At 43.5% G+C, this 71,593-nt stretch overlaps 1 protein-coding gene across 2 annotated transcripts; it reads left to right on the top strand.

Annotated features, from left to right (window-relative positions):
• The first annotated feature begins 11,832 nt into the window (after window positions 1-11,832).
• BCAS1 (brain enriched myelin associated protein 1) lies at window positions 11,833-55,146 on the top strand. 2 transcript variants are annotated; one of them, XM_071572809.1, is made up of 12 exons: window positions 11,833-11,873; window positions 15,681-15,754; window positions 15,859-15,940; window positions 23,914-24,482; window positions 29,329-29,481; window positions 29,980-30,024; window positions 33,564-33,698; window positions 36,945-36,980; window positions 37,268-37,471; window positions 41,006-41,173; window positions 48,205-48,450; window positions 53,609-55,146. In XM_071572809.1, the coding sequence occupies exons 2-12, from the start codon at window positions 15,686-15,688 to the stop codon at window positions 53,681-53,683; spliced, it is 1,782 nt and encodes a 593-aa protein (XP_071428910.1). In that variant the 5' UTR covers window positions 11,833-11,873; window positions 15,681-15,685; the 3' UTR covers window positions 53,684-55,146. The 2 variants fall into 2 exon arrangements, with proteins under 2 accessions (XP_071428910.1, XP_071428912.1); XM_071572811.1 differs by lacking the exon at window positions 33,564-33,698.
• Window positions 55,147-71,593: the final 16,447 nt, after the last annotated feature.

Consider the following 71,593-nt stretch of genomic DNA (forward strand, 5'->3'; position numbering starts at 1 on the left):
AATCCCAACACTGACACGAGTACGTGACCCACTCTGCTCTGCTGGGAAATCTGGGCACTGCTGCTCGAGGTTACAGACACCCCTGCAACTCTTCTGTGGGCTGCAACACCAGCCAGCAGCTGAATTAAAACTACACTTTTCATTTTTTTTTCTTTTTAATTGGAAATTTAGAGAATGTATTTAATCCTGTGGCCTCAAACTGTGTAAACTTGCAGGTTAAGTACTCAATTAAAAGGTCAAATTATCCAAATAGAAAACTGAAGTGTCAGGCAATAATTGTCCACTGGACTCCGTTACCTGAAGAGTTCATTGCACACTGACCTTGTTTAAATATTACCCAAACTGATGGGATGTGTGGCACTTCCTACCAGTTACTTATAACTCCCAAAAATCCGGAGCTGGGGAAATACCAGGATCGGTCTTCGGAAGTGTTTTAGTATGACATTGCAGGATCCACAAATACAATGGAAATACTCTTAGAATTCCTAACTGATTTATTTCTAGGGGAAAAAAAAAAAGAGTAGCCCTTGTCTCTCATCAGCATAACAAAAAGTTCTATAAATGTAATAGAATATTTAAGCTCTTACTAATGCTTGCTGAAGAAGTTTCATCTTATCAGCCTCCCCCAGGTCTGAGTTCTGTTCCCATAATTTCCATGTGGGATGTCTATTCTGACTCAACATTCCAAGCTCATTCTTTACTTGTGACCAAAAACTAAGATTCTGCTTGTCTTGTCTGTGCCTTTAGCAAGTCATCAGGGATGGTGACATCTGGCAGTCATCCCTACCACAATCCCTGTTCAGCACCATTGGGAAGGAATTCTTGGCTATGAGGGTGGTGAGACCCTGGCACAGGTTGCCCAGAGAAGCTGTGGCTGCCCCATCCCTGGAAGTATCCAAGGGCAGGTTGGACAGGGTTTGGAGCAACCTGGGCAAGTGGAAGGTGTCCCTGCCCATGGCAGGAGGTGGCACTGGGTGAGCTTTAAGGTCCCTTCCAACACAAACCATCCTGGGACTCTATGATTCTATATAATGTTCTTGTTATTAATCCTTGTGCACTTTAAAGGTGTTTTCCAAAGCTGACTGACATGGTGGGTTCCTTTCTGTAGGATTTGGACGTGCTCAGATGAAGTCTGAAGTGATTCTGCCTCCTGCACTCACCAACCCTGACGGTGCCACATGATCAGCAGATCCCCTTTCTCTTCTTCCTTGAGTGTCCCCTCTGGAAGTCACATGCCAGCCTCAAAAACATTAACCTCTGTGTCCTCTGTAAACCCAGCCCTGTATCAGCAGCAGAGAGGCCATACTCTGCTGTTTTCTGGGAGATGTGATCTGTTCCTGATAAGGGCTATCTAATCACTTCACAAAGTTGAGAAGAGATAGCAGGGACAAAATAATAAGGCTGCTTAATATGTGGCACTTCTCTTTCTTTTCAAATCCTTGGGCCTTGTAAACACACATCATCTCAATACAATGATAAAAAGGCTTCCTGAGTCACCAGCTGGATTTGTTGTGGGACCTGAGGGAGTTAGCACTGACATATGAGTCACCTTAAATCATTAACCACACCTGAAAATATCAACATGGACTCCATGACCCCAGGGAACAAATTTAACAACACAAAAACTTGATCTGAACAAAAAAAAAAAAAATAGAAAGAAAAAGAAAACTAACTTTAGAATGAGACTAGTTCAGACCAAACTCTGGCAGTTCTGTGGCTTGAGAGACAGCCTGAGTCATGTGTTGGCATTCACCTCTGTCTGTGAGGGGGTAGATGCATCTCTCTGTTCAAAGGGAGAATAAAGGGATGAACAGGACATAGTTGGCTGCCCAAGGAGCCATTACAGCAGCCACTGCATTCATGTCCTGCCCCATCTTTGCTAAAGAAAAAAATCCTATATTCAATTAAAGAAATGTTTAAGTTACTCTTTATTAGCCAAATGTCAACAATAAATCTGCTTCTCTAGGATTTTTATTGTATTTTCATATTTAAAAAACTATTACGATAACCTAATTTTTTTAGGGTTTATGGAGGTGTTATTGTTGATACCTACATATTATTTTCACGGTTGTGACTTATGATTTTACTACAGATGCTAAAAACAAACCTGCCCATGAGTATGCCATGAGAAGAACAGCCCTTTGGCAGCCAAACTCTCCATTCAGTCCCCACAGTCCCCACAGTTTGTCTATTTTAATAGCAGCAGGGAAACAGGGTGTGTTGTAGCAGCATGAGGAAACCCAGAGGGCTTGAAAAGATGAGTCTTTTTTAGTGCTGGCAATTAAATAACAGAAATGTCACTTCCAGTTTGAGCTGTAGCAACACGCACATATATGTGTAGTTAATCAGACAAGTTTGTCCTTGGTTGAAGGCAAAGGAGAACAGGCAGAAAACTCCCGTGCACAGGGAGGAAGTGGCTGGAAGTACCTGAGAAGAGTTGCAAGGCTCAAGGCTGCTTGAAAGCACCCCATTTAGAGCCACAAATATTCAGAAACTGAAAAATGAGGTTCATCACCTCGGGACACCTTCTATCAGGGAGGAAAAGGCAAGGCAGGGCTTGTTTTCCAGCAAGAGAAGTTGCAGGACACTAATGCCAGAAAGAGTTGTGTAAGGTATGTCCAGAACTTCAGCTCTTGCTGAGCCTTGGATTTGAGAATGGATTAGGCAAACTCGGCTTCAAACTCCCTGACACCAGGTGCCAAGTGGGTCGAGATCCCTGGCAAGGTATCCTCTGCTGAATTCCCAGACAGCCCAAATCTGTGTTTCCAAGAATCCTGGGTCTGACATTTCACTTGCCCTTTAGCACAGGGTCAGGGACAGCACAAGGCTGAGAGGTGGTTTCTGTTGGGGAAATGATACAAATTGTACAGTTCAAGGGAATTTGGAGGATTTAACCAGCCTTTGCTTGAGTCCTGGCCTTTTTCTAATCCAGAATTCCTAAATTAACTGCAGAACAATTACAGAAAGATAAACACTATGAGCCAGGCCAGATAGATTTGGAAAGGCAAACTTCAAAAGTCATACCAGCAGGATGAGTAGCGAAGACCAGAATTCCATGTGCTCAGACTGTCATCACTGTGATGTCTTCAGGGAACATGGATTAGAAGGAAAGACCAAAGAATGGACAAAATTAAAGTTTGCTGCAACAGTGGAAATTGGTGGATAAAATAGTCTAATTTGGTGGAAATGGTGTGAATGAAAGTGGTTTGTTGCCAGGAAGGTTCTTCTTTACTACAGTTACCTAGATGAATTATTGAATAATCAGGCCAACAAAACAGTGGAATTACTATTCCAGGTGAGACCCCTGGTTAGCCAATGATCCTGCTATCTCCAGGAGTGATCCCAGGCCTTCAAAGCCAGGCAGGAGACACATTGTTTCAGCCAGGTACCAAACACATTGCTGCTTGTGAGGGGTCTCTTAATCTCTAGTAAGAGATTGTCTTAAATCCTAAAATGTTGGATTTAATGCTATTTCAAAAGCAGCAACCCCTGTCATCCAGGATTTATGTTTTTCCACGTGGCAGCCAAAATGTCTGAAATCTTCACTTCAGGTATGCTGTGGTCCAACCTTTGCCATTGGGACTGGTCACTGTGCTCCCCAACACACCAGTACTGCAAAAAAGGAAATGCCAAGCCCAGAAGTGGGAGATGTAAAGCTGTGAAGGAAACTGGTGTGGCAGGAGGAACAGCATCTACCAAACTGACCAACTCCATGGTTTATCAGGGATATAAAGGAGTGAATTGATGACTCTGCTACATCTGAAGCAGACACATTAATGATTAAATTCAGAAACCCCCAAGTCCATCAGAAATGCTGGTAGTGATTCCCAGCCCCATGGCCCATGGAGGTGACCTCACTAATCAGCCTGATGGGGAAAGTGAAATGCAAAGCAGCCCCAGAGTTCCAGGCACTCCCCAGTGAGTCACTACTGCAGCCACGGCATCAATGGGAAATGCTGATTGCCACTTTTCTATCCTTTCCCACGTGCTACTTCCTCACCACTCCCCTTCACAACTCCCTCCTGCAGCTGAACTCACTCCTCCAACCAGCTCCTTCCCATCAGCCATCTGCCTGCAGCTCCCACAGTCTGGAGGGACAGAGGAGTGCCAGGACCATTCCAGTTGGTTTGGTCCCTGAGAATCCTCATTTGTGATGCAGAGAGCCCAGGCTCCTTCCAGCTGCCTACACCACTCACTTGGAACTAGCCAGGCACATATTTTCCCAAATCCACTTGCAGAATTGCCAGACAACAAGCTCCCATGGACTCAGGGCATTCCTTCTGCCAGTCCAAGGGTAGGAGTCAGGTCCTGTCACCACAGCAGGGGGAACAGAGAGAGGCCTCTTGTCTACCTCAAATATTCCTGTCTTGTGCTGCAATACATGGGCTGTGCCAGTCTGTAAAGAGATGAATTCAAAGTGGTTCAGGTGAGGTTACACAGGACAAATGCAGGGAGTGGGAGTGCCAAGATCAGTTTAACCCCAGCTGGCAACTAAACACCCCAGAGCTGCCTGTCCACTGCCCTCACACTTGGGTGGGATGGAAGGAGAGGGGGGAAATGGGAAAGCTTAGGGTCGAGATAAGAACAGTGTGATAATTGAAATAAAGTAAGATAGAATGTAATATAAAATAATAATGATGATTATTGTTATTAGAAGAACAAAAGAGAGAGAGAGGAATAAAACTCATTGCTTGTTTTGGGCTAAAACGCTGAGCTCAGCCGAGAGAGTTGAGCATCTCCCCGCTGAGTGCAGCTTAACGCCGCCACCTGCTGACGGGCTGCCGGGCATCCCTGGGCATCCCTGAGCATCCCTGGGTATCCCTGGGCATCCCTGAGCATCCCTGGGTATCCCTGGTCATCCCTGAGCATCTCTGGGTATCCCTGGGCACCTCTGGGCACCCCTAAGCATCCTGCAGCATCCCTGGGCATCCCTGCACATTTCCTGAGCATCCTGCAGCATTCCTGGGCACCTCTGGAAGCTGATGCTGAGAATATTGTGGGAAATGAAGTTGTAAAAGGAGAAAGCTAAAGGTTGTATGGAAAGGTCGATTCCCAGGGCTTGGTCATGGAGGATGGCTCAGCTCACAACCTGGCCATCAGTGTCAGATATTATTAAACTGTCACTCCTGGAGAGCTACACTTAAATGAGGTGAATCTTCATCATCTTTCATCTTTAAAGCTCAAAAACTGACAAATTGTCTTGGATGCAGAAGCAACTGCTCCAAATTGCATCAGGTCTAGAAATCTTCTAATTTTTTTGTTACTGATTTTGAATTCAGGTATGTCAAATTCAAATGAACTCAGTTTCCCTTCTGAGCTGGAACTATTTGTCCTCACTATAAAATTACAAGATCTTCCCCCAGCACTGACCACTGGAGAGAGGAACCACCTTGAGAGGTGAGCTGGGATGTCAGGGCTGTGGATGAGGGAGGTGTTTGCCTCCTCACTTTCTTATGCACAGCTCTTACTTCTGCTTTTGAGGATTCACACTTTTAAATATTGAATTTAGCTATGAAGTCTGGCAATGTTATCCCCTTCAAAAATGCATAATATGGCTCTGAGTATCACTAATTTTACTGCCAGTGAGTTACAGTTAGACTGCAGATCCTTGAATTGCAGTCTGAGCTCTGAAGATTTAATAACTCCTCTTTGCCCCTTTTTGACACGGTGACAATTTTTTCACACTGGTATTTAATTTTTGTTTTAAACCCAAACACATCAAAACATTTCTGAACACATTTAAACACAAGCCCCACAGATTCAATAAAACCACAGAATCCCAAGATGCAGTTCGTATTTTAAAAAAGGCTGTTTCGTGAACCAGAAGGATTTACAAGAAGTCCTGAAACTCCTGCTCTGTTTCTCCCAGCTGCTTTGTGTGCTGCTGGGATGTCCCTGGCTGCTGTGGAGTTGTGCTGAAGGACAGGCCTGGGTGGGAGCTGAAGTTATCCTGGAATAAAGCCTGAGCTCGTAACAATCCAAACTTGCCGAGTAACTCGTTGGGGTCACAGAATTCAACTGAAGTGCTGAGTTCAGAAAGGGAAAGGGGCAGTGCAGGAGCTGGCACAGGTCCTGTCTGATATCTCAGTGGAAGTTCATATCCAGTGGCAGAAAGGAAATGACATAAAACTCTTACACTTCACAGCTTTTCACTGGGACTAATGTTCCCTTGTATAGCTCAAAGCTTTTTTCCCTTGAGTGTCCTGAAGTGAGGGCTGCCCACCGTTATGTTTTCACTCAACACAAGTTTAGCAAATCATATTTTTCCAGGAAGAAAAATTGGCTCCAGCTGTCCTAATCCTGCACTGAAGAGAAGCATTAACTCTGGGCATCACGGCAGCTGCAGGAATTCCCAACTGGAGTTGGGCAGAGTTCTCCCAGGTGATGCCCTGTGAGCATGAAGCATCAAACGAGGTGTCCAAGGGGCCAGTGAGGGCTGTTTTCTTGGGAGAAAAGACCAAAGCAAAGAGAAGAAAATGTGGACCTTTCCCTCAGCCCAAATCTGCAAGGGTGGTGAAACACAGGTTTGAAATCAGCATCACTACAAAAATGCAGAACTGTCAACACCACCTCACCTGTGCCCAGCTGGCACAGGGCACTGACCAAGCCAAACCCTGGCTGTGGGGGCTGCATTAACCCCAGCTCAGCCCATCCCACAGTCTGCTGGAGCAGTCTTAGCTCCTCCTCAAGTCAGGACAGCATCATAGACATGGATCCAGCACCCTCCTAGAGACAAATCCTCTCCTTACTGCTGCTGTTGCTGCAGGTGCTGATGTGTCAGTGCCAGTCTCTCACTAAAATGAAGAGTTAAATACATGGTCTATAAGAAGTGGTTTTTTCCTGCTTTTTAACAACCCAAGCTCCCCAAATTTTTCATATTTCAGTCTTGGGAAGGGAAGGGTGAGAGACTAACAGGGGGAAGGTACGGCCAGTGGGCATCAAAGCTGTGACAGCTGGAGAAAGTCATGACCCAAACTGTGCAGAAGCTGCATTAAGGAAGGGAAATATTTAACATAGTACTGTTATCATCACTGCATATTTGATAGACACTTAAAATGCTCATACAGGAGAGTGATTGTGGTTCAAATGCCTGTTCCACCCACTAAGGCACTGCATCCACAATAACTCTCTGTTTCAATCCTGACACAGGAACCTTTTATCTGTTCTAGAAGCTCCCACATGAAGAAATAGCTGGTGTAGATTTTGGAATTCTCTCTCTTTACAAACAAATAGTGACAGTAGGAACCTGTGGGGGTTTGTGATGGGGGGAGGAGAGACAATCCCAGATCAGCAGCTCCCTTCCTACATGTGAGCCACGACCAGTGTCTGCAGAGCTCAGAGGCTGCAATGGAGGTTGGAAAACACTGTTGAGGCTTCCCCTGGGGAGTGACTGCTTCTCATTGAGCCTGGTGCTCCAGCTGCAGTGTGTGAGCCAAGTCCTGCCCCCCCCCAGTGTGGATCTATAGGGGTTCCACTGCTTTGGTGGAGCTGTTCCAGGGCAAGCCCACAGTAACTCAGGCTGCTTGTGGTCCCTGCTGAGAGGTATGGCAAACATGGTAACAATTAGGGAGGTCTCTGCTTCCCTGGAGCTCCCTGCACTGAAACAATTATTCTCTCCTTTTCATTGCCCATTCAAAACCACATTGGCTAAATATAAGACAGATTCAATAATTAATGTGAGCTCCATAAGAGGCAGCAGGGAAAACCTACTTGCTGAAAACATAACTCTTCAGTAATCACTAGGAGTCACTAACTGTAAAGGAGCCAGATCCAATAAAGCTTCAAACTTAAGAAGAACTTAAGAAAAAATTGTTTTCCCTGTAACTCTGAGTCAGGCGTTTCAGTTCTGGAGGTTCAGATGTGCCTCCCTTTGTCCAGTTCAAAACAGCATCAGCTCCCCAAAAGGTGAGGATTGTGGTGCTGGTGTCATGGGTCTGACTTTACCTCTGCACCATCCTTGCAGCTCATGTCTGTGCCAACGATCTCCCAATTCATCCTTGTTTGCAGCTATTTCTCAGCCATCAGTGCAGGGATCCCTGTGAATCTTGGGAGCCCTTGTGTCACCCCTTGGGCACCAGTCCAGTCCTGGCCATGTGCTGAGGGCAGGTGGGTGCCGTCTGGGCTGGCCTGTCTCTGGGATTTTGGTGGCTCATGTGCTCTCCCTGCTTGGATTCTGGGGTGAATTAAACAATGCAAATGTTGGGCCAGTCTCGAAGCCATGACTCAGTTCATTCATCCTCCTGGGACTAAAGTGGGAAAGGCTGAGTCAAAACTTCATTCATTTGTATTTTGTCCAAAACTGTCAGAATTTCACTGGAGTTCTGCCTAATTTTTTTATTGCTCAGCTGTTCTGCAGGTTCCTTCTCTCATCTCTCTCTCTCTTGTGTTACCAAGAGTGTATTGCTGCTCATCCCTCCTGCTCTGCTCAATAAACGTTGACAGGAGCAGCCAGATGGAAACTCTCACCTTAAATTAACACATCAGCCCCTTTCAAGCCCACATGTAGCAAAGGCAGATGCAAATACAGACCAACAGTATCTGCTCTTCACTTGTCAATATTTGAATGGTCTTGGCTCTCATTCTGGACAGTAATAAAAGAAGCTGGTTAATCATTTATAATTGTTGGCAGCTCTGTGCCATCAATGAACAGGAAGTTTTATGCAGCTGTCAGATGCACAAGCTGAGCGTTTCCTGCAGATTTATTTGGTGACAGTTTCATTATGGATTTTTAGAAAGAAAAAATAGCATTTTGATCACTGAAAAATCAAGAAAGCAGCAGACAGTTTCCTGTGCTTTGGAGAGGACTCTCTGTGGCTGCCATTCAGCTAAATAATTTGCAAGCACGAGCCAAACCAAACTGTGTGCCCCTCTGGTCTTTCCTGGATGGATATATGGGATGTCTTTGGAATGGCTGTAAAAGAATAATAAAATCAGAGCTAAAATGTACCTCAAAGAATGGTTGGTTAATTGTCCATCAGGACCAGATATCTGGGGAAAATTAATCAGCATAAAGCTCCCTGTGATCTCTCTAATTTAATAAGGTTACAGCAGTGTAATCAGGAGGAGCATCTCAGTGATTGCACATCAAATTAGCTGAGGGTGTAATTGCACAGATGCTGGAGGAGTCACAGAGACACATTCCCTCTGATATTTGCTGCAGTTATTTCTGCTTTTGGAAGTGCTGCCAAACCAGGTCAGAGAAGGATGAGCTTCAAGGAGGGGAGGGAAGAACAGCTCTGATCTCCACACAAATAGCCCTGATACTGGGGGAAAACACCTGGGGACACTGTGGGCATTCCCATTGCCTGCCTGCAGGTTTGGGGAGGGGATTTGGGAGAGGACAGCACCTGGGACAGGTGTCACCACCACCCTCTGATTTGTCCAGCACAGCCTATGTGGGACCCAAAGGACACTTTTCCCCTCACTTCAGCACTTGGGTTGAACACCCAAAGCAAGGCAGTGACCTTTTCTTTTCAACATATCTAAATAATTCCTGCACAATTCAAGTCATGAAGGCAGAAAAATGCCTGGATGAATAATGGCAAACACAATTCTGTGGGACATAAAGGAAAGAGGACAAACATCCTTCAGCAATGCTGCCATCTGTCCAGGCTCAGTTCAAGAAATAGCCTTTCTGAGGAAAAGGAGTATTTTTATTCTTATATTCACAGCACATGCCATAAGGTGAATACAATAATCCAAATTATTTTTTTCATGATGTCCATTAAGTTTTGAAGGCTGAATTTGAAGACATTTTAGGAGCAAATAGATCCATGAAAAGCAAAATATGGTGCAAACATACCCTGAATTTAATGACCTTTTCTTAAAGAAATGATGAATTTCTGGAACTAAATATTTATGTCTTGCATTTCCAAATTACTTCATGATAATATTTAAAGGCAAGGAAAAAGAACAAGAGATAAAAATAAAAAAGGGAATGAGAAGTAACCCAGTGTCACTGCACGGGGGAGTGGTTTCATGGCCAGGATGGTGATTTGCGTCTTAGCCCACAGAGAAGTTCTGGTGCCACCATCCATCCAAAGGCTGTTCCCAAGCCAGATTCTCTCTCTCTACAGGATTATGAGAATGAACTCATGGGGTTTCATCCCAGCTTGTAGCAGGCAGGGATTTACAATAATTAAGATGATAAAATAAGGGGAAATTATAAAGATGCTTGACCCAAGGCTTGAAAGATGAGGGCATAGGAATATCCATTCCTTCTCCCATGCAACACTGCTCAGCTACTCTGTTTCCATCCTTACAATGTTTTCATCATCTCTAAAAAGCATCTGACACCATTCACATCACCCTTGTTACAGATCTGTTTTCCTTTCTTTGTCATGGCTAGTAACAGAATTCTACTCAAAACCATAAAGCAACACTGAAATAAAAGTACCATCCAAGTAATAGGAACAAGTCAATAGGGGAAAAGACCTCTGGGATTGCAATGGTGCTCCTTTCAAATTATAAAGTAAGGAATTTTTTCTTGGTATTATGACAGTCTGTGGGAACCCCACTTTCAAAACCAAGTTTTATTGACTGACGTGGTGTGAAAACTCAGAACAAAAAGCCATTCCCTGCTCCAGACACCCCCATTCTGAGTGTGGGCTCAGTGACTCACCTCAGGGAGCAGCAAATCGTGACAGTGGGTTTAAAATATCAACACTTAGTCAGTCTGCATATTGTGGAGGGATATTAAGAACTACTTTGACTGCAGCAAACAGACACGTTGTTAAAAGCTCGGGTTTATTTGCCATGGTGGGAAAAGCCCGTGTTTGGAAGAGGTTTGGAGATGTTCACACAGTGTCACAATTCCCCAAAGCAGAGTGTCCATGAGGGGCTGTCCCAGAGCCACAAATTCAGCTTTGCCTTGGAATAGGTTTGGGTGGCCAGAGCTCTAAGAACAGAAAATATTTGGAGAAGGCTGGGAAGGTGGACAGGACTGCTCCACCCTCAGTGTGTTTGCACCCAGTGTTTATGAGCACTCCCTGGGCTGATTGTGGAGGCAGAGCAGGGCAGAGGCAGAGCTGGGCAAGCAGCACCTCACCTGGACCAGCTCTGGGTGGGCAGCACCTCACCTGGACCAGCTCTGGGGGGAGCAGCACCTCATCTGGACCGGCTCTGGGGGGAGCAGAACCTCACCAGGACTAGCTCTGTGGGAGCAGCACCTCACCTGGACAGCTCTGGCTCCCAGAGTGTGTTCTGACCCTCCTCCAGGTAACTCCTGTTGCTGCTACTGCTCATTTGGCTTTTCTTGGGTTTTGCTTTTGCTCTTCCTCCTCTGCCCGAGCAGTTCTGCCTGTGCCGTCCCACTGAATGATCTTGGGAGCTCCTGCAAACGCTTGGCTTCTCTTGTCTGGGTTTTAAAGCACCTGCTCTAACTTTTCCCTGGCAGATCACTGGCTTTTTTTGCCAAAGGACAGAAGAATGCAAAGATCAGGTTTCTGACAGAGCCTTTCTACCAACCAGGCTGGGATTGTTCACCTTGTGGCATTGTTGAACTGTTCCCTCTCTGAAAGGCCAGGGCGTGAATGTTTGAACTATTTTGCTTTTCCTACTTGGCTCCAATGCAGAGTGGCTGAAAGAATTGTGTTAAGAACTGCCCCTGGAGCCTGAAGGACTGTGGTTCTGCATGTCCTGGATGCACAGCCAGCTGCCAGGCTGCTATTCGAGTCGCTCTTGGGTGTTCCTTGTTTGCTGTAGGTGAGTCAGCTCAACCCTTCCTTCTGCTGTGCCTTCACTACTGTCTATTGTGTCCATTCCTCCTCCTCAGCCACTGACAGGGCTCAGGTGCACTTGGTTTCATCACAACCAACACGTGTCTGAGGGATCTGTTCCTGCAGGACAGCAACTGAGAGCTGCACTGAAGGAAGGTAAGGAGACTTTCTCAAACTCTGTCCTATTGTTAGTCCTTCTTGGCTCCACATGAATCAGAGCAGGAGCTTCTGCCTTCCTACCTGGACATGGACATGTCTCTGTGCTCTCCTGGGTTCCAAGAGGCAGGAAGGTTGATTATTCTTTCTGACATTTAAATACAACATATGGCAAGTTTTGTGAGGAATTAATGGTGTACTTTGGGCATTAATAGACACAGGTAATTGTACCATTACAGCTTGGTCAGGATATTAGAAAGGTCAGGCGTAGCTGGTTTGAGCCAGAGTAAACAGGAGATCACACATTTTGTTGTCATTTTCTCTCATAGTTTTCAAAGCTTTTACTACTTTGCCAGCACCAAAACAATGATTTTTGAGAGAGAGAAAAAGGAGAATTTCCCAAAGCCTTGAAATTATGCTCAGGCACACGATGGTTCACATGACATAAAAAAGCCTATTTAAAATACATTTTTTTCTTTTGGATTATTTTCTGCCTTACAATAGAAGCAGTGAAGCATAAGTCAGGAAAGGAACTGTTTCAGAGCTGTGTCTGGTGCAGAGACTGGTAGTTCATGTTCCTTTTGCAACCAGCAGGGCTGCATTCCAGCCGGCCTGAAGGAGCCCCCCACAAGGAAAAAATCCTTGAAACTCAGTGAAAAAATCTGTGTCTAGGAAGAAGCCTAAGGATGAGAATGAGCTTACTCCACTCCTCTTGACTTCTAAGGGCTTTCTTCTCATCTTGAAGAATGGTCTTGTATCAGCATCATCTCTTTTCTCCTGTCAATTCTCAAAAATTGCCTTGTCCATGTAAATGCTGCCAGGTCTTCTCTCATGGACTCCCAGGGCTGCTGCAGGTTTGCTCTGTACTCACAAGTTACTACAGACACCAGCTCGGTGCTCCTCAGAGGTACAACAAAGAGCACAAACAGGTCTTGCCTGGTGGTTGTACCGCTAAGAAATGTGGTTAAAAACTGAGACACCCAAAGCAGAGGCCAAGTGAGCACCCTGAGGGTGGTGTTGGGCTCACAGATGGACAGATGTGCTCAGTGGTTGATAGTGGCTAAGTCTGCTCACTGGGAACAAGCTCGTGACCACATCCTGACAGCTCCCAAAGGCTCCTGGTCCTCAAGCAGGACACACATGCTGGGAGTTCTCAGCATCCTCTGGAATGGCCAGAAATTAAACCACAACAAGTTCCACCTCAACATGAGCAAGAACTTCTTTCCAGACAGAGCACTGGAACAACTGCCCAGAGAGGGCATGGAGTCTCCCTCTCTGGAGACATCCCAATCCCACCTGGACATGTTCCTGTGTCACCTGCTCCAGGTGACCCTGCCTGGGCAGGGGGTTGGACTGGGGGATCTCCAGAGGGCACTTCCCACCCCAGTGTTTTGGGATTCTGTGATTCATTCATAAACACATTGTGAGAGTCAGTTATTCTCCAGAAAACCTCTCTGGCGTCACACTGAAGAATTTTGGCTTCAAGACATGGCATATCCAATGAGAGAAAAATGGATTTGTTCCAATAAAGCAGAGCCCTGAGTACTTTGGGAAAAATATCACCATTTCCTTGGAATTCCAGGGCTGGAGCTGCTCCCTGACTCAGGTCTAGAGCCCCACAGGGTGCCACCAGCTGCAACAGTCTCTGCAGCAGCAATTTCAAGATGTGGTGGCAGAAGGGAAGAGCTGTGACATTATTTGCTTGACAACTTGAAATTCTGCCAGTTTGATACCATTTTGAATGTTTATATTCTAATTTCTGCTGATGCTCAGATTTGTCTGTAGGTGGCAGTGACCTGTCATTTTTTTCTTAAAACTCGGCAGAAACATTTGTACTTATGTATTATATATATCATAGAATCACAGAATGGATTGGGTTGGAAGGGACTTAAAGAAGATCCAGTCCCACCCCTGCCATGGGCAGGGACACCTTCCACTAGCCCAGGTTGTTCCAGCCTGGCCTTAGACACTTCCAGGGATGGGGCAGCCACAGCTTCTTCATTCCATGATTCTGTATGTCCATGAGACACTGTGTTTGGTGTTTGGGGATTCTGTTTGGAGAGGATTATGTAGCAAGTTTTCCCAATTTTAGCAAGAAAGAAAAAAAAGCCTCAAATTCCTATGTAACTTTCTATGAGACAGAGTTCTGGTGACTGAAAATCTTTTAAAATTCCACATGACCACTGTGTGGGTTTTCTTTCAGTGGGAATTGTAAACTTGATTTTAGAAAATGGGTGATTTCCCCTAGAGCAAAATCTGCCAGAGATGAGGACTGGTGAGCCCTGCTCTGGATCATTTAAAGATAACTTATTGGATGTGAGTAGACCTGTAACAACAGGAAACTGGAATGGCTGAGACTCCACATACAAATCATTGTTGAAATACAAAAATAAGAGAGGAATTTGCTTCTCTCTCTCCCCACAGCTCCAAACTGCTTTTACAGCACATGTGAAAAAGGAAGCAAAGCTGCAAATATTCCATCCTTTGCTTAAGTTGTCTCCTGGCATAAACCAGGTCTTGAGAATGGAAAACAAGAGTAAATCCTCCAGATTCAACCAGATACTACATTTACCATTGAGATTAAGCAGTAGGATTTGAATCTTGTTCTCTTCTGATAGATAATGTTTAGAGTTGCTAGGAAACAGAATTTCAGAGCAAGGACAAGAGGCCATTGTACATCCACAAGGAAGCACTGGCTGTTTCCCACTCCAAATCAGAACTTCTGGTTTACACTGGAAATATCAGCAAAGAAGATAAAATCCCTGTAAAATAACTGTCCTCTGAGCTCAGCAAGCAGGACCTGGAAGCAGCACAGGGGTTGTGGCTGAGAGCTGCCTCCACTCTCCCATTCCAATTTTGGAAACAGGACTTGCCAAAACTACTGTTTTCCTTCTTTTCCCCAATAGCTACAGGTTGTTTAATTACAATTTCATTGAATTAAGGAATTGTTCTCATCCATGCCCCTGCAGCTCCACTGGTTCCTACAGGCAGAAAACAGAGCAATGATAAAGCAGAAAGCACCTGGTGGCTGGGTAGGACATCTCAACGATGAGCACAGCCCCAGCCTCTGCTTTCCTCTCCCTGCACACCTTTCTGTCTCCAGGTGTGTCTCAGAACACTTTCTCCTTCTGGTTTATTTATTTCACAGTATATACACATATATACCCTGAGCCAAAGTCAAACAGGACCTTCCCTCTTTGACTTCAGATTGGTTTGCTCCTTCACCACATTACAGGGAGTGTCTGGCCCCAAAGAATTTACAGTCCTAAAGCACAGCAAGCTCAGAGGGTTCACAACTGTATTTTAAATAAGGGGAAAGAAAAAAAAAACAAACAAAACAAAATCCCCAAAATTTTATGTGTACTTGTAATTAGGAAAGAGGCTGCAGTTTAGAGTTTACAGAGGTGATGTCTCTACAGGCCATCTCTTTTCTTTCTGCTTTTCTAAAATGAAAATCAAATAAACATATACAAGCTGTTGTAATTTATTCAGAGATTTTCTTCTTTTTCTGCTGCCAACTCCATGTTGCTCTCTCCTGAGCCCTAATGAATGATGCAGGTGTGATTGCAGCCAGTTTTCCTCAACAAACAAGAAAAGTTTGTTGGTTTGGACCGTTTTCTGTGAGCCCTGAGCATCATGAGCTTGGGGGAAGACTGGTTGGTGCAGCCTTAAGATGGGGCAGGTGGGGCTTCTTAGGGACTTCAACAGCCTGTCTGTCCCTATTGGCTGTCTCTTAATTTGAGTCAGGCAATAAATTCATATTAATGAGAAAGAAGGGGCTGGTTGGTTTTTTTCTTTGCCTGACAGGAGCTATGGGGAATACACTGAGTGTCCCAGAGGAAGCTGAAGAGGACAACACCTGCACAGTGAAGAGCTACCAGGTCAGTGGGAGCTGCCCATTCTCCTCTTCCCTGGCTACTTCCCACTGAAGCTTTGAACCTCTGTGATATGCAAGGCCTAAGAACTGTAATATTTGCTATTTCAGGCTCTCTCTGACTCTCCTGACACCATTAGAAATGGATCTGCTGTGTTTGCTCAGGCTCATTCTCCAGCAATGAATGGTGAAGGTACGTCCTGGGAAAAGTGCATTTGACCTTCTTGTACCCAGAGCCAGAGGTTTATCCTGGGGCAACTATAAATATTGGGGCAGAATTTCAAAACAGAAGATGAGCCCATGTTTCAGCTTTTGTGAATCATTACATGTGGCTTCACAGAAGCTTGAAAGGTTAAAGATAATGAAGAGAAAAATAAGAAAATATTTCTGAAATTCTCGGGAAGCTGCTTCATAATTCTAGGAATTTGGTTCTGCTTCTGGACCACAAGAAGTGGTTTTATAGAGTGAAGGGTGTGATTCGAGTGAAGTGTCCTGGGCCAGGAGTGGTTTGGTGCTGGTCACTTCCAGGCTGCTGCACAAACCTCAGGGTTTGTGATGAACTGCCTGTGCTTGGGCTCTGGTGGAACTTGTGTCTCCAACAAGCCCTGGGGGAATTCTTGCTGTAAGAAGCTCAAATTTAGGCTCTTGGAATGGGTGTAATGAAACAATTACACCAATACAAGGGGTCAGTGGCCTGTTAGTGAGGATTTGAGTTGTAGGGAACACAAGGGAATGTTTTGCAGGCTGCAAGAAGAGCAGTTCATGTGTTGGAAGGGAGAGCAAAAAAGTCTTTGTCCTGGCTACATGCTCTTATTCACAAGGCTGTGAATTCTTAGAAACCACCTCTGCATTTTTTATATGAAACCATATTTCTGAACCCTTCAGTAATGATTTCCAACAACTGAAATGGCAGAAGTGAGTGTGACTTCTTGGTCATCTAATCATTTCCATCTTCTCTGTTTTCTGGTCCTGTGTTCTTGGGAAGGTGCATTGCTTTGACTTCAAATATACAAAACAATTCTTTGTTAACAATTAAATATGCATAGAGATTTTTTTTCTGTCCTGTTTGTCATTTAAAACTTGTCATACCTGGGAAAAGTATAATAAGATGGAAGGCATCATACCTGCAGTGATGTTATGTCAGAATTGCCTCTGGCCCTGAAGTTGGACAGTGCAATGCCCCTTCTGAGCCTGGGATGTTTAATAGGCAGAAACCTGCCTTGCTCTCCTTGCAGAGACAGCAAAGCTTCCTGAAGGGAGCAGCTAAAATCTGCAGGGAGTGCTTCAGAGCCAGCACTGCACTGTCTGCTGCCTGTGTTTGAATCCCAGAGAACTTGGGCTATAGCAAGTCATAGTTTATTCTCTCCCTCACACTGGTGAAATGAAATCTGTGTCCCTGTTGTGTGGGAACTGAGTGTACAAGTTGAGTAGTTGATGGGGGTATGAGTAAATCTTTACTCAGTGTGTGCATCCCATTTCAGCCCTGTTTGGGAACCAGGTTTTCCAGGGATGCCACCAGGGCAGGCTGGACCCTGGGCTGCCTCTGGAAAGGGGATCCCCTCTTCCAGTGCTGGCATCTTGAAAACCTGCTGTGAATGAGACGGTCTGAGCATTAAAAGTTTGTTCCAGGTAGTTTTGAAAAGTTATCTTCACATATTCTTGGGCAATTGCTCTCACTCAAAGACATGTGTCTCTTCTTGCTTGTCAACACCTCATTCATTCTTTCTTCCACCTCTTTGGAGCCTTTGTGAGCAGCTCTGCTCCTGTTCACAGCTCTGCAGGTTCAGCCACATTAATTTGACCAGCATTTCCTTTGCATTGGATTTCTTTCTGTTTTCAGAGTATCTTAAAACCCAACAATTCTCTTAAATCTCTGTAAGGAAAGAAAATACTTTATAATTCCTTGCTAAGAAAAAATACTTTATTATTCATTATTAAGAGAACCCTCTCAGCCTGTTACAAGCACTTGAAAAATCTAAGTTTAGACCCAAATAATCAGCCTGGCCTGCTGATATGCAGATGGCACTGATTACAGCTCAGGATCTCTGCTCCATGCCTAATTTCCTGATGCCATCTCACTCCAAGGCAGTTTAAGCAGTTTTCTACTAGAAAAGTGAAGCCTCTGTGTTTCTGCTGGTGTAAATCAGCAGAGCTCTGGGAAGTAAATAAAAGCCAGATGATTTACACTGTCTGAAGACCTAGAAAATGCATGTCCATTTTACTCCTAATACATAAAATAGAGCATATGGGATTGTTTTACTTAAATGGATTAACTAATTAATGTAATTACTAAATCAGTTTAAGTAGCAAGTTGAAAAATTAGACTGCCCTATGGTGATGTTACTTCTACTTTAACTTTATTCGTATTTTAAAAGCAGTTAAATTTATTAACTGTTTAGATACCACTGAAATCTCATTGCCTTGTGCAATATAATCAAGGTCTTGGTGAAATGCAAGTGCTGTTTGGAGATAGAAATTATTGCTATAGAAAACATAATTTATAGTATTTCTAAAATGAAATAAAGCAGTAAATATTAGTGTAGTGTGTTTTATGGTCATAAAGTGAGGTTTTGGAGAAGACAAGTTGAAAAAAGGTAATTGAAGCAAGAGGATTTCATGAGGAGTGTTAGCTGGTTGGTGGTGGTCTTTGTCCTGTTAGTTTGCATTGCTGTGATTGCCAGTGATGTGCCATGTGCTGTGCATTAGAGGGTGCACTTGATGAATGAGGGGCTGAAATCCATCGCTGCTCCTGTAATGGAAGAGGAATGCAGAGAGTTAACTCAATCCCAGCAGAGGAAGGAGTGGCACTTGGAAGAGCCTCCTCAGCATCTGCTTCACATCTGGGGGAGCAAACCGGGCCTGGTTCCCTCTGTGCTGCTTCTACTCCAACAGCTTGACAGCTGGGTGGGCTCAGAGATGCTTTCCATGCCTTGCCTTTCCTGCCCCTATCGATTATCAGGGGCAGACCCTGCACAGGGGGTGAACATTCCCCTGCTCCTCCTGCAGTGCCGTTGCTGGAACAGCAGTGCCCTCACTGTTGTGCCAGGGCTTGGGGCTTTGCAAGCTCGAGGGTAGCAGGGGTTAATTCTCACGTTTTGTGCTGGACTTTTAGTGCTCTAAATAACAAAAGTACTTTGTGGACAGCAGGTAAAGGAAAGAAGGCCAGAACTAGAAGCTGTATCTCTGATTTACACTAAATAGAGCAGAAACGTGGCAGGAAATGGGAACAGTTCCATGTGTGTTTGGGGGGTAATTACATGCATATTAAAACAATGACCTGCTCATAAAAGAACTGCAAAGTGTCTGGAAAGATTACAAAGGAAGAAGTTCAGTGAAGATGCAATTCCTTTGTCCCAGAGGATGATCTCATATTCTCAAATTCTGCTACTACCCAGCATCTAACAGAGATTATGTATTGCAACAGCTCTATGTGCCTGCAAGGCCTGAAACACAATGCTTTTGAAGTATTATTTTTAAAGAATGATCATTATTATTCTTGCTTCTGGCTTCTCTGCCCCTATTTCCATTAATTCAGTAAATCTGTTAGGTAAATAACAATGGTAATTATTAGTGAAACAAAATTATTCTTGCATTATAAATGTGCTGTCAACTTCTTTGCATGGAATAGTGGGGCATGATTGCAAAAGAAAGTCAGTGTGTTATTTCCTTTCTGAAGAAAGGAGGGAAATGTCTTATTTGGTACTTCCACAATGCACCTGAAAAATCAATCATTTTAGTTTTGTCACAACAGTTTTTGAGGCCTTCCATGTGAACATGAGGTACCCTTGGAGATATGAAAATTCTGCATCTACTACACTATCATGACGCCAGTTCAATCTGAAACAAGAGAATGAAAAATCAACCTACAAAACAGCTATGAAAATCAGTGAGAAATGTAAATTTTAAAAAAATCACTCATTGTTGCTGCCTATGTGGGTTTTTAAGCCTAGTATTTGCTACAGTAATTCATTCAGGGCTATTACAGCCCATTGTGCTGGCCTGCACTGAGGGAGTTCCTGGTGCCAAGTGTTGCCTTGTAGCCCTTAATGATTCCTTCAGGCCATTGAAATCTATTTTCTCCATGATTAGCTGAACTCCAGGGAAGAAAAAAGTGCCCTGTTATTAAAATTCCACTGCTAAGCAAAATATCTGTAACTGGCTTGTATTCAAAATAGTCACAGATACTCAAACCAGACTTGTAGCTTATGGTTTGCCCCATTCAGATTCCAAAGAGACCTGACTTGTTTCTCTTGTCAAAAGCAACAGCACCAGAAAATGTTTCTTCCTGGATTTATTTTATGGCATGTTTGTGCTGATGGCCAGAAAGATGGAGAGACTATTTCCAAGGACCTGGAGTGACAGGACAAGGAGGAATGGCTTCAAACTGTTGACAGAGAGGAGGGATATGAGGAAAAAATCCTTTCCTGGGATGGTGGGCAGGCCCTGGCACAGGTTGCCCAGAGAAGCTGTGGCTGCCCCATCCCTGGAAGTGTCCAAGGCCAGATTGGACAGGGCTTGGAGCAATCTGGGCTAGTGAAAGGTGTCCCTGCCCATGGCAGGGGGTGCAATGGGATGGGCTTTAAGGTCCCTTCCAAACCATTCCATGATTCTGTATCATTGCACAAACCATTACTCTGTGCAGTTTTTCTTAAGTCAAGCAAAAAATGTTGGTTTAATTTGCCAAATTTCAGAAAAAAATATCTCTGTTTTCTTCCAGAAGAGAGACTTTGTGCAGTCACAGTGTTGCCTTTTTAGCATATCCTGATGAAGGGAAAAGCAAGACAAACCTGCTGCAGTGTGACTGTCTTTTGTTAAATACTTGAAAGGGAAATGCCTGTGCAGCAGTAGCAGGAAATGCAGTCTCACAGCAGTGCTGTAAATTGTGTATTGATTTTCATTTCAGAGCAGCTTTTAATCTCATTCAGAAAGAGCAGCTTTGATCTACTTGCAGACTTGGGCTAGAATTTGGGAGGTTTTGTTTCTCTTCCTATTTCTGCCTCTGGACTGGGAAATAATTTTTGGAAAGATTGGCACTTCTGTCTCTTTAAAAACAAAAATATCATGCACTTTTCATGCAACTACTGGAGTTTCAAAGCCTTTCTCCTTTAGTTTGCTGTGATTGTGGCATGAGTCAGACTCTTGTGTGCAGCCCAGCTCAGCAGTGTCTCCTCACTGCTGGTGGATCTGCTTTGCCTATGTCTGCACAGACTTTCCCCAGAACAGTTTGAACTGTCCTGACACAAGAGACACAGCAGAGCTCATGCCAGTGATATTTCCCAGGTCTTTCATTCCTTCCATGATAATTAGAGATAAAAGGAGCTTGATAGGTTCATGAGCTACTTCTTGTTTAGCTGGTTTGCTTAATGATGACCTTATATTCCTATTTTTATACTGAAGACAGTTTTCCTGTGTTTCATTTGTTATCTCTTACATAAAGCAGAAGTTCAGGATCTATTACAATTACTTTCCAATGTATATTGTTTCTCCTTCCTTACCTGGGAAAGGCTTTGCTTTTTGCTTCCTTCCCAAGTTTCCAACTATAATTAGAAGTTAGTGCTTCAGTTCTCTTTCATACAGGAGGGTTAGGAAAATATAACTGATCTTTAGTGGCCCTCACTGAGCAGCTGAATAGGTGGTTGAGGAGCTGCTAATTTGTACCTTTGCTTTGCATGTCAGTACATCGAAATAGGTGCTCATGAAATATTGCAGAAGGTGATTGCTGGCCAAGGATTCTTGCCAGTGGAGTAATTCTCTTACATGAATAATAGCAGAGAGAATACAGTGAAAGAAGTTTTCTCAGCGTGCACAGAAAGTGTAAATCTCTTCCCTGGTGAGAACAGGTTGTACTGAGACACTGTGGCCACTCAAACACAATTAGAAAGCAAATGGCACATGAGAAATGTTGGAAGTAGAGGAGCTGGGACCTGGTGGCAGCTGTGACTCCTGACACCACTGACTCTGTCACCTGTTGCCTCCAGTGCTGGCAAGTTTCTGGTCAAGTCCATTGAGATTTGTGCAGCACACTGTGGCACTGCCCTTCCTGCAGCCCTGGGGTCCCAGCACGGGATATGGAGCTGCTGCAGCGAGTCCAGGGGAGGCACCAGGATGACCAGAGGGATGGGAGAATTGAGATTGCTCAGCCTGAAGAAGGGAAGCTTTGGGATGACCTGATTGCAACCTTCCGGGACCTGAAGGAGCTGACAAGAAAGATGGAGAGTGACTATTTATAAGGGCTGGAGTGACAGGACAAGGGGAATGGCTCTGAAAACTGTCAGAGGGCAGGGTTACATGGCATATTGGGAAGGAATTCTTCCCTGTTAGGGTGGCAGGGCCCTGGCACAGGTCGCCCAGAGAAACTGGAGGTACCCCATCCCTGGAAGTGTCCCAGGCCAGTTGGAGGGGGCTTGGAGCAACCTGGACTGGTGGAAGGTGTCCCTGCTTTAAGGATAAGCTTTAAGCTCCCTTCCAACCTAAACCACCCCATGATTCTTGAGTTTATGGAAGTTCCTGCTTCCTGCTAGTCAGGACCAACCTGCAGCATGAAGCAGGGCTCCAGCAGGGATCTTGGTCACCAAGCTGGGGCCATGAAGATGTCATAACTGGGTTGTGGAGCTTTGTCCTTGTGGATTTGCCCAGGGATATGATCAGGGATGTATCCAGGGTTCCCAGCACTGCCACAGGAGGACAGGATCAAATGGATACCAACATTGCACAGCACCTGCTGATGCCCAGGTGGTGTTATGCAAAATCTTTGGGGGAGGTGGAAGCTGGGGTGCTTTTGGTGTGAAAAGCTAAAGGGTGGCTTTGAAAGCTGGGATCTAAAAATGTTCTGCTAGCCTAACCTTAAAAAAGAATTTACCAAATGAAGCTGAACACTGAAGGTCTGACTGTGTAGAAGACAGGTGTTTCACTCAGGTTTTGTTGGTATCTGGGGTTTTATTTCTCTGAAAGGAAAATGGGAAAGGCATAATATTGACTAGACTATTACAATTATAATTTGAAATCATTTCAAATTTATGTTGAAACTGACAATTTTCACGTTCTCATTTAGCAAGTCAGTTTGAGGCTGTCAGTTTTTCACAGTTCTAATTAAGTAGATCTAAATTCATCCCTGAAATCTGTGGTGATGATTGACAGGGAAGTCAGATCTATCCTCCAGTCAAAGGAGGGAAGAGGAGCTGAAGCTGAGGGGGAGCTATGTAAGGTTGACCTCTCCACAAGCCTCCTCTTGTTTCCTGGGGTTTCACACCACATCATCTGTGATTCAGTCTCCTGACCACAAAGCACATACAAGACAGATTATCTTTCTTTTTTTTTTCTTTGCTTCTTTTGTCTTCTATAAAGCAGGAGCCGCCTCCTCCTGTCTGCAAATCTGGCACTAGGCATTTTCACCTCAGCTGTATTAAAGTGCCACGGTATTATAAAATCATAAAATACACTTTGAAGCTGAAATATTTCACATCTAAATTTTGATGGCCACACGTGTACACAAGGGGTGAATGATTTGTGAGAATTTTGGTGCAGGAAATGTGATTCATCCATACTGTTGGTGGGCAAAAAGAGTCAGAAATGTAAGGATAAGAAGCCTGGCATGGATGTGATTTATAAGTATTCAAATGAGGCTTAAAATAACCTACAGAGTATAGAGAAGTGTGTGGACAGGAGGCAGCAAAGCAAGGAACAGTGCTGGAAAAAGGAATGATAGAAGTTATGGCTGCAAAGCCCCAAGGGGAGTTTGGCCAGCCAGGAAAAGGGATCAGTCCTCGGGGTTTCCATTCTTTTTTCCTCTTTAGCTCTGACAGAGGAAAGTGTAACATTTTAATATATAACTGTCTCAAGTTTTACTGAGTAAATTTTTTGCATATTGTTAATTTTAATGAAATGTCCACTGGGTTGTTGCCTGACTTAGCTGAGAGGGGGGTGTGGAGAAAGCATCACTTGCACTGACTGGAACGAGGAGGGGCAGGAAAGCAAATCACCCAGGCAGGTGTGATGGGTGTGCAGCAGGTTGTGTTGAGCGCGGGAGGTGCCAGGTGAGGTGCTCTCCGTGTTGTGCCCCCCAAGGCCCCACATTTCAGGCCCCTTTCCCAATGCATGATCGATTGCCCAGCCAGCACAACTCCTTGGCTGTGCCGGCTAATTCCCATCCTATGCCTCTGTTTGCAGTGGATGCCAAGGCGAGCGTTGCCCGGGATAATGTGGCCGTTTCTTCCCCGGAGACAATGGAGCAGGGTCCCACTGCCCAGGCGGGCGGGCAGAGCCTCGGGAGCGCTGCCAGGACAGCCCGGCCAGCTGTGCCAGCCCGCTCTGTGCTCTCCTTCTCGTGGGCTGTACCAGGGCGTACCGAAGAGCCAGCGACGGATTCATCGCCGGCACCGGCCACCCTTGATGTCAGCCCTGTGTGTGCCGGCGGGAACAAAGCCCTGAGGGAGGGCACAGAGGTGCCCAGGGCAGCTGTGCCCGAGCAAGGCACTGATAAAACCCTGAGCTCAGCCCCAGCACCGCTGCAGGACGTCGAGCTCGTGGCAGAAGGGACACCTGAGGGAGAGGATGAGGCCACCTCCAAACCAAAACCAGTGACCTTCTTCGATAGGATCTTCAAACTGGAGAAGGGAAAGGAAAGGAGGAAAACACAAGGCGATCCCCAGGAGGAAAGGCAGGTGGTGGACGTTCCTGACGGGAGCATCACGGCTGCAGAATTGCAGAGCACATCCAGTGGTGTCCCACAGGAGAAGGCAAGTGCTTCTGTAAAATATCCATTTCACTGGTGAAACCTCTGGGGAATATTCACAGGGCAGGACAGCTCAATGCTGTGAGGGCTGTGAGTGAATGTGTAGCTGTTAAAATGACCACAGGTAATGCCCCATGAGGGTCGCTGGACAGAGGTGTGGGAGAGGAACCTGTGGTGAAGCTCTGATTTCTGTCTCAGGACTAAATGCTGAGCTTGAGTTTAAATGAATTTTTAATGCTCTGAAAGGTTTGGGCGAGATAGTTGTGTACTTGAGTTGGACTCAATTCTTGAGGGTCCCTTCCAACTCGGAATAGTCTGTGAAATGTGTTCATGCTCCAACTGCCAGGATGAACAGCAGCCAGTGAAAACAAGAATATCTGAAACTGAAACTCTTCTTATGCTTTAGGAGGCTGGAGTTTGGCACTGGATGGTTTTAAAGAAGTTCTTTGGTATGTTTTGAGTCATAATTAAAGCAGTCCCACTTCTTTAGCAATAGCAGCTTGTTGCATATTCTACACGTTATGCAGCAGCAACTTTTTACTCCTGCCTATTGTGATTTTTGTAGTTAAGGCAATGTGGTCCATTAGAACTGATTTTACAGCCTGAGAATGTGATAAGAAAATAAGTGTCTAAACTGTGAGAGCACATTGGTTGAAGGAGCTGAAAACAGGTGAGTTTAGATTTTACACTTGCAAGGTCTGGTGTCAGCAAAGATACTATAGAATTAATTATCCCCATGGATAGGGATAAATGACATAACTCTTGTTAGTTCTGCTGGAGAGGTGGAATACACTGACTGGTGATTTAATTCAAATCCTGTCCAATGTTAGAAACAGGAGGGAGAAACTGTCCCCCTCATCAGAACCTATCTGTAAATGCTATTTTAATAATAACTGGGTTTATTGTCCTGGTTCAGGCTTACAAACAATCTTGGTCTGTGCTCACTAATGATTTGGGTAGTGCTGAAAATAGTTCACAATGCTTACACTGACAGCATTGCAGGCTGTCCCCAAGTCTTTGATTTGTCATCTTCTACCTTGTCTTCTCTATTTTAGAACTTCTCAAATTCAGAGACCACATTTCTTCTATGAACTTACCATTTCGAATATTTTTCTGTAGCTTCATTTATAACACAAGGCAGTTGCATTTTTGGCCACTGCCCTCCAGAAGTGGCCCCATCACTAGTGTTTCAGACAGCTACAGATGCACATTTAAAGAATCCATAGTCTCCAGCAGGCAGAATATGAAGTCATTCACTACCTAAACAGAATAGGGTAGATAGTTCAGAATGAATCATCTGTTCATTGTACACTGGTGCCTGTGGCAGCCTGTGAGAAGGAAGCTTTTCAACGCTGTAAATTCCTGCAGATATTTTTGTCTAACACACACAGTAAGTTTTCCCTGTGGCTTGCAGGAATTGTTACTTTTACAACCAAATGCAAAATTCACATTTCCTATTTTGCTCTCATTGCAGTGACACTGTTTTCACACTGTTGAGTGTGAAAGGCCACAGTTGGTGCTGCTGAAGTAAAACAGTGAGAAACTCTAATGAAATAACAATCTGGAGGAGTTTTAGCCAGAAGTCAGTTAGACACTTGCTGGGAGCAAATAGCCATGTTGAAAGCTCAGGGAAGCCAGTGCTGTAAGAACAGCCACCAGGGCAAGATCATACAATTGTTATTCTGCCAGTTCCAACAGCTCCTGGAAACACTGTTCCTTCAGATCAAGCTTTGTTATATCAGTGCTGCCCATTTTTCTTACTAATTCTTACTGATTTGGAGATATCTTCCAGTTCTCTTGTACCTGCCCACATCCTGGACCTCACTAATGGGACTAACCTGGACATTCCAGGCACTCCTCAGCTGTGGAGGATGTTTGGTGTTGAGTGTCTCGGGATCCCAACCCACAATAGCAGCTTTTTGGTGCCTGGGGACCTGCTTGAGGGCAGGTCTGTTGGGTGACAGAAGTACCTGTGCATCTTGTGTGTGCTTGAAGTTGTATCATGAAAATCCTTGAGCACTCACAAAATCAGGGTTCATGTCACTCAGTGCAAATAAGTGGCAGGGACTGAATTTTCACCTTATCCTTGAATTTCTGAACTATAATTCTGTATTTTGTTCTTCAAACATGAAACAGAAAATATGTTGGAGGCACAGAGGAGTGAAGGACCTTTTCAAGGAAAAATTTATCAACTAAACACTCCAATATGTTGCCAAATTTAAGTCCATTGCTAAAACCAAGGCTGTGGCTCTGCCTTGCAGCACAGTTATGTTCTGTTCCCTCTAACGTTTCTAGTTCTCATGCAGGATGGGAGAGTGATCGAGTCTAATTTAATTACTGTTACTGTAGTGACTACAAACTGTTACTAAATAATCATATTAAAAATCCAGATAATGCTGCCAACAGTTCCTTTTTTCTTTTTTTTTTTGGTGGATTATGACTCGTAGTATCTGTAAAAGCTAAAAGCAAAGCAAAGTTTCCCTGCATTGAGTGCCAACACAAAACAAACAGCATTGCTGGTAAGTAAGAGAGAGGCTCCACAGTTGTAGCTTAAGAGCTGCACAAACATTCTGTGTTTGGTGAACCACTCTTTATTTTTGTGGTCTACAAAACTACATTCAGAACACAGCATAATTAAAACAAGGGCAGAATTCATGAATTCATGAAGCATTTACTATGTAAGCCAAAGAAAAGATAAATTATATGCCTGAAATGTTTCACTGAGCCATGATTCATGCAAACAAAAGTGCTGGCAGGAATACATTCTTTTGATATGTTTTTTTCTGATGACTGAACTGAAACTACAGTATAAGTATTTAAGGTGTTTATTACCCCCAAATTTGGCTTCACAGAGAGATGAATTGAACATTTACATAGGATCTGTTAACTTCTAATACTGACTTTCTGTTATTTCCAGACTTTCTTTTATTATTTGCCCCCAGGGCTTTGCACAAGAAGCTGCTGCCGAGGCTTTTGTGGTGATTCTGTGGCTCTGAAAACTTGATAATGTAGGACTGTGCATTATCCCTCCTGATTTATATGCTGGTGGCCTGAGTTTGTACTCCTTCCTGCAGCAGCATTCCCATGGGAGCACAGGATGGATCACAGCATCTGTCCAAGTCCATACTGGAGTTGTATCTCGGTAGCTGAGGGCAGCCCTGGATTGGGAATCCTGGAGTGGGAATACTCATGCTGTTGGGGGGCTGTTATTGGGCACATTTGTGCTCTGGAGTCAGGGATTTTTGGATGGTGCCGGGCCTCAAGATCTGCAGTGGCTTTCCAGGAGATGCCCTGGCCCAGCCAGTGCTGCCAGAGGTGGTTCTTGTCCCCTCTGGAGCTGCCCCAGCTGGTGTCTGCAGTTGGAAACAGCTGTGCAGCAAAGCTCCCTTCCTCTTCCAGTGCAGCCCAACACCAGGGCTCAGGCTTGTGACTGTTATACTGAAAATCTGCTTATTTTTTCTTGATAGCATCAAGTAGTAAAGAGTTTGATGGCATCAAGTACTTCAGCTATGAAGCTGGTTTTGTTTAGCAACATAGCTTCTGCCTCCTGCTTCTCTGATCTCTTGCCTCATGCCTCTGTTGGCCCTTGAACATCTGAACCAGAGCCAGCATTTGTCACAGGAGCAGAGCTCTTTACATTCCAGGCCTGGCTGAGGGGCTGCTGTGGCCACACGTGTTCTGCAGGGCACAGATTGTTCCTGGAGCCCTCGGGGCTGTGACTGGCAGCTGGACAAAATGCTGTTAGACCCTTGTCAGAAACTTGTGAATAGTTGAGGCTCTCAACCACTGACTGTGCTGTGATTCTCCCTGGGCAAAAAGAAATGGTGGGTGGAGAAGTAAACAGAAAAAACCTTGTGTATTTTGACTCCCTAAATGCTGTGTGAAGACTGACCACTCAATGCTTAGCTTTCCTGATGGCACTCTGTTCCTCTGAAGTTTGAAACCAGTTATGCATCTTTAGTCAACTCCCTCCACTAGTGACCTAGTCCTCTGCAAATGTCATGCAGATATTTTGGCAATTTTAATCACCATTTAATTTTAATTTCCAACTTTATTTTAACTTTTCCCAGTAAAAAAACAACAACAAAACAAAACAAACAAAAACCTATTGAAATATAATAGACAAGAAATGCTGGATGGGACATGAGGACTTGTCTCAAGCTGCTCTCTCTTCTGCACAACACTTGTGTTGAGTTTACCTGTGTGGGCTCAAGGAAAAAGTGCCCAAACTAGTCCTTCTTTAGGTGTCCAAATGAAAAATGAGTAACTTAATACTGCACACCTGTGAGGTCTGAGCACTGGAAAACTCCTCCTGGGCTCTGGGAACTGCATTTCCATGAAGAGAGGAGGCAGTTCCACCTGGCCCAGACAAACTGCTTTGGGTTGTTGCCCTTTTCCTTCTTTTAATCTGTGTCAGGCTTGTGTTTGCTAGATAAAAATTGTTCCTGGAATGGCAAAATAGAGTGTATCAGTTGCAATCTTTGCATGGTATGATCAGACACTGCGCCGTCAAAGGCCAAAATCTCAGCTTTTATTCCCATTCTTCACAAGTTTGGCCTTGAAAAGAGAAAAGTGGTGGTTGAGATGCTGTGTGTGACTAGATCTGTGTTTGTTGTACTTGGTAGCTGAGAACAATGTTCCCCCACCCAACAGCCAATGCTGAATGTATTAGAGAAGAGGGGAAGGAGATGTATAAATGCTCAATTGTTCTCAGTATGTAGGCTGGGGAAGTATGGTTGGAATTAGGGTTGTGACTCCGAGCAACATAATGCAAGTCACAAAAGTTACTTTTGCATTCCAGTGGAACTCAGGCAAGCCAGGGCTGAGGAATCTCTGCCCCCTTTTTTTAGGAGATAGATGACTGCAACCCAAAGGACCTACGTGCCTCTGCAGGTGTCACCAGTGCCACTGCTGCTCAGGCTGAGAAGGCAGAGGTAAGGCAGGACAGCCCCCAGGCAGCTGCTGCAGGAGACAACTCCGTCATGAGCTTCCTCAAAACACTGGTAAGCTTTTGCCTTTCTAGTTCTTTATGCTTTAAATTGCTCCTAAAAATCCCGTGTGAACATGAGCTAAATGTATATGTTTGCTGTCATGGGCACTGGGGAGGGATGAAGTGAGAGATGTGTACGTCCAGCACAGTTATAATCAAATGATGAGCACCTGCTCTGGAACCTTTTAATTCTAAATAGATGCTTGTAGACCTGGAAGTATTTAGCTGTGTTAAATATCTTCTGCAGGAAAGAAATCTTTTATGCCATCTCTAAGTTCATTTTTTTATTAATTGATGCCTAAACTTGAATAGTAAATATTTGGTCCAGGCAGTTTTCATTTTAGCCATTGATTTTAAACTCTTAAATGCTTAGCTTACAAATATTGCTTTCCTCTCATGGGGGAAAACTTACATTTTTACCTTAGTGCTGCAAAAACCTGCTGATTATGATCTTTTAGATCTTTTGAAAGGCTGAGTGCAGTGACTGGTTTTTTCCTTAAATACTTTTAAGGTCTCCCCAAGCAAAGCTGAAGCCAAAAGTGATTCTGAAGACAAGGTAGGCAGACTCCTCACTCACTACTGGGCACTGGATATTTCTGACACAAGTATTTTCTCTTCATTGTGTTGTTTTTTCCACAATTGATGTAATTTGAAGTAGTTCAAAATATTTTTCCCCTGAATAAATTTGAAAGGAAGATGAGAATAACCAGTGCAGTTTCTCATATCATCTGTTACAATCAAAATCAGAATTTCTGCATTTTCTGCAAGCTTGATGATGACTTGGTAAAACTTCTGGTTGTTGCTCTGACTTGTTTTTGGTCAAAAACTTCAGGTTTCTGCAGCGAAAACCTCTGGAGTCCACAGAAACTCCATTTGCTTATAGAGCAGAAGCTCTTCTTGCACTGTGATAAGAGACAAAGAATAGAATCCCAAAAATGATGTTTTACATGTAGATATTACGTAGCTAAACTCACAACATTTTTATCTCATTTTTTTAGTCGTTTTATTTTCTCCAATGGTCAGTCTTTGCAGAAAGCTTGCTGAGGACATGGGGGATCACACCCTGATAACTCTGAAACCACTCCAAAAATCATCAAACCAGGGCTGTCTCCCAAGCCATGCAGAAAATACACTTCTCCAACTGCACTGGTTCAGAGACTTGCAGCTCTTTCAACAGCTCCTGACAAATCCAGTTGCTCGGTCCCATTGACACACCTGGTTTATCAGGTGCTGCTGGAACAGGTGACTCCTGGTGCTGGGCTGCTCCAATTGGAAACAAATATGCTGTTTGGGTTTGGTTTGTTATCACACCTGGGAGGGGAAATAAGCCCAGATGACTAGCAGGATATGCAAATTCATTATACAGAGGCTGAATGGGAGTTTCTTAGGAATTCCTTTATCTTCACTATCTTCCTGATATGACATTTTCACTTTGTTAAAGGAGGAATATGTTTAAAAGGTTAGTTTATCAGTTGTCATATAGAAAAGCTGCAGATTTTTCAGCTGATAGAGTAATAGTATTTTTTTCCCCTGAGAAATAACTTGTGCCTCGATGGCAAAGATGGCGCTTTGGGCCTTGGTGCTGTCTGAGCCTCTCCCAAGTGTTGTGGGGCTCTTGGGAGGCTCCTGTGCCTTTGAGTCATAGAATCATAGAATATCTCCAGTTGGATCTCACAAGGATCATCCAGTCCAACCCCTGGCCCTGCACGCATCTTCCAACAATCCCACACTGTCCCATCGAGGATCATCCAAAGGCTCCTGGAGCTCTGGCAGCCTTGGGGCTGTGACCAAACCCTGGGGAGCCTGTTCAGTGCCCACCACCGTCTGATGGAAGAGCCTCTGGGTGAAGCCATGTGTGCCTCCAGCAGCCTGGGCACACCCTTAATGAGTGTCACTCCATCAGTGTAAACACAGGAGTGAGAGCAGAGTCACTTCCCTGCAGGAACTGAGCCTTTGCAAGTTGAAGCAAACCAAGAAATTGTTCAAAGATCTGCCCCAGATCCCTGAGCCGACCCTTCTGTGGGGCAGACCCTCAGGTGTTGCCATGTCAGTCTGCATTTGGGAATGATGAAAATTATGCAGGATACTGCAGGACAAAAGGGCCAGTCTAGATGTGGCTGGCCACAGCCTCTTCACAGCACAAAGCAGATGGTGACTGCACTGAGGGAGGGCACAACCTTGAGACCAGGATCTCACCCTCACGTGCTTGTGTGTGTCACATCCTGGACTCTGGACCTTCCCTCCTACTCTGCTAAACAACTCCAATGCTTGTCCCTGCACAGGGCAGCCCCAAAAGGCACGTGGTGGTATTGTTGGTGTGTCCTGTGCAGGGCCAGGAGTTGGATTTTGATAATCCTTGTGAGTCCCTTCCAGCTCAGTATATTCTGTGATTCATGTTGTAAACTCTATAGGCTCATTGCTTCTTTGGAGTTTGGGTCTCTTCATACTTCCATAATTTCTGGAAAGTTTTGTCAACTCATTTTCAAGCTGTTTTTGCTGGTTGGAACTGGTTAGGGGTTTTTGGGTGGTTTTTTGGGGGTGGAGTTTTTTTGGTTTTTTTGCCTTGTTCAAGTGTAAAAGAAAAGAACAAAGTTGGCAAAGGAACAAGCTAAATACTTGGTGGGTTGACACCTGAGTCATTTGTCATTGACAGATAACTTTTAAAATTTGTAGTTCTTCACTATATATTGGCTTGATTCTTAACTAAATCAGTAAATAAATTGTCTGAGGGAGATCAGAAGTCCAGGATACAAACAAGTTGCAAGTAATAATCCTACATCCTCCTTTGTGCCAGGCATCTTAGTGCTTTAAAATGTGACACTGAGACCTTCAGCAACCTGGGCTAGTGGCAGACGGAGGAATGAAATTATCTTTAATGTCCCTTCCAACCCAAAGCATTCCATGAGTCTCTGATTTTATTTGTGACTGGTCACATGTTATGGGCATATGTGCATTTGCAGTACCATAGAACGGCCTCTTCTTTCAACTTGGTTGGGTGTTGAAGTCAGTTGAGCAACACTGGATACTTCTGTTTGTGTCTCCCTCCTTTGTTTTTGTTACTGAAATAGTAGGGAAGGAAGGAAAGAAAAACCCCTTTTGTTCACAACATGAGAACTTCAGGTTTTCCTGCACTGGGGAATCCAGAGGGTTATGCTGAAGACTGAGGGGACAATGGGCCCCAGTAGTAACTTGGAGTGTTGGAGTTAGGATGAAAAAATGTTTTCCAGGGCTGTGAAAAGTAAAATGGAACACTTTATCTAAAACATAGTAGACTTACAGCAAAGTCATGCATATGCAAGGCCCCACTGTCCCCTCTGCAGGTAGTTTGGTCTGTTCTGAGCTGCAGGGAGGCTCCTGCCACTCTGTAAAAACTGCTGGCACTGGGAGTTTTTTCTCATACAGATTATCAGTGTGTTTTTATTTTATTTGTAGTGGATTTTTCAATGTGCTGCCTAGTTTTTAGTGATCCAGTCTCCAACAGCAGTGGGCAATGATTCCCAAAGCAAGTGCCTCCTGCAGATGTTTAGAATGGAATTAAAAGGAAGCAGAGCTCAGTCCAAGCTTTCAATATCAGCCTCATTACCATTTTTTGATATTTTCATTTTTAACTAATTTCATTACCATTAGTGCAAACTTGAAATATTTTATGCAGCATATATCATGAATATTCATACTGCCCTTTTCTAAATAATACATTATGCAAAACATCTTGGAGTCCACCTTATACTCCAGTAAAAACAATGAAGGTTTTCCCAAAGACTTGTGTATTTTTCTATTTTAAAGTAAGTCCTAAATTTAGTTGCTTACTCATGAATTGAAAATACAGAAGTCTTTGTGAGGTTTAGGTTTCAATGTAATGGATATTTTGGAGGGAAAATCATGATCTAATTTGGAATCAAGTGGTTTGTCTTAGCTTTTATGTCAGTCCTCATGTGAAAGAAAGTCTAAGGAGAGCTAAGTAATTACTCAGAAAAAAGAGTATATGTACAGGGGGAAAAGGAGATGATTGCCTTTAACACTACATGTGTGAGTGTTTGAATGTCTTTTGTGAACCAAATAACTCTGCAATAAGTGCTCAACTGCTGTTGCACAAAGGGCTCCAAAGCAGAGAAGGGCCATGGTGGGCAGCCTGCTCTGAAGGCAGAATCCCCAACCAAGGGAGCCAAGAAAAAGAAGGCAGAGAGCCCCAAGCTGGGCCACGGCACCTTTAGTAAACTCTTTAGGCACAAGGTTGGTATGGACCTCCAGCAGGAGCAGAGCCCTGAGCAGTAACAGATGGCTCCTGTCAGAGGGAGAAGCAGTTTAATTGGTGACTCCAAGCAGCATCTGGCCAGATGTGCAGTGCTCTGGAACTGCTGCCTGAGCATTTCTGGGCCAGGTGGGATGAAAACCATCCTCACAAGAGACATCTCCCTCATTGGGCCATCTGTGACCTCAGGGTTCTGGAACAGCTTCTCTCCCCTTCCCTGCTCTGTGCTTCCACTTACTAACACTGACTAAAGCTCCCTGGCCACTAAAAGCAAACCCAAAAGGTGCTGACAAACAATAAATTGTGTAGATGTGCTCAGAGCCTGCAACTGTAGGACAAACTGCAGAGCTCAGTCCAGCTGCATTTCAGGCTTTAAGATCATCAGTGTGCACCATCACGAGGCTAAAACTGGCAAATTGGGGCATCTGATGGGGCACAGAGAAGGCTGGAACACTGAATTTCCTTCAGAAATAGGTATTTCTCACTGAAAACAAGAAAGCAATTGTCAATTGGAGTCCAAGTTTGAAGGGGAAAAATCTGGTTTTGGAGGATATTTTAAAGTGTTTAAAACGCACATTCAAGTGAAGAGTTGTTTCAGAGGACATCAGCTTTTTACTAAAAAAACCACAGAGAACTGTAGCTTTTTAGCCCAAAGAATGCAGGAGCAGAGACCCTTTCACTGGGGGAGGCAAGTAATTAATATTTAATGTTCACTCAAAACACCCACATGGAATTTCTGGTGAGTAGGGGGCTTTATAGTCAAGGGCACAAGTCAAAGGGAGTTCTGAAACACATTTTCAAAACAGAAATGTTCTTTCCACTGTCACATTTTTGAGAGAAATCATCTGCATGTTGCTGAAGGAATATTAATATTCCCAATGTGTTTTAAGTCTGCAATTCATGCCAACAGCTTAAAGTTTAGATCTCTTATATATGTTGATAGCTAATAGTTTTGATATTTAATGCAGTTAAAATATGAATTACTTGTTCATAACGAGTTAGGGCTCCTTGGTAAAAAGCAAACCCCTCTAGTGCTTTTTTTTAAGGCTCTTCTGAAACAATTCAAACTCTTGCAGTGAGCTGTAGGGAGGGATGATTGGCTTTCATTGGAATAGTTAATGGAACTTTAAAAAGTTATGGTCTGGAGTGACAGCAGTTGTCTTTAAGGAAAGCAAGAGCACTAAATTTTTACACCAATAAAGTCTGTCTTATAAAATGTCATTACTTTTAAAACAGCTTTTTCTTGTTTCCAAATTTATTTTCACAGTTTCCTTTTCACATACAAAATGCAGAAGCAATAACTGAGATAGAATTTATGGCATAATAAGAGTAAAGGGGACGGATGAAAATGGTGCCAACACTTGGCTTGTGAGGCTGATTGAGAGTGGCAATTCAAGTCAGAGCAGTCATGTGACAGGCAGGACATGAAGTTACCAAGTCTAATTAAAAAACACCATAGTTTATATCTTTTCATCTGAAATGCCTTACCATGATGTGTGAACTGACCAACAGGTAACAAATTCCTTTATTAGAAATTATCATTTTAATATATTTGTTCATATTTCATTTTAAGCACCTCACGGTCTCCTCTGAAAGTTCTTTACAAGCTTTCCAAGATAAAAATCTCTGAACATTAATTAAGATTATATTGGTTATTAGTTTAACAGAAACATTGTTTTTCAGCCTCCTGTGTTATGAATACTAACTTTAAGGAAACTCCTGAATGTTGTGTTCAAACAGTAACATACAACCTGATGTAAACCCATAACACACCGTGGTTTGGCCACTTGACCTCAGCTGAGTGTGGGTGGATTCCATACCTGAGCCTCCTTCTGCTCTTTCAGTCCCATCCGTGTGTCTTTGCCTTGCATTTCATGCCAGTGTTGCAGTATAACTGCTGATTTATGGCATTTTTACCCAGAACAGAAGGGTTAATCACTTATTTCAGCACTAGTGCTGAGCCAGCCATGGCATTCTGCTTGTTCTTACCACTTGCTCTGGATTCTGTTAATTAGACCTGACCACAACAAAGAGCCTGGCTCCTGCAAGATAAACTCCCACCTGTTCTTCCAAGAACTCCCCAAAGCCTGTGGCAGCCCAGGGCTGCTGGGCTCAGTTCATGGCTGGTTGATCTTTCTATCCACAGCTCAGCTAATGCTTCTTCAGCATGAGCTTTGCTGGGTGTGAAGGCTGACATGTTGGGGTACCACTGGCCAAGGAGGAACTGAGAAAACTGGATCCCTCCTGGGTTTGTCTGTTTTGATGAAATCAGGAGGCCCATCACTGCCCATTGAGGTTTCTACAAAAGATGGAGAGACTTCTTACGAGAGCATGAAGTGACATGACAAAGGGGAATTGCTGCAAGCAGCAGGAAGGGAAATTTAGGTTATATATACAGTAGAAGTTCCTCCATGGAAGAGTGGGGAGGCCCTGGCACAGGTTGGGCAGAGAAGCTGTGCCTGCCCCATCCGTTGAAGTGTCCAAGGCCAAGTTGGATGGGGCTTGGAGCAACTTGGGACAGTGGGAGGTGTCCCTGTCCACGGCAGGGGCTGGAACAGGATGGGCTTTAAGGTCCCTTCCAACCCAAACTATTCTATGATTGTATGAAAAGACTAAATCCCACTCAATGCCCACAAGTGTGAGTGGATGGGTTAAACCAACCTCCAGCACCAGCAGAGCTTCTCTTTGTGGAGCTGCAACTCCTGTCCCCAATTACAAAGCCATGACTGCTGTGTGCCCTTGGTTGCCACTAACCATATTGTGTCCCATAAAGCAAAACTTGCCCCTCTGAAGGTGACATGAGCACATCCCTGACTGGTGTGTGGCTCCCCCAGGGAACACACCCAGCTCTGGTGTGTAAATGTGCACTGGAAGATGCACAGGGACCTGGTGCAGAAAAATCTCTGTGAATGTCTCAGAACCCTGATGTAATGTCTTGCCTAGGCAGAAAGGGAATATATGGAATGTTGGAATGCAGAGATACACACACCTTTTTAAAGAACAAGTTCAGGACTTATGAGCACAAAGCAATGCAGGTAAAAGGATGGGATCCAGCAGTGCCTCTGGAAGCCTTGCCTCAGCCTGGCATCAGTTTCCATGGTTGCAGGAGCCAGGACTTCCCCAAACATTCACTAAAAATAAAATAATTTGTGTCACAGACAATTCCTGAACTGTGAGCACTGACATTGCCTCAGACAGACTTGTCTTTGTGTTTTGTTTCCCTTCAGGCTGCAAAAGAGACCCAACAGACAACCAACACCAAAGTGAGTGGGATGAGTTGAGTTCTCTGTGTGAATAACGTGGGCAAAAGGGAGTTACTCTCACTGTCATCTTTAGTCTCTAAGACAGTGCTTTAATTCCTTTATCACTTGCTCCTCTCTGTTACGAGGGGTGGGTTGCTGTGTCACTTCCTTTGCCTGTTCAAGGTGTTGCTTCATTTGGAAGGGCAGAGATGCACCTTGTTACCTGTGTGACCTGTCCCAGGCGATGCCTGAAAACACTGTGAGTATCTTGCTCTCCACAATAACCTGTGTGCCCACGTTCCTTTCAGAGCCCTGAGCCGCAGCCTGTTCCCTCTGCAAAGTCAGACAAAAACGTCCCTCCCTCCCAAGAGCCACCGACAGCAAAGCAGAACCCAAAGGCTCCTGAGGCTGCAGCCCCCCCTCAGGGGGCAGCCAGTGAAGCTCCCAGGGAGGGAGGGAAGGAGAAACCATCAGCCACTCCTATGCCCCTGAGCAAGCTCTTCTGGAAGAAGGTGAGTGTGGACTGGGGAGCTGGTCCATGCCACGGCTCCATCTCCATGCAGAGTTATTGCCAAGCCCAGTCAGAGCAAGGCAGTGCCCCCTGCCCAGGGGAGTAGCTCCCAGTGCTAAACAACAGATGCACATCCAAACACACACCTGTCTTGCATTGTGCTGTTTATGTGCAACAAGGAATGTTGTTCTCTGTCAATTCAACACATTTGTTAAAAATCCCCCTGAGATAGTGGCATTCTCTACCAAATCATATCTTTAACAGAGATATGACTATAAGCCCCAATTTCTTTTTTATGGCAACTGTTTTAGTTCTAAATGTTTGAAAACTTGGAATTTGGTGAATCGATTCTTATTCAGTAGACAACGTTCTGTGACAGAGCACATGAGTCTTTAAGTCTGGGAACCCAACTGCTTGGGAAGACACATTATTCCTCAGGTTAAGTAATGATTTTAACTAAAATTAGGACTAACTCTGAAAACACAGTTCCTGTTTCCATGATCCTCATGGTTTATAAGCTGAAGGTTTATTCTTTCCTCACTTCATTTGAAAGAAGGGCTGTATTAAACTTTACTGAATCACTGTATGTTGAATAACTGCTTTTCTGGGCTTCTGTTCAAGTCCAAATCCCCAAAATGAACTGCTTCCAAACACCCAGATGCTGCTGAGTGGCCCTACAGCTTCTTGTGCTGTGTTTTACCAACTGATACCGTTTTGATATGTTACTTATGTTTAAAAAGAAAAGGTGGTTAGATATTTACAGAGTAAATATGCATGAAAACAATGTAAGCTTGCAACAATTCTTACTTGGGCCTTAATTTACTGGGGAACTGAGTGAATCAGGTACTTGGAATGAGAAGGAAGTTGGGAAGAAGAGGGAGAGATTTTATATAGTTATTGCTACAGAATCCTACTCTGAGTAGTCTGGCTTATTTGAAAACAGAGCTGGGAAGCAGGATGTGTGCTGAATATCAGGATGAAATAAGGGGAAAGAAGAGGCCTCCTGGCAGACTGTTTTGTGTAGTTTCAATGTACAACAGTAATAAATCTGGTCTGAATTCATTATTTTCATAATGAAGTAACACAGTCTTTTAAAAAAGAAAAAAAAACATATAAGAAGGCAAGATTTTCTTGCAGAAAAAGAGTGAAAATCACTCCTGTGGGGGAGAAATTGGTGTTGATGGTTTAAAAAAAAAGAATCTGATAAGGTTTTAGTAAGATTTCAAGCCCTTATTTTGAAATAATACCTCAAAGTAGTTATAGATGTTTTACTGCCCACAGTGAACACCAGCCCCTTGGATCTGATATTAGAGATAAATTAGGTCTTGGTACCTGCTCTGTACTCTTTAACCTTGTAACAATCTGCATGTTGAGTTCTGGAATCTTGAACACCTCAGGAGTATAAACTTTGTCCAAAAATTCTTGCATTCCTGCTAGTTGCTAGCACTGCATTTATTTTCTTCTACATCATCATCAGCTGCTTATGGAATAGAAAGTTTTGTGGAGAATTCTCTACAAGCAGATTTTTGTTGCTGCCAAAAACATTAAGGGGTGGTTGAAGCACTTACACAAACGCACTGAATCACAGTATTAAGTGAAACCTGAACTCTGAAAAACAAGCCTGTTCTTGCTTAGAACTTCTTGGGTCTGGAATCATGTTGAGACCAAAATTTCTGCAAGTTTTTTGGATTGAATTTCTGCAGTAGAGAAGTGAATTTGGTCCTTAGAATTAAAAAAAAAAAAAAAAAGAAAAAATCTGTTTGGTTGGGCATTGAATGCTTTCATGTAAGTGTTGATGTTGCCTTACTGAGTCTTCTTGACAGACAATAACATTGTATTTCCTTTGATGAATGACCCTGGGGAGCCAGTCAGCTCGAAGCTAAAAAAAATGAGGATAGATGTACAAAAACCCAGAAATCCTTAGACTACAGGTTAGGCTCCAACTCGGCTCAACTTGAAGATTCTCTGGGCTTTGTTCTGCACTGATTTTCTCTTTCTGGCACCCTCAGTGCATTGTCCTTTTGCTGGGACAGAGATTTGAAGTTGGCAGCTGTTCCAATAGGTGGATAATTCAGAGTCAGCACCAATTTGCCTTTTGAACTAACAAACAGCCACCACAACACTCAGTAGATCCAGGATTGAGATCCAGCTTCTCTTTCCAGGTGATCCCTTAAATATCCACCTTCTGATGAGCTTGCCCTTCAAAGTGAACTAATGAAGTGCCTGTCAACACATTAGAGTTGATGCTGCTGCTCTTACTACAGATGAATAAATATGGAAAGGAAAAAGCAAAAAGTCCTTATTCAGCTTCTCAGCTGGGAACCACTTTGTGTCTGCCCCATTTCCTGAGCAGTCTGCACAAGAATTTTCGTAACTGTTACTCAAATGTTTGTCATGACAGCATTTGTTTTAATAAGGAATACTGATAGAAAATTCCAGTTAGTAATTTCCAATATTTGTGTTGGAAAGCTGGTTTCAAGGTCTTGTAGATGTTTGATCAGGGGAGAGAAATGTGATGCTTCATATTTATCTGATTAAAGCAGGCCAGTAAATGGGGGAAGGTGATTAAGGTGGCATTATTTAGATTGCTCTGCCCAGGTCTGGCTCAGCTAAACACTCTTGAGTGTTCCAGGAGAGCCTGGAGAAGGCTGTGGAATGAGACATGCTGGAGATTAATCACAAATCTTGTGGAGATCCATGTGTCAGAGGAATGTACAAACCCCACGGCTCCAGCTGAAGGACTATTGTAATAGAAGGAACTTTCCAGTAATTCACAAAAGCTCAGTGGGACCCAAAGTCCTTCTCTAAAGGCCATGTTGATGAGTATCCAGGGGCTTTTCTTGAACTCAGACGAGGTCAGAGCCATCAGAGAGAGTGACTGTGACCCATGGAATTAGGTGAAGTAACAGATGAGCTACTTAACTACCTTGTACCTCAAGAAGTCATTTATATCTGTGCAACTGGGAAGAGGAGCTGGTGACATAGATGGGACCAGCCTGAGAATGCTGGGGCTGTGATACTGCATTCCTGTATTTCACTAAGTATGATGGTATACAGTTTTAACAATTAATAATATCCATTATGTGTGGTAATTGACCCTATTTCTGCTTTTGTGTGCAAACTCCTGGGTATGATCTTACTGATATTTACTGTTTTTATCCGAGTGTGATCTATTCAGGACATGTATTGTTGTATGTAATTTCACTTAAATTTTCTTTTAAAATTGGAATCAAATCTAGATTCTTGTGTCTGGGAATTGATGCTGCAATACCAGAAAGGCTATTTCTTCAATTTATCTGAACTGGTGCAATTTTAACACTTATTTACTTTTTTGAATTGGGATGACTCAGATTCCTGAAGCAACAGGTAGAGATCAGGGAAGCAGAGGATGTTTTCATGCATTTGTTCCTGACGTGCCAACTCACTGCAGTGCTGCAGCACTTTGATTGTAACATCTTTAAAAAACCCCAAGCAAATCCTCGCTGATCTTAAGTCGGGCTGTTTATTCCCCTCTCCTCACGTTTCCCAACCCCAGAACGCATCGGAGGAAGCGGAGCCCGTAAGCAATGAGAAAGCAGAGGCGTCTCTCGAAGCGGTGGCTCCTGACAGGGACGAGAGCAAGAGCCCTGAGGGCTCAGAAGTGAAACCCCGAGGAGCGGAAAGCAAAACCCCCAAGGCGAACCTGAGGAAGTTTTTCAAGCTGGTAAGCGAGGGATGGGGGCGATTCTTGGAAAATCCTTGGCTACCGCGTCTGTGCGGGCGCGGGGATGCAGGGATGCGGGGATGGCCCGGGGCGGAGGGATGCAGGGACGCGCGAGGTGCGGGATGCAGGGATGGCCCGAGGCGGAGGGATGCAGGGACGCGCGAGGTGCGGGATGCAGGGATGGCCCGAGGCGGAGGGATGCGCGGCCGTGACCCGTTCTCGCATCCCCCCGCGCATTCCCCGTCCTGCATCTCCCTCTCGCGGCTTCTGCCGGAACGTTCCCCGCCCGTCCAGGGGCTCCGGTGGCCCTTTCCCCGCCGAGCTGGCCCAGGGAGCTTCAGGGGCTGGGCCACCGAGGGAGCCTCAGCCCCACAAACCTTTTCCCCCCGGCTGATGCTCCCGAAGGATCCCATGTCCCAGCCCATCTCCCGTTTGTCCAACACCTCTGCACTGTGTTGAGTTCTGCACTTGCTTCAGGGAGTTGTATTTTTAGTAGCTCAACTCTTTTTTGGCAGCTTATATAGGTTAGCTAAACTGGCACGTGAAAGGATGCAGTTGCTGCTGCAAAGGTTTAATAGATGGAAAAAAAGGCATAAAGTAGACCCCTTCCCAGAAGACCAGAGGGAAGAAGGAAACCAATGAGGTGATCAAGTGGCTGGTATCATCCTGTGGCTGTAGGTGTCAAGTTATCCCAATGGATTTGTGTACAAACTGTCAGACAGTATTTCTCAAAACAGCTGAGAAAAGTAGCCAAGAAAGAAAATCATCCAAGTCTAGAAATAACATGTCTCTGATTAAAATTGTAGCAGACCTTGAGGATGTACACAGCGATTTATCTATTTTGGCAAGATTTACAAATATATATGGAATATTTCTATTTTTAATCAGTGCTGGTTTATTTTCAGGCAGCTACATGGTGTGGGTATCAGAGTAGCTTAAACACTGAAATGTGGGGAATGCAGCGTGTTCTAAGCTGGTGTGCTGAGCAGCTGTGGGGTCTGCCCCCAGGTGAGACCTGGTACAACCTGTGAACAGCCAGTGCCAAAGGCTGAAATAATGACTACTATTTCCAGGGTGGGCTGTATCAGAGACAGTGCAGGTGCCCTGATAGAGATGTTACACCTGAGTTAGTCACCCCAGGTCCCCTTTGAAGGCGTCCAGTAGAGCTGAGCAGGTCTGAGAGCCCCTCAGGACACCCTGAAAGTTCCTGTATGGGATATAAACAGGTGCAAATCTAAATAAGAGAAATCCTTTCAAAATGGCTGGTTTGAGATATTTTGTGGAGATAAGAAGGGTGTAAAATGGCATTTTTAGTCAGAATGAGATAATTGCCAACTGTAAGCTGAGGCTGCAGCTTTGTCCTCAGTCAGGAGGTTTATTGGCAGCACAACTGGCCTGAGATAGGGTTAGGTATGGATGTTCTCAAGGAGAGTTTATCTTTTTGGAGTAATAGAATATTATTTCCAAGTTGTCTGCTGTGCCTGTACTGGCCTAGTCCCCAATGTAAATAACCTTTTATATAATAAATAGCATTTGGAATTGGAAATAACCATTTTATGTTGTCCCAACATAAATTTCCTTCATTATTCATGAAAATGTAGCAGGTGTGTAGGCTGGCCTCACCTTCCTCCATTTAAAGACAGGCTGATCCACCCCTTGTTGCCACAGAAAGCAGGGGTTTGGGAAGCTCTGGGCAGCAGCAATCCCAAGTGGCCACAGGCAAGGATAAGAGGTCAGCAGTGCTCCAGAGAGATATCCTTGGGATCACAGCTTGCTGACGGCAAGAGGGAACTTTGTCTAGACCTCAAGGTCTTTCCTATGCTATTTTTGGTTAAAAAAAATTAAAAATATAAAAAGATGGATTACTAGAGGTTGGCTAAAGCAGGGCTATTTTTTTCTGTGGGGTGTTTATGGGGGAAAAGGTGACACTGCTGCCATAGCATCAACTTTTTTTTTTTTCCTGAAAGCATTTAAGGACTTGCCTAAATAGAAATGCAAAGTAGATCTTATCAGAGCACATCTTCATATGCTCTGGACCGAGTTTCTCTCCTGCAGTGGAAAGACAGACCACACTGAGCTTCCTCCCCTCCAGTTCTGCAGCCTCTTGCACAGATAGAGCATCACGAGCGCACACACACACACACAAGAGGCTCAGCAACATGTTCCAGAGAGAATTTTCCCCACAAAGAAATGAATTGTCATGGAGTAGTTTAGTTTCCTATCCTCTGTTGGCATGTATTGATTTTCTGTGAGTTTACAGGAAAATCAGGGACTGAAATGGGTCCTTGCAGTAATACCATTTGTAGGATTGAGCTGACACTGTTGTGCTTTGACTTAAATATCTACAAGCTGCAGAAAACCACAATTCCGCCTGATCTATCTTTAGAACAAAAGTCACATCCTTTCATTGTTTTCATTGAACTTATGCAATGCAAAATGACATTTAAATTTGGGCTCTCTGAAATTGTGGAGTTTATTTTACGCTTTGCTGCTGAGCTCTGTGGCTTACACAGTCCCCAAGAGAATATCACAGAACACACTTGTTCATTACAAATGTACACACTACTCCTGGTGGTTCTGCTTGTAGCACTAATTGTAACTAAACCTTAATTTAACTGTCACAGAGCTTGTAAGATTTACTCATCCAGCTAGTTTTGTCAAACAGGTTTTTCTCACTTTTAAAGCTAGGTGGAAACAGTTCCTTAAAAAGGTATTTCAGAGTCAAGGTTTGCTCTGAGTGACCTTCCAGTGCTGCAGCCTCAGGGTCTGCTTGGATTGGGAAGAGAGGGCACCAAGGAGGACCAATACTGAGACAGGGATAGACTGAGGGCATCATCTGGGAAGCAAAAATTGGGAATAAATGGATGCTGATGATAAAATATAAAAATACACCTTTAGAGCTGAGTGGGTTTTAATTATTCAGAGGACATGCACTTAGTGTGATGGCTGAAGAGAGAGGAGGTCCCACTAGATCTTGTAAGACAGACCTGGCTCTGCAAAGCAAACAAGAGCTCTTTCCTAGAAAACTGCAGTGGCAGGAAAGACAGCACTGCCTTCTTTAGTGCTGATATGATCTCAGGTCCACTGAGACCTCACTCATGTTTCTCATTTTTTCTTAATGTGAAAATTGACTTGCAAGAGAAAATCACATGGAAAGGAACCAGCTAAAGTCTACCTTGGGGTTGTGGGTATTTCAAAAACATCAGTGCAGTCTCTGAAGTGCCTGGGTTTGTTTTAGTGTTTTAAAAAGTGGCCTTAAATCAAACCTTGATTCACGTGTGTTCTTATTGACCAAATCCAGTTAGAGCTCCTGTAACCCTTTGTTATTTCAGTCAGTCAAAGGGGATGGAGGGACAACCCGCTCAGAAGGGGTAAATGGCCCCACTCACCATGTAAGTTCCTGCATTTTTTTCATCTTTTGGTGATGGGTTCCTGCCACCTTCTTCCATACAACTCTGCCTTTTGGAATGTAAAAACCACTGAGAGAAAAGCGCTCCATGTTGATTTCTTTCCTTATCTATTTGTTTTACCTGTTCTTACTATTAAACAATATTTTAAAGGGTTGCTATCAGATCTTTTAAAAGAAGAAAAAGCTATTTTCCAGGTGTGTTCCTTTTCCTCAAATAGTGAGTTTATGATCAGTTTTATCCCCCTCTCTTGCTGCTGTTTTACTTTCTGCATGTACCTTGGCTTAGGCAATGAAACTAAATACACACAGTTAGAATTATTTTTACTTTGTTGATTTACTTGTCTTGTGAGGGAAAGATCATTTAGGTGGAAACTCTGTAAAAGAGAAATGAAAGTGAGAATGAAAACTGTACTCTGCAATTTAACAAAAGCCATGATAATATTTTTTCTTATTCTGTTTTTGTTGCTTTCATTTTATGTTCATAAAAGCTAAACCAAAACTTTGGGTATGACATTTACATTATATTCTGTATGGCTTTAAAATGCTTCAGAGAAATCATGTTCTCATTAGAAACACAAATATTGCTACCTTCTGTGAGAGCAAAAACCTCATCTATTGCAAGTCAAGATACTCAGAAGAATCTCATTCAGTAATAAGAGATAAACCATAGGGGCTTTTTATTGACATAGGACTTCCTTTAAGAGAAAAATAGAAGTTATATTGAAAATTGACATTTCAGCATTTCTCTTTTTTAATTAACAGTAAAATTATTTCTCATGCTTCCTATTTTCACCATGTCCTATGACACCAAGGTTATTCTTTCTGAATTACGTCTATAAAGCAGCCCAAATATAGAAAGTCTTGTCTTGTGACATTTACTCCTCATTTCATACAACAGCTCTGTGAAGTGATCTGGGTAAAACACTAAAAGATACAGTCCTGCATCTACTTTTTATTTTTTTAACTAGCAGCCAGTTTCCTTCCAGTTTTGTACGTCCTCTTATTGTTCTTCCTTCTTCTCTCCTTTGCCCTGGTGTAAATGAGCAGTTTTATTACACAGAAGAGCCCAAGGAAGATTTGGATCTGCTGTTGACTTTTGGGGGGGCAGGGGGGATTTTTGTGGAAGGCTCTCCTTAAATTATGCAATTGTGTCTCTGGAATGCTGTGATTCTTCTCCACTTTCCATCACTGCCATTCTGAAAGCTACAGAAATTTATCATAGCACTGATCCAAAATCTGCAGAAATTCCAGAGTCTGCCTTTTGCACTTAAAAATCAGCCTTGGATTAAGGTCTCCTGTACCATGATGGGGAAAATTCTATTCTGTTCATCTTTTCTTTTTTCCTTTCAGTGGCACTGTCAGTGTTGAGGGAGGAAAAGCAATCTGTCAGGTGCAGCTCACTCTTTAGAATAAGAAACATTAACATGTTTCATTATTCATAGGCTTCACTCCGTATTTCCTGAGCTGCTCCCATCAATATAAAATATGCCAATTTCCTGCCTTTCAAGGTTAATATGAAACACCTCAAAGAGATTATCTGATAGGAATTTTTTCCCCTCTTATTTTGCCTGGAAAATGTAGCATGAATATTTTTAAAAAGTGTTTTGTTTGACTGACATCAAAGGCCCAACCTGCTCATAGAAATAATCCTGTTGCATCCCACTCGGATTTGACTCAGTAGTGAACAACCAGACACGTGTGGGGAGAGAGACTCTAATTCTACACCCCCAGAGCCAAGGCACAGATTTCACAGGGTGTTAATGAGGGTTAGAGGTTGTTCTGGCACCTCTGAGCTCAGAGGGATCTGATCTCACAGCTCTATTCATCTCAGAGCTGCATTTTGGGTGCTGTGGCTGTTTTTGAATTGAATGTGCACGTTTGCAACTGCACCAAAGAGACAGTTCAAAAGAGAGCTGAGACAAACAAGAGTCAGAGGGGGCAGCAGCTGAGAGCTCCCAGATTGAGTTAAACTGAGTCAGACAGACAAATCTGCCTTTCTGCTCATCCTCGTGCAGCTCCTGCATCACTTGGGCACTCGAAAGTGCCTCTAAAAAGGCCTCTTTTCTCAGGTGAGGAGAACAAGACACAGGTAGAGTGTGGTGTCTCTGCAGCCCCAGATGACAAATCTCCTTTATTCTGAATTCTTGAATTTGTTTGAACAAAGCATTGACACCCAGGTGGTGTAGGAGGCCACTGCCCACCTCCAGCTCCATGGCTTTGTGTACCTCCTGCAGAACCAGAGCCAAGACCACCTTCTGACTGGATTTTTTCACTCCAAGAGCAGACAAATCCAGATGTAAACAAATATATACCCTCATATGTCCGGCCTTTAGAAAAGTTTCAGTATTTTTTGGAGGACTTGAGCCTACTGGTCAAAATATTGCATTAAATGGTTGCAGGTTCTGTAATTTAAATGTGGGATTTTTTTAAGATTAGGTGTGGAAGAAAAGTGAATCAAGTGTAAAAGGCAAGTATTGCTACCCCCTCTCATCCCTGTTTCCCCAAAATTAGCGTGTTTTGAGGGTATTTTAAAAAATAGATACAAGAACTGTATTTGCATTCTGCTTCTCCACAGTCTCTGCTTTCAGGTTTTTTCTCTGAAATCACAATATCTAAAAATGGGCTTGTTTATAACAAAAGCCAAGCTTGTCATGTAAGCATAAAAACCCCAGACCTTTAGAAGAACACCAAATATCTCAAGGCTAATGGTAAAATCCTCAAAGCTGGAAAAATTAACAGTATTAAGCTCTGGGCCGTGCTCTCATGGAAGATTAAGATTTCCAGCTTTTCAACATGGCAAATTGGTGTTGGTTTAATGATGTTAATAAAGAAAGCATTGCCTTTTTTTTTTTTTTCAAAAGAAAAGAGAAAAACCTGTTTTCAAACAGATTTCCAGGCAAAACATCATCATTTGCTACTCTCCAAACAGTGACAGTTTCATTGTCTGATCCTTTGTTTGCCAGAGATGATTTTTCTCCTGTGAACTTCAAACATATCCCACATTTCTCCAAGTTCCAGAATCTCTTCCTTTACTATAAATAGGTGCTCTTGTCCTTCTTTAGAAGATTTGCTGTCTCTTGTTGTACCTGAAATTCTTTTTGATGCTGTGGCCTTCCAGGGCCAAACCCTGTGCTCTTCATTTTTGGGTGGAGTGTTGCACTTTTGCAGCAGATTTATTTTTACCCTTTGCTTTATGGTGTCTTTTGCTTCTTTTCTCTCCCAAATCTTTCCCTTGCATTTTTTGGGTGCTTTCACTGCTTGGGATGCAAAATCTGGAGGAGTCTCAGTGGGCAGTGCCTGCCTGTGACTCTCTGCATGTCTCCATGTGTGTTCTCTGCCTCCTAAACCTGCTTCAGCAGAGACAGAGAAATAAAGCAGGTTTTTGCAAGATGGTTTGATCTTTCAGTCTTTGCTTGTCTAAGTAATTCCATCAGCTCCTTGGGAGCCCCTCCCTGAGCCAAGGCTGCAGGAGCTCATCCCACCCTCTGTAAATGAAACCCTGTTGGACAGCAGGCTTTCTCCCTGCCAGGTGGCCTTTCATTTTTATTTTTTAATATATTTACACCTCACCTTTCAAAATGTGTTTCCCACTAAAAATAACCATTGTTTGAAACCGCTGCAGACATTAAATGCCACGGAGAAGCCACTTGTCCCTGCTGAGGGTGACCCTGTGAGCCAGAAGAGCAAGGAGAGCTCCAAAGACAAGAAGGCCACGGTGGAGCTGAGCAAGCAGAAGAGCAGGGAGCAGCCAGAGCCCCGGGAGCAGCCGGACACCGACTCCATCCAGAACGGAGGAGATGCTTCCAAGGAACCCTCCTACAAGAAGACTGAGAAGAGGCAGTCCCTGGGAGGGTTTTTTAAGGGCCTTGTATGTTAATTCATCTTCTCTTTTTAGCCATTCCCCAGCTGTTTAAGTGCTCAGCCTGCAAGTTGTTTGTACTCCCAGGGAGTGCAACTTCACCAGCAGCTGCACCCAAAGAACATCAAGATTTTGGGTAAAGGAGGGAAATCTTGGGCCTCAGGGTACTGATTCACAGGTAGGGCTTGCTGTGGGAGAGCTGTAATTGTTCCCACACCCCTGTTTTGGGGGTTCATGCCTTGGCTACAGGGATGACTCAACGTTCCTGTAGCAGGTACTGAACCACCTACAAATTACAGGGTGTTTATAAAGGAGAAGTGGAGGTGGGGCTGGTTTACCAGAGAAACCTGCCTGCCCTGATGGTGCTTCAGCTGCTGCTTCAGAGCAGCTGGGATATCCCTTCAAGAAGGAAATCCCTGCAAAAATTAAATCCCTGCAAGGCAAAAGTCAAGGGAATTGATGTTTTTGAATGGGGTGGATGGGAACCAGCATGGTGGTCACAAGATAAGCACATGGTGTAAGCAATCAGTTATAGACTAGTTAAAGCACCAAAAAAGTACACATGATATTTTCTTCTTGCTTTTTGTTAAATCTTAGCCTAAATCTGCTATGACCCCTTCACTTGAAACCTGAAATGTAGAAAGCAAAGAATTCAGCACACCAAAACTTCTGAGTTTCCATAACTTGGTGTTACTGATGCAATTGGTGATTCCTCAGAGCATTAAATAGATGATTTATTTTTCTGCCTGTCCATATTCAGGGGCCAACATAGAAACAGGAGCACAGGTTAGACCTGGGCCTGTCTCTTAAGCCTTGGCAAGAGGCTTTTTATAAATCAATTGCAAGGATGCAACTTAAACCTCTTTCCTCATATTGCCAGAGCAACAGCGAATCCACAGCTCTGTGGGGTCATTTTTAGCATCTTTTGGAAATCTTGTGTGCAAATCAAGCTTTGTCACAACTTTCAAGTGATGCGAAGAAACTCAGCAGCTGTGTGTGTTACCTGCAGCAATTCCAAGTGAATCTGACTGCCCTGAGAGATGGGCAGCTTTTTTTATCTTCCTTTTTTTTACTCTAAGGCTATCAGGGTAGAAACAATCCTTCAAGAAGAAAAGTCGAGTGATATAGATTAAAATAGTAACTCAGATTTGCAAATCAGCCCCATCAGGACAGTGGGTCACAAAGCCACTGCCATGCACACCAGAGTGACTCATTCTGAGGTAGATGATTCTCCACATCACAAGAAGGGTTTCATTTGTTCACAGAATTACTATGTATCCAACAGAGGGCGATTTGCATCACCAAAACAAGGGCATATTACAAGGGGAATGAAGAATAAAAGAGAGAGACCTTCCTGCAGTAGAGATTAGCAGCAGTTCAGCCACTTCCTCATTGTTCTGGGGTAAAATCCTGGTCCACCATGAACCAGTGGCATTTTCCTGTAGCTTCAGCTAAGCAAAGAGTTGGAGCTGACCTGGAGTTAACAACCAACTTGCATTGGCTTCCACTCCTCTTGGCTCTCAGTGAAGTCATGAGGAGAAACCTTTTTGCTTAGTATGACGTGAAAAGGCCAGAGCTGTATGATATTGGTTATGTAGCTCTGTGAGCTGCCTGAAGTTATCAAACACATGCTCGTGTGTTTCTCTTACTCCACCGCCTTTGCCTCCAAATTCTGTGAGAATTTTCATTGTGCCCAATACTGGGGTGTATGTGTAAAGTGATTCACACTCACCAAGGGGTGTGTGGGTGTCATATCCTGCCCTGGGTATTGGCAACCTCCAGGAGGAGCAGAGGTGCTTAGATGGTGGTAACACATCTCATGTCAGCTGGAGGGGAGGAGGCAGCCACGTTTTTCTAGCACAGGTTGTCTAGAAATTAGGGAAATGTTGCCTACCTCTATTATTTCTGGAGACAAGTGAGAGTTGTTTCTCCAGTCTGGAGTTTTCTTGAAGTTAAGCCTTCTTGCAATTCTCTCTGGAGCCTCTCTGTGAGAAAGGGATTGCCTGTTGACAATCACTCTTTTATTTTGTATAGTGTCATTCATCCAAGCTGTATCCAAAACTCTTTCATAGAGTTTAACAAGAGATACAAATTTAGAATTATTCCAGAAAGGCTGATATGAGGAAGTGCAAGTTAGCAAGGAAAAACTTTCAAGGGCTCTCATTCATGAAAGACACAGAGAGAGACAGGAAAGGTGTCTCAGATTCGAAAGGCAAGAAAAAGCTTTTAGATCAAGAGAGGAGATAGGCAAGAGGTAAAAAGGCCATTTGGGGAATAAAACAGAATAAATGTAAAGGAAGTAGAGATGTGCTTGGAGATATTTTTTGCTTGCTCAGTTTGGCTGTATAGTCCCTTATCTTGTATTGCAATTACAGAGGCCAATAGTGTTTCTACAGCTTTCCTCTCCCATTAACAGATGGCTCTTTAAAAATAGTTTTTGATAACAACAGTTACACTGATTTGGTCAGTTTACTGTTCCCAGAGAAAAAAAACCCAAACAATCACATAACAATGAGGTCTGTGTCTGGAACATCTCTTATGAAAAATTACTACCTCTCTTTGAATATCCTCAAGAAGATTAACCAGAGCTAAGAATCCCAGTTCTGCAGCACTCCTAAAAAATAATCTCCACATCTCCCAGGTGATCAGACTCAGCCCCAGGAAGGTGTAATCATTAATCTCAAAGTATTAGATCACACACACAAATTTCCATTTCAAGATAAAAGCTCTAATATCTGGTGACAACTCAGCAGGAAAATTCAGGTTTATGCTGCTAAAAGGGAAGCAGGAGATCTTGAGCAGGGGATGCAGCAGCAGCTCCCATGCCCTGTGCTCACTGAGCTGTTTGCTATTTCAGTAGCAGATATTTTAACACCACTCTCTCCTGGCTCTCAGTTCCTCTGGGAAAGGGCACAGAGCAGGAGGATGTCAGACTGCAGGAATGCAGCTGAGGAGAACACTGCAGTTCCAGCATCTGCTCCCAGTTGGGGCCACAAATGCTGAAATTTTGGCTACAAATGGAGCCACTTATGCAAGCAAAGAGCGTTCCAGCCCTGCACGGCTTGAGCACAGCTGATAAGGTCCAGTGGTTGTTCCTATGGCAAAAGAGATTCATTTATAAGCTATATAAAATGTATTTAGTCAGTCTAAGAAAGATTAGATTAGAAAGAAAAAGAAAGGGGAGGGGGGGAAAAGATTAATGACATTGTTTTCTGAGCTGGAATAACTCATGCTCAAGTTGTCAGAAGCTGGGAGAGTTTAGCATGTGGAAACTATTGGGTCCTGTTGTGACCAGAGTATGTGCTCCACTGACACAGGCTTCTCCTGGGCAAAATCTGGGGGAAAAATATACTCCAGTACCATGACATTCTTGTGTGTGCACTTTAAAGTGCTCTGCCCACAATAATATGTCCCAGCTTAGCTGTCACCTTCCACTGCACTGCCAGACACGAGCCAGCAGTACCTGTGCCTCTAAATCCCAGGGCAGAGCTGGAATGTGTCCGTTAAAAGGGCAGGAACAACGTTTTTTATTTCACACCAGGCTTGGAAATTCCAGTTTAACAAGAATCATCAGCCAGTCTCCCCCAGAGTTTCCTGCTTGAATCAGCAGCCACCTTGGCAATGGGTGCAGCAGGGAGACTGCAGGATGAGCAAATAACAGGACGCCTCTGCAAATGTGCTAAACGAGTCAAAAATGGGGATTATCTCAAATGAGCTCCTTCTCCTGTCTCCTCCCTCCACCTATTTATAGGAAGAATGGCAAAGAATATCCTCTTGTTTCCTACATCAGTCTAGAAGTGGCTTAACATTCTCATACTCAGACAGGAACAGCTACAACTGAGAGACTCCATTACTCTTTTAATGTGGGAAATCCTTTACCTGATGTGTAGGTTTTTAGGGTTTCTGGAGACATTTGGAATTACTAGATCACTGGGTACTGTTTGATGAACAAACAATGGATTTGCTGCTACGTGTAAATAGCAAAAAATTGTTATCTTGCTCTAGAGCTTCTTCCAGTCTTGACATTGGTGGAAGCAGAAGCAAATCCACTGCAGCCAGCTGAGCTGCACAAGGTTAAAGACAGGGAGTTCTTTCAGTCCTTTGTGATTTTTGGCTGTTCTTGTTCATACTTAGATTCTCAAGGGTGAAAAGTTAAAAGAAGATCAGTGAGGTGGATTCTAATCACTATAAAAACCCCACTGTTTTAACTTCCTTGAAAGGGATGAGGAAGTTGAGATCTTTCACTCTCTGTGTCTGACACAGAATTGTCCTGAAGTGATGACTCAGGTTTCCAGTGGAAAAACTGTGAAAGGACAATTCACATGATTGTGCACAGTTCTCATGGTAGGGAAAGCACACAGCAGTCACCTTTAGCTTTGTCATGCTGGTTTTTCTGTTTAGCATGTAATGCTTTAGGCATCTGGCTACAAACAGCACTGGCATCCCACACAGTGTTAACAGTGACCTCTGAAACACTATTTGTGGGTCCATTTTGCTGTCATATTCTCAAGTTTTGATGACTTCAAGGCCAGTAAAATTAGGTCAAGCACCTTAAACTAAAGCCAAGTTTTTATCAGTTGCTAGTGAAAAATGTAGCTGGTATAGTTAGAGCTATACATTTCCTTCACCTAAGCTGGATTAGTGTCTTGAGCTGGTGCCAAACCCAGAATTATATTTGCAGTGTAAAAAAAGCTTTATCACTCACACATTGTAGAATACCTGTCATGCATAAAAGTATTTAATGTTCCCTTAACCTAGAGCAGAGCAAGGCTGGCTATAATACACCATTAATCATGCCTGAAGGACTCCTAGCATGGTTTCAGTGAAGCGTTTAGGCAGGGAAATTTTTGAGAAAGTTGTGCCAAAACTCCAGCACTACAAGCACACAGCAGCTTGGCTCTGGGGTGTCAGTGCAGTTTCTGAAAACAATTGCTTTCCATGCCAACTGAGAAAATGATATTAAAATAACCAACACATTTAGGCAAAATCACAAGCAGTAGTTTCAGGATACAGATGCTGCTCATATACATATTAAATAAAGGACAAATTGAGAAAAGCAGAGAAGTGAAATGAGTGCGAAACAACTGGTAGCAAAATGCCTAATTCCAGATTGAATCATTCTAAAATACTTGAAAACAGTTATATAGATCTGTCTCTTATTCCACAGGGTTCCAAAAGGATGTCTGATGCAGAGGTGCAAACAGATCCAGTGTCCATCCTACCTGCTGGGAAATCCAAGTAATGACTCCACGTGGCTGCTGGAGGCTCAGCAGCTCTCTGAGGGCTGCCTTGCAGTAGACATGACTCATTCTTTTCCTTTCCATGGCTGTCATCAAATGCCTGAGGCTAAAGCAAACACTGGTGTATCATTTAAGGTATATCATTTACGGGGTTTGTTCCTTAGATGTTAGAAAGCGATTCTAAAGAACACCGAGAAACATGTAGTATGTTTGAAGAAAGGTCATGTGGATGATTTTAAATCTATAGAGGGGTGAGTATGTAAGGTAGGAAGGTGGCAGTGAATTAAATAAAGGGCAGAAAAAAATGCACGTGACAAAGGAATGCTGGTTGGGCAGCAAGGCACGAGCAACAAACCCTCCGCTTGAGAGAGCTTTAAGGCAGCCAGGAAAAATAAAAAATCTCCTTTGATAAATGTTATACTCAAATGTAAAAACAACCCAGTCATTTTTGTGGTTTTTCAATAGAAATTAGCCAAACCAGCCTGCAGAATAATAGAATCAGTGGTTATAAAGTCATGCTTCCTATTGGTTATTAATGGAAATTAAAACGCTAAAATGCAAAGGCTTTACGTGATTGAGAACAGTCGTGGGCGAGGTGAGATAACAAATTAAAAGCTGTTTAAGGTTCTAATAGGAACACAAGAGGGCACCCACGTACCCGTGCACTCCTAACGCCGGGCTGGACCTCCGACCACGGCATTAATGTTTCTCGGATCATAGGAAACGTAGTTGGTTATTCAGGTATTTGTTTATATCCATACTTGTAATTAATCCTAATAAAAACCAAAATCAAAGCTGTCAGGCACTCCCTGCTTCACAAGAGTCCTGTAATAACTGTAGTTAATAAATTTTGCAGACAATTAAGATTTCTCTTTATTCAGTCCTGGGCAAACCTGTACAGGGAACCACGGGCCTGACATTTTAATCAACACTAGCATCTGAATGATACAGTCCTGTATATTTTGACCTCCTTATCTTTAAATAAACTAATTTTTATTCTTTGGGAAAAAAATCCTTTGCTGCTTCAATTTTAAAACAAAGTTTGTTATTTATGCCCCTGTAGTCTGATGATTGATGTGACATTAAGGATAAATGAGCACATGCAAACCCTGCCTGGGGAGGGAATAGCTGTTACTCATTCTTTATGTGAGTGAAGATTATAACTGGAAATCAGGGAAGAATTCTGTAAAATCTGCAGAATTCCTGTTCAAAGTGGTCATAGGGGATGGAGACAAAGAGCCCTGTTTGTCCATATGAGCCATTGTAGGTAGGTTGTATTTTTGCAAACCTGCAGCCTTGGATGCACAACCCAAACTTGCTGCTGGTTCCATGCACAGAGGGCACAGACAAAAGGTTCATCAGTTCCAGGGGTACTTTCTGTTCCCCTCCCTGCCACAATGGGCCCTTCATGCCTTATAAAGTGATATCAACCAAGAGAAATCATTTACAGATTTCCAACCTGGTTCCTAAAGACCTACATCTGTGTGGGACCAGTGACTCCTGGCATGAGAGAAGAACTGGGCTTGTTATATCCAGCTTTGTTAAAAATTAAATAAATAAATAAAAGGTTTAGGCTTTGTCTACATTGCATGAGCTTTAATTAAATCAGTGCATGTAAAGCTGCATACAGGGAGCCAACCACCATGGTTACACAGTGGTATGAAAGTGCCAGATGTCAGCACAGTGTGTGTTACCAGAGCAGAGGAACAAGCTGCTGACTTCAGACTGCTGTAATTGCCTCTCTAGTAGAATAGTATTTAGGCATTTTTCAAATAAAAATATGCTCTGGCTACTCAATTATATTATAGAATCATGGAATGCTTTAGGTTGGAAGGGACTTTAAAGATCATTCAGTGCCATGGGCAGCGACACCTTCCACTAGCCCAGGTTGCTCCAAGCCCCATCCAACCTGGCCTGGACACTTCCAGGGATGGGACAGCTCCTCTGGACACCCTGTGCCAGGGCCTCATTGCCCTTACAGGAAGGAATTTTCCCCTAATATGCCTTGCTCCCTGCCAGTTTGCAGCCGTTCCCCTTGTTCTGTTGCTCCAGGCTCTTGCAAAATGTCTCTCTCCATCTTTCTCTATTCTGCCTTCAAGTATTGCAAGGCCACATTAAGATGACTCCAAAGCCTTCTCCTGTCCAGGCTGAAAATATAGACTGTATTTATATTACTACATTCCAGACAGTGTAGATATTAATATTATGTTATGGACAGATGAGCCCTTCTGTGGAGGAGAACCACCCTAGCCCAGCCCATGCTGTGGGAGCAGCTCTGTGCCGATTGCACTCTATTCCTGAGGCAATCAGGGCTGCTGACCTTGTGACTGGACTGTATCACTTGGCAGTGGGGCTAATTTCAGGAATCAGGAAATCCTCTTGGCAGGAAAACAAGAAAAACAGTGAGTTTGGCTGGAGATGCCCCTCATGCCACGGAGCTGCTATTGCAGATGCACTGAGGGTCAGTGTTGGCACTGCCTCCCCCAGAGAAACTCCCCGAGTTGTTTGATTCCTCTCTGATAACAGGAACAGCACGAGCTTTGGGGAAGCAGGGTGGCCTTCTCCTAAAGCAGCAACACATGGAGCCCCAAGAGAAAGAAAGGTCTTAGGAGGTGCATCCCCAGTTAAGCTGAGCTTCCACATTCCACATGACATATAAGAAACATAAAAGTACAGCTTTTATGTTCAGGCCCGGTACAGTTTAACAAGTCCTTTGGAAATCAAAGCTTTGGAAGAAGCTGCAGCCCAAGACAAAGAGTAGCCGAAGAAATACATTGCATTAGGCTGCTGTCAACAAATAAGTTCTGGCTTTATGCAGAGGGTCTTTTGAGTGGAACTGAAGCAGATCAGAGTGTTTCAAGGATCTTAAGGTGTGTTTCATGTAAGCATTTTGGAAGAATTTTAAGCAGATAATGAATAATATAAATATATCTCATAAATGTAAAAGGAAACAGATTAAAATTGCTACTTCCCTCCAATGGGTAGATGCTTATTCCCCCTTCAATAAGACAGCAGGTTCCCACGTGAATCTGGCTCTGCATCTGTCCCCAGGATGAGCCCTACGAGCTGATCTCATCACTGCACACAGAGGGGTTGGATGCTGCAGGTTTTCCTGACCTGGAAGCAAATTATCTCCATCAAAGTGTGTCTGAGCTCAATTGTTCACCTCTGGAAGGTGTCCAGATGTGTAACTGCACAGCCTTTCAGGAAGGTTCTATAGATAACTCCTGGCACAACTGCCCTGCACTGACCCCACCATGCTCAGCCCCAGTACAACTATGGGATTTCTGCTACCAAATTCATTAACCACACACTTATTATTAACACACACCAGGTAATTGCCCATTGGCAGCTGTTTCTTACTTGCTGTAAGCATTGTGTACAGACCAAAGAAAACCCCAAAAGCCTGGTGGGTTTCCAGCCTGCCCTGTTGAGTGGTTGTCTCTTGAGGTGTGTCTATGAGGGGGTCTCGTTGAGAGTCACGCAGCAGCTGCTTTGAGGGCCCATCTCCATGTCCCAGACCCATGTCCATGTCCCAAATCCATCTCCATGCCCAGGCCCATCTCCAAACTTGGGGGCTGCCCAGGAGGATCCCAGCTTCTGTGAATATGTGCCTGAAAAGACCGTAATTACACTCTTGATCCTGTATAATTGGATCTTGGGAGGTTTGTGGTGGCCACCTGGCTGCTGAAAGCATTTGCTCTGATGAATTATGTGCATCCATCCATCAAACAATGTTGGATCTGAATTTCCAGGGAGGTTTGAAAAGGAATAAACTGCTCTGAAAGTATCTAGAAGGCACAGATTCACTCCCTGTTGACATTGCCAGACCTGTGTCTACCCTCAGACTGGTGTTACTATGGAGCAGCTTTCCAGTTGGGAATCTGATCAGGATCTTGCCCCTTGTAAGTATGAGATTCTTCAGTCTGCTCACACTGAGACCTGGATCTGACATCTAAGGGAGCAACAAAGCTGCTTCCAGGGTTTGTGGGTTTCAGAGCGCTGCACCCATGGCTTAGATCATGTTTTAAGACTACCTTAATACCTTCTTATATGTAAATATTTACAGCTGGCTTTGAAGAGACTTATGCAGCAAAATCCATGGAAAAGGGAGCGTGACAGGAGAGACATGAAGGGTTGGTGCAGACAGGCTGTGGGAACTGACCCCACGTGGGAGGTCAGGGAAGGAGCAGCTCTAACTTCTGTGCAGTCATACACTCCTCTGAGAGTATCAGTGAAGGATCTGGATTTGCTGTAGACTCCACCTCTTCTGGATAACACACCCTGGTCTTTACTGGCAATTTCAGCAGTTTAGCAGTTCTGAGAACACAAAAACAGGAAATTCTGCAGCAGCCTTGACAGGGCTGAAGATGCGTATAAATTCCTTCAAGAAGCGTTGTTTTCTGAAAACAAACTCTCAAAAGCCTTGAAGAAGAATAAACCTCTTATCAACACTCTCTGCTTTTACTTAATCATTTGCTATTAAATTTGTCACCTACTGAAGTGCAGAGGAAAACAGCCTCTCCTGCACAGGAAGCAGCAGCGATTCTACTTGGAACCGGAAAGGTACAAAGTCCAAATTCCTTCTTTATCACACCCCACTGTGAGCAGGTGATGCAGCATTTGCACTATCCCTTCACCTACCTCTACACAGAGCAGGAATGAGGTTCTTTATTATTCTCACAGTGCACAGGGAATGATAAAGACAGACCCTGAACATAATGACGTTTAAAGCACAATTAAAATTTTGCAGACTCATCTTTCTTGCAGTGCTCCACAAATTTCAGGGATGTTTGTGATTACTTCATTAGAGCTGTTTGGAAAATAGAAGGGAAGTGAGGATTAAGTTGCAGAGTTTTCACTTTTTTTTTTTTCTGTCAGCAGTTTCCAGTCAATTGGAGAAATAGATTCTTAGTTGGTATAGTCTGCAATTTTATTAGTTCAGTAAATGAAATTGAAGCAGCCCAGAATGTTGAGGCACTGTCACCACAGGAAGCTTTCTTTGTGCAGCTCTTGAGCCCTGGCAGTGACTGTCATAAGAGAGGGAAAAGAATTGCTTGTGAAAAAAATTGCTTGTAAAATTGAGCTGAAGTTTGTTTTTCTTCTTTTTTAACCACTGATTCATAGTATTGGAAAGGCATATAATTATCAAATGCCCTGTTGCTACACAAAGAGATTATATAACCTCTGATAAACAAAACAGAAATAACATGTGTCTGTCTAGTACAGCTGAAAATCATCCTCTCAGTCATTCACTTGGGAAGGCCCAAATCGAAGCTGTCACACTCCTGTGTAGGCAGGTTGTCACCAAGTGCTGCACTCAGGGAGTGATTCCTTTCCAGAGCACAAACAGAGGGTTTGGAAGAAGGTGTGAGATTTTGCTTCCCCTGTGTGGGCTGGGAGGGAGCTTGGGGAGCAGGGCAGTGGGATATCACTGTAATCATTGTGAGGAACAAGAGTTGAGCTTGCAGATGTCCTGTTGCCTGCTCCTGATCCCACACCTGTTCCTTCCCAAAGCCTTCTCACTCCATTTCTAGTACATATGAACAAAAGTGCTTGTTGACACCACTCAGGAGGTGATACCACATTGTTCATAGCTGAGGAGCTCAGGTTCATATAAACATCTAAATAAACAGGCACTTGGTGAGCTCCTAAAGCCTGCTGGTTGTCACTGGAGTACTACTGGAGACTTGCAGGAGTGAACGAGCTCTTCAGCTCAATATTTTACAGCCCTGGGTAGTTATTTCTGTAAACCAAAATCCCTGAGGTGGCTGGAAGGTTGGCAGAACAGGACAACAAAGAGAGGAATCCTTTGACATTCCTGCAGCACAAATTAGCAGGCATCCTTCCTCTCCAGAAATCAAAGCTACATAACTTTAGTAACACCTATTCACTGACCCAAAATGCTGTATCTCTAAGCAGAAGCCCCTCTTAGATGTTACAGAAACCATTCTTTGCACCCAGAGAATCCCTGGGGGGCCACACCAGGAACATTCTGGTGACAGCAGTTAAATGCTTGCACCTGTGTGAGCAGAGCAGCCCTGCCAGAGACACAGCTACACACATTGAATTCCAGTGGGACTAAATCCAAGCAAAGGTTTCCATCGATGTTGTGACTATACCTGAGGATCTTTTCTGGCTCTCTTCTCCCACCTTCTTGCCTCTACACACTCCTGCCAGTAAAACTGCCAAGTGAAACCCAGGGTTTGTCACTGTCCACCTGCTGTTGAGGTGGGATGTGCAGGTGCCACAAGAACCTTGAGAGGGTTAATGACTGTAGTGGGGGGAGTCAGCCCAGCTGGGGGCCATTTCTGAGTTGAGAAGAAGGCTTAAGCCCCTTTGGAAGGGATTGGGAAGGAAGACAGAGCTGCTAGAAGAAGAGTTGAGGTCTGCCTGGAGCAGGTAGGAGCTGCGTGTTCCTCAAAAGCCCCTTGGGTAGACAGGATGGGGAGACTGTTTTGTCACCTTTCAATCTGGAGTGTGCTCAGCCTTTCACATGGAGTCTTCTTAAGGCTTCCCAAGGAGCCACCAGTCCTCTTCTGGGTTCAGCTTTCCTTGGAATTTGTGGGATGATTTGCCTGAAGTGCTGTGTGATGCTTTAGCTCAATCCCTCCCTCAAACCTGACCTTTTGGAGGTACTGCACACCTGTAACTCAGAGCAGCCATCTACTCTCCCACTCATTTGTTAGAAGCCAAAATGTGAACTTAAGTCACCTAACTTCAACCCTGAAAACACAAACAACTTTGACCACCACCACGATCAGTTTAAAGGTGAATAGCATTGCTAAAATGTAAATTTACTGAAGGCCAGAACTATATGGGAACATTCATCCCAGAAACAAGCTTTGTTTTGAAAGTTGTCTTTCCTTGTAAGACAAGATGGTGTTCTGTAAGTGGGGGGTGTGTCACTAAAGCCTCAGTGAGAGACCCAAACAGGGCTTGCATGAGTGTATGAGAAAATCATGGTGGATTTTGGCATGTCGGCATCAGAAAACCTGACTGTGCCACTCCACATAAAATACTGTTTCTTGGGTTAATTTTGCAGGAGCTTGTTTGTGTTTTTATTCTTCCAAAATTCTCTGTATCTCTGATGTTTGTAATCTACCTTAATTGTTGCAAAGAGGTTTGGAAATGGTGCAAAAGGAACCTGCAGCATGGTGTGTTCAGAGGCAGGAGATGTGGCAAGGAGAGGGTTAAGGCAAATCTGCCTCCTTGTCCCATGTCAGTGTGTCAGTCAGGAGGGCTGACCTGCAGTGATGTAATATAATATGGACACCGAGGCTTTTAACAAATGTCACTTTGAAACAAAGCATGTGCTTTTAGAGAAAGTTGTTTGTTTTAACTGAACCCAAAATCAAGCATTCATCATCTTGTCTCCTGTAAAGCATATTGTGCTGCCTTGGAAAAAATGAAACTAAACCATATGCTGAAAGTGGAAGAATTTAGAAAAACTTGCTCTCTTTCTCTCCAGTCTGTGCCTCATTTTTTTTAACTTCAGGGAGGGGGGAGGAATTTCTGTAGACAGGGTAAAGATGGTAGTTGCTATTCCTAGTCCTTTACACAAGAGTAGGTGTTTTCAAGTACTTGGAAACAAACATTGTACTAAAATTACTACCGGTTACTGGCAGAATTGCTTGTAAATGTCTGTATTCTAGGATGGAAATAGTATTTAAGGTTTTGCAGAAAGTGTTCCTTAAGCTTTTTGTTCACAGATGTATCTTTGTTCTTATGCACACTCGTTTGCCAAGAATCTCCTAAGCAACTAATGATTATACTTTCTTCAAATTTGGGTACTGGGCTTGTAAGTCTCCAAGAACTGAACCTTTTCTGAGTGCTGGTTCTCTGGCAGTGAGACATTGCAAAGTCACCCCAAACTGACATGGTTAACCTCCTTCCAACCTTCTCCTTTATCTTGAATTTATTCCTTCAAGTTGACTCTTCCTGAGACTGTAGTGTCAGTTCCTATAAAAGCTGAAAAATATTATGTCAATTTAGAATTGGATTTGGAAGTTTGGGGACAATTTATTATCTCTTTCTGAGGAATATTTTCAGGATCCAGAATGTATTGTCAGACTTTGTGCACCAATCACATTTATCTAAGTACTTTTTTTATATCTGACTTCCTCTTAATACATTCAGTTGATCTCTGTCCTACTACCAAGAGAACAAGAAGTACTCCTGAAAGATCTCAATTTGCAATCTGAGACAATTAAAACTATTGTGAGCAATCCACTTGTTATCACCAACAACCATCTCGGAGACTTAAAATGAGATTTCTATTCCAGTTGTTAGTCTGAATTTAGATTTTGCTGTTAACAGTCTAGAGATGAAAAAAGGCAGTTTTTGCAAGTTGATCTTCAAAACAGACACCTCAACTAAGATAGTGCTTTATTCTTCTTACACTTATTTATACTTCATAATTGTAATTAGGGTTTCTTACGTTAAAGCCAGAGATACAGAGAACGTGTGAAAAGATAACTACATCTGTTGTTTAATTCCACTTTTCCCAGTGTGTATCACACCTGAGACATCTCCCTCAAAACCAGGTTTGTTAATTGTCTCCAAGAGACAAGGTTTCCAGCTTCACCATAGCCCTGATTCGCACGTGGTTTTTGTTCAAGTGAGATCTGTCCACCCTCAGACCAGACAGGATTTGCTTTTTCTTTTGTTTTTGTTCTTTTCTTGTTGCATTTGGTGGAGTATTTAACTTCCATTATCAGAACTAGTCCTGAGCTGTTTATGATTTAATATCCGGCTCACAAGGAGGTTTAGGCTTGGGCCAGATGATGAATGTTCTATAAAAGCTGATGTTGCTGCATAAAGAATCAGCTCAGGTGGAAAAGGGAAGGTGCCAAAAGGGAGGTGTTCACACCAAAATGGACTGCAAACAAGCTGCTGCAGAACCATATGCAGGACCTGTTCTCAGCAGTGAAATATTAAAGATTAAGCAGATAAAACAATCCTTGCTATTGAAAATCAGATTACTGCTTTCATGCATGTGTATTGGCTGTGCAGCCCTGACACAGATGGACACTATTAAAGGGAGTAATCAAATACCAACATGTGTTTCATGCAGAAAGAGACCCTGAGCGAACTGGCTAGCAGGAGAATTCTTGTGTTTATTTTTATAGCAGAAAGGTGACCAGGATTTTAAGCTCTTTTTATGCTGATCCTGTGGCGATTACTGGGAATTCTATGTGATTCTCACAAATTCCAATCTAACAAAAGTATAATATATTTTAATTATTTAAAATCAAAACTATAATGCATGAACCTGGGTTCACACAAGGTCCTGTCACTCTTTCAGGCAGGTTCCAAAGTGTACTGGGATAATTTAGATGTCAAAAATTGACTTGCTTTTACTGTAATTAAATGGGTGTACATCAAGATTCCCTAAATTGAATTTAGGAGAATCCCAAAGCGCAGAACAGATGCAGTGCTGCACATCCCTCCCAGAAGGACAAATACTGCAGCCACTGACCGACTGACTTGGCATCTGACGGCTCCGAAGGTGGTTGTGGCCAGCGCAGGGACAGGGCACTGCTCACAGGTTTGCGATGCTCACATCGCGATCCCTGCAGCTCTACTCAGGCTCCTCCCCTGCCTTCCTGGCAGCAAAACACACAATATTGGCACTTCCCCGAGTCGCTTCCTTGTGCAGCAGCTGAATCCCATCCCCGTCCAGCTCTGCCGCTCCGGGCTGTGCCTCCCCAGCCTTTGTGTCCTGCGAATGCTCAGTGACTCCATTCCTGCCACGGCCACTCCAGTAACTCTGAGAAAAGAAAAAAGGTCGCTGCTGTTATTACAGGATTTGAAAAATATTTTCCCAGAATTGCATATATTTTTAACCATCGGTTTCTCAAAGTTTGCTGCTTTTCTGTTCTCCTGCAGTTAATCTGTTTGTCTATAACAATGTTAGGTTTGGTTTAACTTTTATGGGGGCGGCTGATCAGATCCTGTGGATTACTGAACTCCATAAAATCTCTGTGCCCTGCAATTCTATTACACAGCACTTCTTGCAAATTCACTGAATGTCAGCACAGTGATATCAATAAAATCACACACACCACTTCCCTAACTGGGCAAGAGCGAGTTGTTCTCTCCAAAACTGACTGTTGAACCAGATTTTCCATGAACTGTTCTGTCAGTGTGTGCGTGCAAGCACACACATCCAATCCCGGCATTCCTGGGACTTCATGGATTAAGTTCCCATAAGCATCCATGATATAATTTCTTCCAGGACCAGATTCATGTGGTAATGTCATTGTTACACAACTGCTTTTCTCAGCTTTAAAATAAGGGCATTAAGTACTAAATAATCAGAAGTTTCCTCCCTTGCCTCCCTCACTGATTTTTTTCCAATGCGAATTTAAAAGCCAAAAAAAAAAAACTGAAAGGTTAAAAAAAATAAAAAAGAAAGTCTTCCGTACCAGAAGCACAGACATTATGTTAGATCAAGAAGAGTTTTGTTATCTCCCTCTCCCCACCCCCAAAACAGAAGTTGTTTCAACATCCTGGCTTGTCCCTGCATTCATACCAGCAATATGTTCTTTGGCATGTCCTGAGCATTACACCAACAGCCCAGCCTGCCAGCAGTTTAATAGCTCTGCTATGTGATTATAGTTTTCAGGCCATACCCACTTTATTGACACATTTTCCTTTTACTATTGCTTAATATCACTTCCCTCCTCTTTCTGCCTCCCCCTTCCCCCGTTATCCAGCCCCAGCTCTCTCTCCAATGCCAGTAGAGGGCACTTGGATTTAGTTTCTTGGGCGTTTCAGTCACTAGAACTATTCAAACAGTTGCACTTACAGAGTTTTTTTTCCCGTTGTCCCATTCATAGAAACCTGGAGTCTAAAAACAAAACCCAAACAAACCAATAATCTCACCCTCCATGATCCCCATTTACGTGGAGCTCAGGGAGGCAGAGTGGTACCCGGAGGGGCTGATGGATGTCCCTGCAGGGAAGGCACCATTTGGGTGACCTCCAAGACATGTTTTCTTTAGAAGGATCCTTCTGATCTGATCGTGGAGGGAGGATAATGAAACGTCCTCCAAGATGTTTTCAGAGCAATTTCTTCGCAGTGCTGCTCTGGGTAAATAACACTTCTGCAGCCTCAGCAAAACAGGGGCTTATCCCAACTGCAGCTGGGCACAGGGCTCCAGTGCACACCTCCAAACCTCCCTGCTCCTTCCTCTCTTTGCTCTCGGGTTATTTTTATATTTTTCAGGATTTACAGCTCAAGCTGGATGTTGTGTCCAGTAATTTCTGTGCAGGTTTCCTACTAATCCTCCCCTCCTTCACAAAGAATAAAGCAATGCACTGTATGGTTTAATTCTTAATACTTGGCTCAGAGAGCTCCTGTTTGAGGTATCACTGGGGATGGGGTTTCATTTGGTGCCTTTTTTGGGATGCCACTGATTAAAAGCTGGTGTGTGACTGGGAGTGGGGCAGACAAAAGTGAAGGAGTGTCACTGAAGAGGAGAGGGGTGATGATAAAGGGGAAATAAGAGACCTCTGCCTTATAAAAACTGATGTACATAGGACAGAAAAATAGGTGCCTCAAAATGTACCCATGCACAGTGTGACCTGAATGTTAAGCAAGTGCCACAAAAGTGCTTTTAAATTAGAAAGAGAGAGGATAAATGAGAATAAGTGCCTTATGTATATGAAAAGATATATTCCCCACTCTATTCTCTCTTTGTCTTTCAAATGCAGAAGAAACAAAAAGGTCAAGAGAGATTTGGTCGATACCATAACACGGAAGTCACTTTTTGTGCTGTTGTGAATGTGTTATTGTTCTTCTCTTGCTGCCTTGTTCATATTAAGAATGAAATAAAAACAATGCTACTGACAAGAGAGGGACAAAGCCTGTGCTGGGCCAGACAGCTGTTGGGGAGGAAACTCTTACCTGTGTTCTTTACCACATTGCTTTGAAAAAAACCTGCCCTGTTTATTCTCACCAAAACCTTGTTAGGAAGCAACTTTGAGTTTTCTGCCTGAGCCCTGTGAAATGTCTCAGTGTAAAGCCTTTCCCTCCTACCACTGCCATCCAGCTGGGAAAGCTGGTACCTCACAGAAGTGACTGAAGCGTGTCTGGTGCAAAAGCCAACTCATGTTGGTGGCTGACAATTGCACCCAGCTCAGCAAAGAGAACTGACTTGTGACTTCCATGTCTGAAGTGTATGTGCAGTTGTACAGCCAGCTAAGTCCTTTCAGTTCATGGAGAAGTCAGATAACTGTGCCACTGCTGTGAGAGATCCATAATTGCCTGGTTATGTACATAATTAATTAACTGCTGTATGCAATCATAACTGCACAAGTGGAACAGGAGCACAGTCATACCCGTCACAAAAAGCTGGGCTCGGACAGACAGCTGAGCTATTAATGTTGCACATACTGGGACAACTGGGATCTTTAACGTGTTGTGTCACCTCAGCAGAAGAGCTGCCATGGAATCAGTTGCTTTTCAAAGAAGTATCTCCTGCAGGCTGCTCTGGCCCAAAGTATTGATGGTCCTGCCCTAAGCTGTGGCAGAGAAATAATTTGCCAGCATTTCTGATGTTATTTCCAATACAAACTCATCAAGGTTTAAAAAGCACACTCCTTGTGCATTATCAGTCAGGTCCTTTCAACATAAAGAAAAGATTTGAATCTCCTCCAGTCATTGCGAATTGGAGAAGGGATTGTCTTTGTAAACCATCTCAGTCTTTTTGCCCAGCAATTCACACAACAGGGTTCTGTTTTGAGGCTGTGGCTTTTGGGAACTGTGATATTTCCTGAGACTGGAAATGGTGAAACTCTTCTTAAACTGACTAATATATATTTCAGTTTAATAATGGAAAACGTGTATTCAGAACTCTCCCTTTAAAGGTAAGGGATGGTTCCCACTCCACTGCTGGGTGAAGTGCCTGGTATTTGGTGTCAGTGTTCTGGTTCAGGCAGATGTGAGTCATGGATCCAGAGGAAATTTTTGTGTGAAAGAGGCAAATGTTGGGTTTCTTTAGTCGGTTCTGACAGGCACATCACTGCTCTGAGGTTTCTCTGCTGATAAGTATTTAACCCTGTTAGCTGAAGCAATTAGCAGTTCACCCTTAATCACAACTCCGGGCTAAAAGAGAAAGCCCATACTTAGATAATGGGGGAAAAAACCCCTAAATTTAATGTGAGATCCTTGTGCTTACAACTGCTGTGCTGTGTATATCCCTGGCATATATTTCTGACTCTATGAATCTGAAGCCTGTGATGGACAAAGGCCGAGTCACTGGAGCCAGAAAGATTTTTATTTTTTCTTTTTAATACAGTCTGAAAGGAGGATGAAAATAATTTGTTAGTTGGCCTCGTAAAGAGTATTAAGTTTCCCTATAACTTTGCCTGCCATAAGGAAGGGTGGGATAACCTGCTTAGGTTTTCCTGTTGCATTTCTGTCAAGCCAACTTTATCAGTAGTGCCATTCCTGTAAGTCAGTCACCCTCTTGGAAGGGAAGAGGTGACACAGCACTGTGATTTTGGGGTGCTTAGGGAGTGTGGAACAGTGCCCAGGATGGATGCAGGGCCCCACTTCCATTGCTGGATGATGTGCAAGGACCAGGGATGTACATCTTCACCTAGCTGGGGCTGAGGAGCCTCTGCCCCTGCCCAGTGTGGGGCCATGGGATGGTCCTAAGCCCACTGTGGGCAAAAGGAGCCACACTGGCAGAAACCTTTTTGCTTTTGTGTTCATTTATTTCAGACCAAAGGAGCCGGGGCAGCCATAAAAAGGGGTTTGACAGCAAATTCTGAGTTGGCAGCAAGGAGTGGGGATGGAGACCTGCCTGTGGCTTAAGACTTGGTGATAAGCTGCTTCCAGCTTTTCCTCCACAGGGATGTATTAATTTATTAACAGGGAGTGTCACCAGGATCAGTCTGGACAACCAGAATAAATCCAGTTTATATGCTTCCCCTCAGTGTTCATGTACTGCACAGGACAAGCAGATACAACAAAAGCTGTGGCTAATAGGACAGTAAGAAGCATAATGAAAAAGAGCATATTTTCAGGTAGTTCTTTTCAAACTGTAACCCCACTATGGCGAATGAAAGCTTGAAATAAAAATCACAGTCAAAACGTGTTTGATACTGATCCCCAGTAGATGGTCACATCTTTGTTTGCAGGGCTGTCAGAACTTGCTAGGAGCAAAAAACAAAACCAAACCCCACATTCACTACTCCCCATCTGCCTGACAAACTCCAGTGTCTCCTTGCTTCTAATAAAGATCACATAGAGCTAATACTCTATCAAAGCGTAAAGACCAACTCAATGCAGCGTTCACCTCCTCCCAGGGCCTGTGCCCTGGTTTTATTGGCATGCAGGGCACAGGCAGTGTCATGAGAGGCTTGTGAAATGCAGCTTCCCAAGGCTTTCTGAGCATCTTGCTGCAGATTTTCTTAAAAGATATCAGTGTTCTTAGAAAGAGCATGTCTGTGCTCTGAGAAATCACTTATTTTCATGGCTTGCCGATGAAACTCTGGAGAGAGGGAGAAAGAGAGGGCTGAAACAAGACCAATCCACCAAGTGCAGCCAGGACTCCAGTTTGTCAGGCACAGAGTGGTTTGTTGGAGCAATCGATAGTTTGCAGGGTGATTTATTCTGCGAAGCAGCAACAGCAGTTCCTTCTTCAAAACCTACCAATGACAACAGAATTGAGGCAGAAACCCTAATTCTGGAACCTGAGGCGTCCAGAAGATTTGGGGGCTCTCCCCAGCCTGTGTGTGGTGACTGATAACCTATCTGGAAGCTCCTGCCTGTCTGGGCCAGGAGCCGTTGGTGTTATCTGTGTCAGAGGTGGCTACAGAAAGAGAAACTGCTGATTTTGTTTCCACACAGAAGGTGGTTGAATGTTAGTGTGCTCAAAAAGAAAAAAATACAGTGTGTGGAGTAGGGCAAGTGACATTTATAACATCACTGAGAGGCAGGTTTGGGTTTGGAAAGAGCAGAGCAGGCTGAGTAAAATAAGTGACCCAAATTTCAACTGCAACATGCTCAAAACTTGCTTTTTCTTCACTTAAAATATCACTCAGTATGTCTCACTTTATCATTAAATACTTAAATGCCTTAAACTTTGGGTAGTTTGTTTAGATGAAAAGTATTATTTTGTTGAATGAGATAAAATAAGCTACTTACAGATTTGATCACAATAATCACGAATAATCTAATTTAACCCTTTTCAGCTTTAAATCACCTGATTTGGGTCAATTTGTTCACAATGTTTTCTCCAATAGTTTGTGCAAACAAACCATGTCCTGTGATTTTTCCTTAGACTGTCTAGGAGGAGCTTGACATTGTTCAGTTTTTTGTCACATGATTGGCCACAAGTCACATTCTGTTATTTCTGTTTCCTGTTTGATGACTGAAATAAGAAATTTTCAGGTCTTGAAAATTATCTGATCTATTATGCAAATCAAACCTCAACTTCTGAGAACTGACCCAAGAACACTTTCACTCCTGAGTGTTCGACCCAAAACATGTTTGGCTTTGGGACTCACAGTGGAGCTGCTTTTCCTCAGTGTTCTGGAGAACAATGATGCACAAATCTGTCTTCTCTTTGGTTTTAGTTCTTTGGTAATGCTTTATGTACCTTTGGTTTGAAAGCTACACCTGGACATCTGCTCATGTGATGTATGGTAGGGCACTTTCTTCATTCCCCGTAGGAAGGGCAGTGTGAGGGTTTCGTGGAAAGGCTGTGCAGCTCCAGGCATGAGTGGGTGGGTATTGCAGCAGTGCCACTAATTGCACACACCAATATAGAATCATGGATTATAGAACCGTCCAGTTTCATCCCCTGCCATGGGCAGGAACACCTTCCACTAGCCCAGGTTGCTCCAAGCCCCATCAAACCTGGCCTTGGACACTTCCAGGGATGGGGCAGCCACAGCTTCTCTGGGCAACCTGTGCCACCACCTTCATAGGGATGGATTTCTTCCTAATATCCCACTTAACTCTGCTTTCTGTCAGTTTGAACCCATTCCCCCTTGTCCTGTCCCTCCAGGCCCTTATAAATAGTCCCTCTCTGTCTTTCTTGTAGCCCCTTCAGGCTCTGGAAGGCCTCAATTAGGTCACCCCAAAGTTTCTCTTCTCCAGGCTGAACAATCCCAACTCCTTCAGTCTTTCCTCACAGCAGAGCTGCTCCATCTGTCTGATCATCTCTGGACTCTCTTCAACAGCTCCATGTCCTTCCTGTGCTGGGACCCCAGAGCTGGAGGGGGTTCAATTTAAATTAGACATCAAGCTTCTTATGCAAAGGCCACAGGAACATTGCAGGTATCTCTGGCCACACCCAGAAAGCACATTTCATTTATGGTGGGCAGGCTGTTGTGGCCTAAGCATTATTGTCTGTTAGCAATTGAACTAAAAATAGAAAAAAGTAGAACAAATGAATGATGGCTGAGGAGGAGACTCGTTTCCTGTAGCCTACATTACACCACTTTTCATAATCTCAGCCACACCATTTAACATGGGTTCAAATTAAAATGAAAGACCACAAGGTAAGATCAGCCTAAAACTAAACATTGCTAAACTAATTCTATGCTCATAAAGTACATTTTTATATAGGGATGTGTAGTGGAAAGCAAATGTGCAAGCAGTGTCTGTCAGCAAACTCCCAGCCATTTGACAAAACTGGGTTTGACTGTGGCTCACTTTGGGGTACCTTTGCAAATTTAAGATGGGAGAGACATAAAGGCAAACCCATCACAGAGAACAGACGTCAGCTTATAATAATAATACAATGATACACATTAAATTCCTGTTTCAAACCCCACAAATCCTCAAACAGTGCATAACAACAAGCAGGTAGTTGACTCCCTCAGCAGCAAAGGGTGTTCCTGGAGGTGGCAGAGTTTGCTGTAATCTGCATATTGGGTAATTCACCCGGAGGAAATCAGGAGCTGATTATCTACAGGACTCTTGGACTTAAAGTCCTTTATGAAATCACCCCAATGTAACCAGAATTCTGCTCAGGTCGAAAGCAGAATGGTTTGACAAGGTTACATTTAAATGAATGCCAGCAAAAACCCCCATGGTATTTGTTTTTGTCTATTTATTTTATAGTTTAGACTACGGTGCTATCTATTCTAAAAAGAAAAACACAGAGTTTTCAAGTCTACATATGTGAGACTTTTTTAACATTTGGAATAAATCCAGTAATTCAAGGTCTCTTAATCCAAGGTCATACCAAACTTTCTGCAGAACTGTAGCTTTATTTTCTGGGTTTAGATATAAGTGGGAAGGACTAAATGAATTTTTACTTCAGTTAGAACAGAATTCTATCACTTCAAACTGCAGTGCCTAAAATAAATATATCTAATTTTTAGGTGAATTTGCCAGTACATTATTATTTGCATAAATTCATGCCTCTGAAATGGCCACAGTCATCACTATTAGAGCAGGGTGGGCTCTCCTGGACGTGCACCAGGGAGTAGCCCGGTCTCAACAAGACAATAAGAATGACCAAATTCCCATTTGCTTTCAGAGGAAAGTGAATTTCATGTGTCTGAAATTGGTCATGGGTCATTTCCAGCTGCAGTTATTTTGAAGGAGGAAAGAGGATTTTTGCTGTTACAGCCTTTAGTTTTGTGGAGCCTGTTTGGAACACTTTCATTTGGGTCATTTAAACAGAGTTACTGAAGTATATAAACATCACAAGTCATCCCAGCAAACTTCACCGACTACGTGAGGCTTTGATGACTGGGTTGGACTTATGCAACATAAATATAACAAAACAATGCTTGGAAACTTCGATTTTGTGGCACATACACAGACTCTGAGTGTAAATCAGTAAATGCCTCCGTTCGTGTTCATTCAGTACCCTGATTTTAAACAGCATTTTCTACTGAATAGGCTGTATGTGCAATTTTTACATTGCTATTCTTAAA

This window comes from Pithys albifrons, chromosome 18 (assembly GCF_047495875.1).
Source record: "Pithys albifrons albifrons isolate INPA30051 chromosome 18, PitAlb_v1, whole genome shotgun sequence".
Lineage (NCBI taxonomy): Eukaryota > Metazoa > Chordata > Aves > Passeriformes > Thamnophilidae > Pithys > Pithys albifrons.

What these genes read in the sequence shown, in the direction of transcription:
- BCAS1 (XM_071572809.1), top strand. Translation starts at nt 15,686, where the DNA reads ATGGGGAATACACTGAGTGTCCCAGAGGAAGCTGAAGAGGACAACACC. An exon ending in GCACAGTGAAGAGCTACCAG is followed by an intron (nt 15,755 to 15,858) that starts GTCAGTGGGAGC and finishes TTGCTATTTCAG; the next exon opens with GCTCTCTCTGACTCTCCTGA. An exon ending in TGAGCTTCCTCAAAACACTG is followed by an intron (nt 29,482 to 29,979) that starts GTAAGCTTTTGC and finishes AATACTTTTAAG; the next exon opens with GTCTCCCCAAGCAAAGCTGA.